Source organism: Petromyzon marinus, chromosome 68 (assembly GCF_048934315.1).
Source record: "Petromyzon marinus isolate PM22_M1 ecotype Great Lakes invasive population chromosome 68, UKy_Petmar_22M1.pri1.0, whole genome shotgun sequence".
NCBI classification, from domain to species: Eukaryota; Metazoa; Chordata; class Hyperoartia; order Petromyzontiformes; family Petromyzontidae; genus Petromyzon; species Petromyzon marinus.
Window position 1 is genome coordinate 3,836,906 of NC_133734.1, and position 58,464 is coordinate 3,895,369.

General features: G+C 50.3%; 1 protein-coding gene across 2 annotated transcripts; it reads right to left on the minus strand.

Annotated features, from left to right (window-relative positions):
- Positions 1-16,531: 16,531 nt before the first annotated feature.
- GMCL1 (germ cell-less 1, spermatogenesis associated) lies at positions 16,532-45,854 on the minus strand. 2 transcript variants are annotated; one of them, XM_076054781.1, is made up of 14 exons: positions 45,507-45,849; positions 41,796-41,919; positions 40,162-40,258; positions 37,833-37,930; positions 35,744-35,856; positions 35,019-35,084; positions 33,898-33,982; positions 28,370-28,463; positions 28,021-28,161; positions 24,089-24,158; positions 23,164-23,239; positions 22,740-22,885; positions 20,184-20,271; positions 16,532-18,372 (listed from the first exon to the last, which is right to left on the minus strand). In XM_076054781.1, the coding sequence occupies exons 1-14, from the start codon at positions 45,677-45,679 to the stop codon at positions 18,238-18,240; spliced, it is 1,506 nt and encodes a 501-aa protein (XP_075910896.1). In that variant the 5' UTR covers positions 45,680-45,849; the 3' UTR covers positions 16,532-18,237. The 2 variants fall into 2 exon arrangements, with proteins under 2 accessions (XP_075910896.1, XP_032834695.2); XM_032978804.2 differs by lacking the exon at positions 20,184-20,271 and having other exon boundaries at positions 45,507-45,854.
- Between the last annotated feature and the right edge of the window lie 12,610 nt (positions 45,855-58,464).

Sequence of the window (58,464 nt, forward strand, 5' to 3'; positions counted from 1 at the left end):
CTCACCCCCTAAACCACTCACTCCCTCACCCACTCACTCACCCCCTCACTCACCCCTTCACCCCCTCACTCACGCCCTCACCCACTCACCCCCTAAACCACTCACTCCCTCACCCCCTGACTCACCCCCTCACTCACCCCCTCACCACCCACACAGTCACGGTGAGTGCGCGTTCTCTACGAAGGGGGGGGGGGGGGTCACGGTGTTTGTTTGCGTTCAACGAATTTTTGCGACGTCTCGTTTCTAGCAAATAATAAAAAAAACCCAACAAATAGAGGCGTGCACACACACACAGATAGACACACACACACAGACACACACACACACAAACACACACACAGACACAGATAGACACACATAGAGACACATACACAGACACACATACAGATAGACATACACAGATAGACACACACAAACACACACACAAACACACACACAGACACAGATAGACACACATAGAGACACATACACAGACACACATACAGATAGACATACACAGATAGACACTCACAGACACACACACAGACACAGATAGACACACATAGAGACACATACACAGACACACATACAGATAGACATACACAGATAGACACACACAGACACACACACAGGCACACACACAGACACAGATAGACACACATAGAGACACACACACAGACACACATACAGATAGACATACACAGATAGACACACACACAGACACACACACAGGCACACACACAGATAGACACAGACACACACACAGACACACACAGGCACACACACAGACACACACACGCAGATACACAGACCAACAACAACAACAACCGCAATTCGCCACAAAGTGGCGGTGACGTCACCACGACGCTTGTGCCAGGCCATGTGCACCTTGAGGCCACGTGAAGTGTCGAACGCCCGGTGGCAGGAGGTCAGGGGGCAGACCCAAATGCCACGGGTCGACTGACTGAGATAACTGGCTGATGCACCACCTGTGCCCCCTACTGTGCCAACCTGGTGTGCTTTAGCCACCCGGCGCTCCGCTCGTTGTTGTGAGGGTCGCTCCTCCGCCCTCCGTTGTTGTTGGAGGGCGACTGCCTCCAACTGCCAAGTAGCGTCCTTCACGAGCCTCCTCCACAGAGGCCGATCTTGACACCGCTGGTACCAGTCATCGGCAAGTCCACTCAGCTCCACCTCCTCCTGTACCACATCACTCCATCTCTTCTCTAACCCGTGCCGCGCCCGTTTAGCCCCCTCGATCCGGCCGAACAAAAGCTGTTTCGGCATGCGATGGCTCGGCATGCGGGCTACATGACCCAGCCAACGCAGCCTTGCCTGCTGGAGGAGCTCACCGATGGGACCTTGCCCAGATCTTTCTAAGATTTGTGAGCTCCTCACACAATCCAGCCTGGTTAAACCCAGGATGGATCGTAGGCAGGCTAGCCTAAATGTTTCTAACCAGTGAAGATATTCCATTAGGGGGGTCCACGTTTCGCAAACGTAGAGAAGGGAGGGACTGACCGTGGCCAAGAAGACCTGAAGCTTAGTGCGGAGCAACAGACCAGGTAGCTTCCACACAGCGTTACGCAACCGATGAAAATATATTGCCGCTCGACTGATTCGGAGTGAGACCTCTGCTGTTAAGCTAGAGCCGATCATAAGCACACTGCCCAGGTATGGGAAACTCTCCACTCTCTCCACAACTGCCCCATCACCGATTGGGAGTTGTGGGGGTGGAGTGTCCGATGGTACAAAATACCCAGGCAGGTGCTTAGTTTTGGTGGGGCTGATGGTAAGGCCCCATCTCTTAGTGGCACGCTCCAGTCTCAGCAGCAGCGTCTCCAACTCCTCCTCTGAATGAGCAGCTATTACTAAATCATCGGCATACATGACGTGGTTGAGCAATAGGGAGCCATCCCTTGACCGCACCCGGGCATCGATCAGCCTCCCATTATATTTGTACCAAATGGAGATTCCCCCGGTACAGCTATTGAAGGCTTCACAAACCACGTAGTCAAATTAGATGTTAAATAATGTGGGAGCTAGAGGACATCCCTGTCGCACCCCATGGTTTACAGGGAATGGCTCTGACTCCCGGCCACGTAATTTTACCCGGGCCCACTCACCATCATAAAGGTCCTTAATGATCGTGAGCAGAGGGTCAGGTACTCCAAAAGCATGAAGAACAACCCAGAGCCCAGGCCTACTGATGGTATCATAGGCCTTGACCAGGTCAACAAAGCAGAGATGTAGGTCTTGCTGGAATTCCCTACACCTCTGCTGGAGCAGACGGACAGAAAATATGGCATCTGTGCAGGACCGCCCTTTCCTGAAACCGCATTGGGGCTCCGCAAGCCTCTCCTCAGCATGCCTGGCAAGGCGATGTTGAATAATCCTTGCCAGGACCTTTCCCGGCACACTGAGGAGTGAGATGCCCTTGCAGTTGTTACAGTCTGTGCGGTCCCCCTTCTTAAAGAGGGGGACCACCAGGGCATCCTTCCAATCCTGCGGAACCCGTCCAGTGGTCCAGACTGTTGTTATGATGTCATGTAGGGCAGTCTGTGCACACACGCCACCCTCCCTCAGCATTTCGCTTGGGAGATCATCTCTACCCGGTGCTTTTCCTGGTCTCAGACTCCGGATAACCTTCAGTACTTCCTCAACAGATGGCACCTCAGCCAGCCACTCACAGGGGGTGACTTATTCCAATATTTGAGGCACTGCAGCCTCAGCAGGGTCATCCCCACATTGTGCCACGATGTTCTCCTGGCTGAAGGATTTTCCCTCCCCCAAGACCTCACAGAAATGGTCAGCAAATCTGCAAACCTGTTCCTGGGGGTCGGAGATTGGATCACCGTTGTTTCCCCTAATGATGGTAATAGGTGTGGTGCTGCAGGTAACTTTTTTGATGGAGTTAAATAGAGATTGTGATCGCGGGCTACTGAGGCAGACTCCATCTCCTCAGCAACCTGCGACCACCACCCATCCTTGCAGCGCCTCACGGCTCTCCGAACCTCCGAGCGAAGGCTGCGGTAAGCCTCCTCATTCTCTGACGTGGGATTCTGTAGCCGGTGATAGTGGGCCTGTCGCTTTTTCTCAACCATCTGGAACACCTCCTCTGTCAGCCAGGGTGTCTGGGGAGGTCTGGACCGCGTCCCCAAAGCAGCCATTGCAGCTGCATGAGTCACAGTTCTAAACCTCGCCCATTTTCCCTCGACATCAGGAGGAGTGGGGGACGATGCCAACCCCAGCCGCACGCGATGATGAAATTCTTGCTTGCAACTTTCATCAGATAATTGAGACCAGGCCACTTTAGGTTGGAATGGTCAGAGGGCAGATCAGCTGCACGGTAGGTCCTGGTGTCAAGGACATGGGCTCTCATCCGCTGGTCCGTCACTATGTAGTCCAGCAGATGTTCTTGCTTGGACCCGGTATGCATCCATCATGTTGTGTGGATGCGCCGATGCCGGAAAAGTGTGTTGGTAATTACAAGCCCATGGGCTGCACAAAAATCTAGCATCCTCCTCCCGTTGTTATTGAGCTGATCTGGCCCATGCCCTCCAATCACTCCAGACCAGGTGCCAGCATCATGACCAACTCGGGCATTGAAGTCACCCAACAAGATGACTCTATCCCGAGGGGCCACTTTAGCCAGCACCTGTGACAGGAGGTCAGAGAAGGCATTTGACTCATCGGCTTTGCCTGCATCCCTCCACGGATGTCCGTCTTCGGTGGGGCATAAGTAACCACAACCACCACTCCTCGCCTCCGGTTGATGGGAAGGTGAGCCAAAAGTCGCCTGGGGCTTACAGCTTCCCACACCTCACCGCCACGCTCCCACGCCCCCTTCATTATTTTGTTCAAAAGAAGAGCCACACCCTGTTGTTTGGCAGTCTGCTGACCCGAGTAGAGGACTGTCCACCCCTCATGGTGGCAGGAGCCAGAACCGGACCACCAGACCTCCTGAATGCCACAGAGATCCAGGCGGTACCGGTTCAGCTCCCGACAGAGGAGTGGCAGCCTCTCCTCCGCAGTGAGCATTCGAACATTCCACGTGGCCACACGAAGTGGCTTTTCGTTGTTTCTGGAGGAGCCCCGAGGGTAGAGATTCAATCTCCTGTCTCCGACAATTGGGGTTTGGCCAGGAGATGTCATAGACGCCTGTCCCCCCGGGGCCTCCGGCAGGAGCTTATTAGTTATATCTTTAAGTCGTAGTTTCGTGGTAATTTTTTGAAGATGGAGGGGTTACCAGCCCCTCGCACCCATCCAGAGCCCCCGTTTAGCCACTGTGGTGGTCACAGATGCCATGAGGGGAGAGGCCAATCGGAGTTGGCCCTCACCCCACAGCACTGTCCACGACAGAGTTGCCCGTCCGGCACCGCGAGGAGGTAGGGGGTTGTTTTCCCAGACAGATACACACACACACAGATAGACACACACACAGACACACACAGATACACACACACAGATAGACACACAGATAGACACCCACACAGACACACACACAGGCACACACACGCACACACAGATAGACACAAACACAGATACAAACACACACACAGACACACAGACATACACAGCCACACACACGGACACACAGATAGACACACAGACACACACACAGGCACACACAGATAGACGCACACACAGATACACACAGACAGACACACGGGCACGCACACACACAAACACGCACACACAGATAGACACACACAAACAGGCGCACACACAGATAGACACACACACAGACACACACACAGGCACACACACGCACACACAGATAGACACACACACACAGATAGACACACATACAGATAGACACACAGACACACACACACAGGCACACACACGCACACATAGATAGATACACACAGATAGACACACACACACAGACACACACACAGATAGACACACACACAGACACACACACAGACAGACACACAGGCACGCACACAGGTACACACACAGACACGCACACACAGATAGACACACAGACACAGGCACACACACAGATAGACACACACAGACACACACACACAGCCACACACACGCACACAGATAGACCCACACACAGATAGACACACACACAGATAGACACACACACAGACACACACACAGACAGAAACACAGGTACGCACACAGGCACACACACAGACACGCACACACACGCAGACACACAGACACACACACAGACACACAGACACACACACAGACACGCACACAGGCAGAGACAAAGGTCCCCAGTGTAGCCTCTAGCAGGTCTGTAGGGGCAAGTGCTGTTACACACAGATAAGATCCCCCAGGTAGCCTCTAGCAGGACTGTAGGGGCAAGTGCTGTTACACTCCAATACCCATACCAATAGCCGCCATTCGACACTAAGTAATGGTGACGTCACCACCGCGCCTGTGCCAGGCCAGGTGCACTTTGAGGCCACGTGAAGTGTCGAAGGCTCGCTGGCAGGAGGTCTCGGGACAAACCCAGGTGCCATGGGTCGGCTGACTGAGATAAATGGCCGATGCACCACCACCTGGGCCCACTACTGTGCCAATTTTCTGCCTTTTAACCACCCGGCGCTCCGCTCGTTGTTGTGAGCGTCACTCCTCTGTCCTCTATTGTTGCTGGAGGGCGACTGCCTCCAACTGCCCAGTAGCAGCGTCCTTCACGAGCCTCCTCCACAGAGGCCGATCTTGACACCGCTGGTACCGGTCATTGGTAAGTCTACTCAGCTCCACATCCTCTTGTACCGCAACACTCCATCTCTTTTTCAGCCCGTGCCGCGCCCGATTAGCCCCCTCGATCCGGCCGAACAAAAGATGATAAGGATTTGTGAGCTCCTCACACAATCCAGCCTGCAGGTTAAACCCAGGATGGATCGTAGGCAGGCCAGCATTAATGTTTCTAACTGGCGAAGATGTTCCATTAGGGAGGGGGGGTCCACACGCATGCATTGAGAAGGGAGGGCATGACCATGGCCGAGATGACCCGAAGCTTCACGTGGAGCGACAGACCAGGTAGCTTCCACACAGCGTTACGCAGCCGATGGAAAGATAATGCTACACGAATGAATCGCAGTGAGACCTCTATTGTCAACTGGAGCTGGTCATGAGCACACTGACCAGGTATGAGAAACTCTCCACTCTCTCCAAAACTACCCCATCACCAATTGGGAGTTGTAAGGGTGGAGTGTTGTGTGGCACAAAATACCCAGGCAGGTGCTTAATTTTGGTGGGGCTGATGGTAAGACCGCACCTCTTAGTGGCAAGTGCCAGGTTCAACAGCAAGCCATTCAACTCCTCCACTGAGTGAGCAGCAATCACCAGATCATCAGCATACATAACAAGGTTGACCTATAGGGAGCTATCCCTTGACTGCACCCGGGCATCGATCAGCCTCCCATTGTATCTGTACCATATTGAAATTCCTTGAGTACAGCCATCAAAAGCTACGTGGTCGAAAAATATGTTAAATAATGTGGGAGCCAGAGGACATTACTCTCACACCCCAAGGTGAACAGGGAATGGCTTCAACTAACAGCCATGTAGTTTTACCCAGGCCTGCCCACCATCATGAAGGTCCTTATTTCATTGTGAGCATAGATTCAGGGACTCCAAAAGCAAGAAGAACAACCCAGATCCCAGGCTTACTGATGGTATCATAGGCCTTGACCAGGCCAAAAAGGCAGAGATGTAGGTCTTGTTGGGATTCCCTACACCTCTGCTGTAGCAGACGGACAGAATATATGGCATCTGTGCAGGACCGCCCTTTACTCAAACCACATTGGGGCTCAGCAAGCCTCCCTCAGCGTGCCTGGCAAAATGATATTGAATAATCCTTGCCAGGACCTTTCCCGGCAAATTACGTAGATGCCCCTGTAGTTGTTACAATCTGTGCAGTCCCCCTTCTTAAAGAGGGGGACCACTATAGCATCCTTCCAATCCTGTGGAACCCATCCAGTGGTCCAGACCATTATTATGAAGTCATGTAGGGCAGTCAGCATTTCACTTGGGAGATCATTTCTGCCCAGTGCCTTTCTTGGTCTCGGACTCTGGATCGCCTTCTGTACTTCAACAGATCGCACTTCAGCCTGCCACTCACAGGGGGTGACTACTTCGTCCAATATTTGAGGCTGCACAGCCTCAGCAGGGTCATCCCCACTTTACCTCATGATGTTTTAGGCTGCGGGATATCCCCACCCCAAATACCTCACAAAAATGCTCAGGAAATCTGCAAACCTGTTCCTGGGGGTTAGAAATCAGATCACATTTATTTCCCCTATTGATGGTGCTGCAAGTTAAAGAGTGATTTGTGATCGCGGACTACTGAGGCAGACTCCATCTCCTCAGCAACCCACGACCACCACCCATCCTTGCAGCACCGCTCGGCTCTCTGAACGTGTGAGCAAAGGCTGCGGAAAGCCTCCTCATTCTCTGACGTGGGATTCTGTAGGCGATGACAGTGGGCCTGTCGCTTTTTCTCAGCCAGCCGGAACACCTCCTCTGTCAGCCAGTGCCTCTGGGGAGGTCTGGACCGTGTACCCAAAGTAGCCATTGCAGCTGCATGAGTCACAGTCCTAAACCCTCCCTTTTCTCCTCCGCATCAAGAGGTGCGAGGAACGATGCCAATCTCAGCTGGAAGCGATGAAATTATCACTTGCAACTTTCATAAGCTAGCTGAGACCAGGCCACTGTGGGTTTGAATGGGGTCCTGGATGTCCACTCACCACCGGAGTGGAAGAATGGCAGGCACATCTTCCAGATGACAAGCCAATGGTCAGTGGGCAGATGAACTTCACAGTAGGTCCTGGTGTCAAGAACATGGGCCTGCAGCTGCTGTTCCATCACTACGTAGTCCAGCAGATGTTCTTGCTTGGACCCGGCATGCATCCATGATGTTGTGTGGATGCGCCGATGCCAGAACAGTGTGTTGGTAATTCCAAGCCCATGGGCTGCACACAAGTCTAGCAGCCTCCTACCGTTGTTATTCAGCTGATCTGGCCCATGCCTTCCAATCACTCCAGACCAGGTGCCAGCACCATGACCCACTTGGGCATCAGTCACCCAACAGGATGACTCTATCGCGAGTGGCCACTTTAGCTAGCACCTGTGACAGGAGGTCATAGAAGGCATTTGACTTATTGTCCTTGCCTGCATCCCTCTACTGATATTCGTCTTCGGTGGGGGCATAAGTAACGACGACCACCACTCCTTGCCTCTGGTTGATGGAAGGTGAGCCCAAAGTAGCCTGGGGTTACAGCTTCCCACACAGCCACGCTCCATTCATTATTTTGTTCAGAAGAAGAACCACCCCCTGTTGTTGGGCAGTCTCCAACCCTGAGTAGAGGACTGTCTACCCTCCCATGGTGGCAGGAGCCAGAGCCAGTCCACCGGACCTCCTGAATGCCACAGAGATCCAGGCGGTACCGGTCCAGCTCCCGGCAGTAGAGTGGCAGCCTCTCCTCCGCAGTGAGCATTTGGACATTCCAAGTGGCCACCCGCAGTGGCTTTTTATTGTTTCTGGAGGAACCCCGAGCATAAGGATTCAATGTTCTGGTTCCGCCAACTGGGGTTTGGGCAGGAGACGTCATAGACACCTGTTCTCCTGGGGCCTCTGGCATAAGCTTTGTTCTATATTTTCCACGTGGTTTAGTGGTAGTTTAATTTAAGGTGGAGGGGTTATCAGCCCCTTGCACCCATCCACCCCTCGCGCTCATGACCTTAACAAGACAGTTGTTTTAGGCGTTACTGGTTGCTATTTTGATTTATTAAATTGCTTTAGTTTAGTTTAATAAAAACACCACGCACGGCCGCCTTTGTCTCCCCCGTGAAGAGAGGTAGGCCGCTACGATAAATACAATAAAATATAATACGAAAAAACCGCCGCTGAATTTAGAACACCGCCACTATCACCATCATCATCGCCGGACTTTATTTTAAGAAAAATTTAATTCAGTAAATAAAATTACAAAACCCTTCAGGTTTTACCTCACCATGGACACACGCGCGGCACACGAGTAGGCCGCAAAGCGCCAGTCGACTGTAACGCCAGCTACTACGGGGGTTGAGTTGTGTGCGGCAACAGCTCCAGCTCCTGCTGCAACTACTACAGCAGCAGTGCTAGAGCTCCTGCTGCAACTACAGCAGCAGCTACAGCTCAAGCAGCTACTGCAACTACTACAGCAGCTACAGCTCCTGCTGCAGCTACTACAGCTACAGCTCTTGCTGCAACTACTACAGCTGCAGCTCCTGCTGCAACTACTACAGCTGCAGCTCCTGCTGCAGCTACAGCAGCTGCTACAACTACTACAGCAGCAACTACAGCAGCTACGGCAACAACGGGTGCAGCTACAGCAGCTGCTACAACTACTAGAGCAGATACAGCAGCTGCTACAACTCCTACAGCGACTACTACAACAGCTGCAGCAGCTGCTGCAACTACTACAGCAGCAACTACAGCAGCTACAGCAACAACGGGTGCAGCTGCAGCAGCTGCTGCGACTGCTGCGGCAGCTGCTGCTGCAACTACTACAGCAGCAACTACAGCAGCTACAGCAACAACGGGTGCAGCTACAGCAGCTGCTGCAACTACTACAGCAGCTACAGCAGCTGCTACAACTACTACAGCAGCAACTACAGCAGCTACAGCAACAACGGGTGCAGCTACAGCGGCTGCTGCGACTACTACAGCAGCAGCTACAGCAGCTACAGCAACAACGGATGCAGCTACAGCAGCAGCTGCTACAACAGCAGCTGAAACTACTACAGCAGCAACTACAGCAGCTGCTACAGCAGCAGCTGTTGCTGCAGCAGAAGCAGTTACAGTCGCAGCAACGGATCCAGCTACAGCTGCTGCTACAGCAACATCTACAGCAGCAGCTACAAGTATATATTTTTTCTTTTCCGCTTGTGTGTTAAATCTGTGTTTACCCCGGATATTTTAGAGATGGCAATTCTCTTGCTGTGTATCCTACTGCTGTCCCTCCCGGCCATATCTAGTGCCACACTCAACTCTACAAACAGCAACCGTCATTACTTTGCGTCCATACTTGTTGCTCGATTTGCCACTACACCTGCAAATGAAACAGCTCATAGACACTTCTACACTCCATCTTTGTATGCTTTTAAACCCTATCTTTGTCCCATTACTTCACCAACACTCCTTCCAAACTTCATTCTGCTCTTAAAAATAACGCCATCTGCGAGCTGCTCCTATTTGTCCAAGGTTCGCCGCTCTTCATCCTTTCACAGAAAATACTTGTGCAAACTATTAATTCTACTTTTCTTATTTCTGGGTGGTATTGAGCTTCATCCTGGCCCAAATGTAAAGAACTCGTATAATTCTGCAGATTTTTCTGGCAGAAAAGGTGTTGGTGTTCTACATGTCAACATCAGAGGGCTTGTGACTAAATTAAGTCAACTAAAACTAGAAGTGGCAAATCTTGACATTTTTTGCCGAACAGAAACATTTCTCACTCCTGCCGTCAAAGACTTGCAGATTACGATTGACAACTACAACCTTTTTCGGCTTGACCGAGGATCTAAAGGAGGTGGAATTGCCATCTATGTTCGTAATACTATTGCATGTTCACCAGCTCACTCCTTGTTTAAAAAAATGTTTCTTTGAAGGTTTAGCTCTCAGAATAACTCTCCCAAATAATCAACAGATATTGGTAGTGTGCTGCTATAGACCGTCTAGTGGGAAGGATGTTGAAGCTGCATCTGCACTGAGAGAGCTTTTTGAGGGCCTCCCAAAAGTGAAAGTGTTAGTGGGTGATCTAAATTGAAATTGGCTAAACCCGCCGGCCGTGGCCACAAATTTTACAGATGGATTTAACCTGTTTCAAGTAATAAATGTCCCCACAAGACCCAACCTAAAAAATCCGGGACAGTCAACTCTGCTTGACGTCTTATTGACAAATGCCCCTCACAATTTCGCATTGACTGGTGTTCTGGGTAATAACATTAGTGATCACTCCTTCATTTTTGGGGTGAGGTCATCAGCCAGACCCAAAGCCCCCTCTAAAATTGTTGAGAAGCACTCTTTGAGGCACTTCAGCACTCAGGCATTTACTAATGATGTGCTTCACTCGGATATTGACAAGGTCTGTGATATCCCCAACCTGACTACTGCTTGGGAGACTTTCAGGTACACGTTTCTCCAAATTCTTAACAAACATGCTCCATTGGTTAGATTTAAAACTAAAGGCAACCGCCCACCATGGTATGATCCTTTGATTACAAAGCTCATGAAAACTAGGGACAAGGCTTGGGCATGTGCTCAGAAAAGTAATTTGGCAAATGACTGGCTAGAGTACAGGATTTTAAGGAATAGATGCATAAAAAAAATACGGCATGCAAAAAATGCCTACTTTTCCTCCACTTTCCTGGAATCACATGGAAATGCCAGGATTTTTTGGAAAACAATCAAATGTATCGAAAAGGCATCCAAAACAGACAATCTGCTCGTTGAGCTAAACTGAAATGGGGAATATTTTTCAGATCCCAAAAAAATAGTTCACAATTTTAACCTTCATTTTTCTGAAGCTGGTAATCTTTTTGATAATGTATTGGGAGTCACCCCTGCTCATGCAAATTCCTACACCCCTGTCCAAATATTAAACGAATTTAGTTTCCAGCCAATCCACGAAAGTAATGTTCTGAAACAACTGTCCTACCTCAAAGGGTCCTCCTCTACCGGAGCAGATAGTTTTCCCGTCTTTGCTCTACTAACTGTTGGTGACCTAATATACAAACCTATAGCCCATATTTTCAACCTGTTCATCAAAGAAGCATCAGTTCCTCTAGAATGGAAACATTCCTATGTCCGTCCACTTCACAAAGGGGGCCCTAAAGATGATCCCAATAACTACCCACCTATCTCAATTTTGTCCCCATTGATGAAAATTTTTGAAAAATTATTGAACTACCAAATTAGCAGTTTCCTGTCCACCAACATCTACTACATCTAAAACAATATGGGTTCCGAAAAAAATACAGCACCACATCTGCTGCATTAGACTCTATGAATCAAATTTACAGTAGCATTGATAAGCAGTACTGTGCCTGTCTTTTTCTTGACCTGTCCAAAGCTTTTGATACAGTAGACCACAACACCCTGCTTGGTAAACTAAGTTGCCTCGGTTTTTCCAAAAACACAGTAAAATGGTTAAAAAATTACCTCTTTTCTCACACCCAAACTGTATTCACAGATGGTTGGAAGTCACACAGTGTTAAGATAACAAAAGGGGTTCTACAGGGTTCCATCCTCGGCCTCCTCTTGTTCTCTCTTGTCAATGACTTGGGCACTGACCTGGATCATTCCAGGGTACATCTTTTTGCAGATGACACGATACTGATTACTGCTGGCCGCTCTCCGGATGACGTGATTGCTAAGCTCCAGGGTGATTTCAACAAACTACAACATCAGCTAGTTGCTCTTAAACTAGTCCTAAATACCTCCAAAACCAAGGTGCTATGCTTCTCACCGGGACTAAAGCAGGAAGTTATTTTTCCCAAATTACATTCCTTAAATAATTATCAAATAGAGCAAGTCAAGATCTATAAGTATCTTGGGGTCATCCTGGATTCAAAACTGAATTTTGAAGATCACATTGATTATATTGGTAAAAAGACAAAAATAAAAATTGGTTTTCTCTATCGACACAAGCACTGCTTCCCCCCTATGTTCCGTTTGGAATTGATAAAAGCTACCATACTGCCTCTATTCGATTACTGTGATATCGTGTATAAATCAGCCCCAAGTACTGTACTGAAGAAGCTTGATTCCATCTATCACTTGGCCTTAAGATTTGCATTGAACTGCCCATATAGGACTCACCATTGTGATCTCTACATTGGGTCAAACTTAACATCTCTTAATGTTCGATGGCTTGTACACCAGATCTTATTTATTCACGATGTACTTACAAAAAAATCCGCAGACTACCTGCTGGATCTCCTCTCTGTTTCAAAGAACAAATTTGACCTCAGGTCTTCGCTCATCTACCAAGTTCCCATTCCCTATTGCCGTACAAAAACCGGAGGAAGGGCCTTTGCTATTGATGCCCCCAGGGTCTGGAATGCTATTGCCAATAAACTGCAACTTGAATCACTACCAATGAGATCTTCACTCAAAACTGCTCTAGAGGAGTTGTACACCCCTAGCTGCCACTGCTATTCAGTGGCCTAAAATAAAATGAAATGTTTCGCTCGGGATGACCGCTGCAAAGTATTATCTGTATTTTTATTTAGTGTGCTGATCTTAAAGGTGCATTGAAAAATGTGATACTCCGACTGATGCTCCTGTTGTTTGTGGAGTGACTCATGCAGCCAGCTGTGGCTCTAGGGTTTGGTGTTACATGTTATTCATGTAGTTTGTTAAAAATTCGGTCACAGTTCCTATGATCACTGTTACATTGCATTTATGGCTTAATTTTGGTGATTTCTAAAAGTTTTTTGGTTTGGCCATGTTTTTGTTTATTGTAGTACGGAGTTAGACTGATGGCCTTAATCTAAGTTTTCTTGTTGTTGTTTGACTTGCATCCCACTGGGATTTTTGCACACAGCGTTGGTGTACGGTGCTTTTTCAGGAATATTTTGATGTTTTTTCCTGGATTTTCTGTTTGCACATGCACAACGTCACTTTAAGATGTTTTCTTGTTCATGTTTTTTTTGTTGCAGTTGCACCCAATTCAAGAGCCGAATGGCTCACAGGGCTATACCAAATAAATGAAACTATGAAACTATCCAGAGCTGCCGTCTGGCCGCTGTGCTGGCTACAAGCACCATGGAGTACAGCCGATTTTAGAATTGGCCTTCACTTCATGGCATTACTCACATCCACCACAGCGTTGCCGTCCTGCACCAGCGAGATATACACACACACACAAAGACAACAATATCTCGTATAGACTTAACAGACTATTCGCGCAAGTGCTGTTAGCAAGCACCTATGAAGGCAAACTTGGCACACGAGGTGGGTGGCCAGCACCACGCACGACCACCTTTGTCTCCCCATTGGCGATCTTTACACACCCACCGCACCAGGTACTCATTTTTTGGCTGAATCAACCTAGATAAGGCCCAGGACCGGTTTACCTAATCGTCACTGGTGTTGGCTGTGATCGGGAATGAAACTTGGCCCACCAGGTTCTTAGCAGAGTGCTAACCACTACACCACCGGTCAGATACACAGACACACACAGATCCAGACACACAGATACACACGAATAAACACATAGCCACGTGTACATCCCTTATCGCTCACCCTCCCTCCATCTCTCTCCCCCTCTCCCTCTATCTCTCCTTATCTCATCCCCCTCTCGCCGATCAGAGGAGGCTCCTGCCCACGTGATGCACAACGCCCCCCTCCCTCCCACCCACCTCCCGCCTGTTTAGATCGAGTAACCTTTAGATTCAGTAACTGGCGACACCCCCTCGAGCAGCAGTGACTGCAACTAAGCGGTTTCCCGTAGCCGTTTGTGTCAGTCTCTCTCTTGCGTCGGATTTGAGGAATCTTGTCCCACTCCTCATTACAATAACTCCGTCGCCTTGCATGGGGCAGCTCGCTTCACGTCCTGTCCCCCACAACATTTCCACGGGGGGGGGGGGGGGGGGGGGGTTAGGTTCCCGACTTTGACCTAGGCCCATTGTAAAAAGTGGAATTTCTTCCTCCGCGGCCATTCTGTTTCATAGATCCGCTTTGTTATGCCGAGGATCATTGACTCGCTGCAAGGCACACGTTCGGTTGAGCTTCAAAGCTCACGGGCGGACGGGCCTGACCATTCTCCTCCAGTCGTCTGATACAATGCAGAATTCGTGGCTGTGAAAGAAGACTCTGGCCATTCTCTTTATTCACAGGGTCGAGGTCTTCATTTCCCGGCCACGGGTCCACACCTTCATCCTCGCTCTCTCTCCCGCGACGCCCCCAACTCCGCCTCCCGCTCCCTCTTTTAACCTCTTCCTGGCTCAGCCCCTCGTCCCACTCCATCTCCACCAATTGTCGCCTCTCTCTTACCCTTGCCTTAACTGTCCCACCTGAGGCCCACCCACCCGCTCACCCACCCACCCACTCACCCACCCACTCACCCACCCACCCGCTCCCTCTTTTAACTTCTTCCTGGCCCCGCACCTCATCCCACTTCTTTTCCACCAGTCGTCGCCTACCTCTCACCTGGCCTAACCGCCCCACCTAACGCTCGCCCCAACCCTGCAGCTCTTTCCCCTTTTGAATGTTCCGGCCAATCCTCTTGGCTCCCCGTGCTCCCTAGCCAATCAGAGAGTGTGGAGCATTTGCTCCCGCCTTCTTGATCACCCTGTCCCAGGGATCGTGTGGGACACTCACTGCAGCTCTGTCAACGATGGGGCAAGCCGTCCAGGTCCTGCCCGAGGCAGCAAAGCAGCCACGGAAACCATGAGCACATTCCCACCATGACTACCACCACCACCACCACACTTGGTGGCTGGGACAAGGTTCTCCCGTTCAAAAGCAGCGTTTGGGTTTCTCAACGAGGCCCAAAAAAGTTCTCCCCTTGACTCGTCTGTCCAGGGAACGTCGTTGTAGACGTCTCGTGGATCGTCCCATGCGCTCTGTGGTGAACTTCAGACGGACGGCAGTGTCCTCTTATTGGAGAGCGGTGGCTTTCTCCTCGCTGTCCTTCCACAACCACCATTTTCGTTCAGTCCGTTTTCTCATAGTCGAGTCCACGAACACTCATGTTAGCCGCGGCGAGTGGCCTGCAGATCCTTGGACGTTTCTCTGGGGGCTCTTGGCGACTTCCTTGACGGTTTTCCAGTCTGTTCTTGGGAGAGACTTTGGCAGGACGACCGCTCCTGGGCACAGTGGCTGTGGTCTGGAACTTTCTCCATTTGTAGACTGCCTGTCCTGCCAGTGGATTGGTGGAGCACCCCCCCCCCCTCCAGATTCCTTTAACCCTTTCCATACCGATGGGCATCAATTACTTCACCCCCACCCCCCCCCCCCCCCCCGAGATCCTCAGAGGAGATTGCTTTTGACCGTGGCATGACGTTGTTTCCACACGCACCTGCAGGGTGAAGACCAAACTCACAGTTCTGATCTTTACGTAGGGTATGTGACCTCCCAAACTCACCCCCGAAGATCTACCCAAATTGTTTAAACACCCAATTGAGCCAATGAAACTAGGAGATGTTTCCACTTATATTTTCACATGTACCCCCCCCCCCCCCCCCCCGAGCCTTAATTACTCATTGTTTGCTTAATTCACGCGTAATTTTGTTTCAAAATACGTGGGAATTGGTGGATATAAACCCTATTGGATGTGTCAGAAAAGACCTGGTTTTGATTCTATAAGGCTATCGTGGTAAAACTACGGAATTTCCCTCATCATCATCGTGGTGCGCTAACTTTCCCTCGGCACTGTGCACGTTGAACTTCTTTCGCACCACCGTACGTGACCAACTAAGGCTACATCGGAGGTGGTGGGGGAAGGACAACAAACTAAACGACACAATAACAACAAGCAGCAGTTCCAAACAAGCGAGCTGTTCCATTCATCAACCCAAGAAGGAAGTGCCGTGATGTTGCCAGATGGGCGAACGTCCGTTCTTTATTACAGCCGCCAACCCCATCGATCGTTCCAATCACCAAGCCATCGCTCGTTCCAATCACCAAGCCATCGATAGTTTAAATCAATCACAAAGCCATCGATAGTTTAAATCAATCACAAAGCCATCGATAGTTTAAATCAATCACCAAGCCGTCGATCGTTCCAATCATCGAGCCATCGATCGTTCAAATCAATCTCCAAGCCATCGATTGCTCAAATCAATCACCAAGCCATCGATTGTTCAAATCAATCACCAAGCCATCGATCGTTTAAATCAATCACCAAGCCACCGATTGTTCAAATAAATCACAAAGCCATCGATTGTTCTGTTGCAATCTACACAAACGCTCCAGCTGGTTGATGTGGGGGATGATGCGGTAGAGCTGAGATGGGGGTTGAGTTACTCCACTCTGTCTCTCTCTCCCCATCTACATCTCTCTCCGTCTCTCTCCATCTCTATCTTAAGCTCTATCTCTCTATTAATCTCCATCTCTCTCTCAGTTACTCTCTGCATCTCCACCTCTCTCTCCCCACTGCTTCTCTCTCCGTCTTAATACAAATCCATCTCTCTCCCCCCATCTCTCTAGATCTCTCCATCTCTCTCCCCCCATCTCTCTCCCTCCATCTTTCTCTCCCCATCTGCTTCTCTCTCCGTCTCAATCCATCTCCCTCCATCTCTGTGTCTCTCTCCCCCCATCTCTCTCTCCATCCATCTCTCTAGATCTCTCCATCTCTCTCTCTCCATCCATATCTCTCCCCCATCTCTCTCTCTCCATCCATCTCTCTCCATCTCGCAGTGTATATCCATCTCTCCCCCCCCCATCTCTCTCTCTCCATCCATCTCTCTCCCCCCATCTCTCTCTCCATCCATCTCTCCCCCCCCATCTCTGTCTCTCTCTCCATCTCGCTGTGTATCCCCATCTCTCCCGCTCCGTGTGTCTCTCTCTCCGTTACTCTCTGCATTTCCACCTCTCTCTCCCCAACTGCATCCCTCTCTCCCCTTCACACCCTCCCTTTCCCCCAGCAGAAAAATAAAATCAGGCGAGGGGTGAGAAACAACAATAATAAAGCGTTTGTATATTAATTCATATACAAACTATGTTTATAAACAATACGACCGTACTGACGCTAAAAAGCTGACAGCAACACAAACAACCCCAACACTTAGGATGGTTAAGCCTCGGATTGTGATGTACAAAGGGTTTGACACTGCTTCACTTTAGCAGATATTGTTGAACGCACGCGTGTGTGTTTGTACGCCTGTGTGCGCGTGCGCGCGTGTATATACATATAGACAAAGATCCCCCCAGGGTAGCCTCTAGCAGGGCTGTACGGGGGCAAGTGCTCTTGATGTGCATGCACAAAAGCACACACGCACACACACGCACGCACGCACACAGAAAACGATCCCCCGTGTAGCCTTCACAGACTGTTGGGGCAAGTATTTGTGTGTGTGTATGAGTGTGTGTGTCTGTGTGTATATATCTGTATGTGTGTATATCTGTGTGAGTATCTGTGTAATATCTGTGTGTATCTGTGTGTGTGTATATATGTGTGTGTGTATCTGTGTGTCTGCATGTATCTGTGTGTGTGTAGCTGCGTGTTTGTGTCTATCTGTATGTATCCATGTGTATCTGTGTGTGTCCCTGTGTGTGTCTCTGTACACAACTCAGTGGAGTTACTGAAATGCCCCTAGGGCTTGTGACTGGCCTTGATGCCCTGAGGGAACGGGCGGGGTGAGGTACAGGAAATTGCAGCAGACGAAGAGGGGGAATGTCACCAGCTTAGAGTCCAGCACCATAATGGCCTGCTCCTACACACACAGACACACACAGATATACATACACACACAAGATACACACATGAAGATATATACACACACAGACACACACACGAAGATATATACACACAGACAACCACACACACATATACATACACACAGATATACATACACACAGATACACACACACAGACACACACAGATACACACAGATATAATACAAATACACATACACACAGAGACAACCACACACACATAGAAATACATACACACACAGATACACACACAAATACACATACACACACAGATACACACACGAAGATATACAACAACCGCCATTCGCCACTAAGTGGCGGTGACGTCACCACGACGCTTGGGCCAGGCTATGTGCACCCTGAGGCCACGTGAAGTGTCGAACGCCCGCTGGCAGGAGGTCACGGGGCAGACCCAGGTGCCACGGGTCGACTGACTGAGATGACTGAGATGACTGACTGATGCACCACCTGTGCCCCTTACTGTGCCAACCTGCTGTGCTTTAGCCACCCGGCACTCCGCTCGTTGTTGTGAGCGTCGCTCCTCTGCCCTCCGTTGTTGTTGGAGGGCGACTACCTCCAACTGCCCAGTAGCATCCTTCACGAGCCTCCTCCACAGAGGCCAATCTTGACACCGCTGGTACCAGTCATCGGCAAGTCCACTCAGCTCTACGTCCTCCTGTACCACATCACTCCATCTCTTCTCTAGCCCGTGCCGCGCCCGCTTAGCCCCCTCAATCCGGCCGAACAAAAGCTGTTTCGGCATGCGGTGGCTGGGCATGCGGGCTACATGACCCAGCCATCGCAGCCTTGCCCGCTGGAGGAGCTCACCGATGGGACCTTGCCCAGACCTTTCAAAGATTTGTGAGCTCCTCACACAATCCAGCCTGGTTAAACCCAGGATGGATCGTAGGCAGCCTAGCCTAAATGTTTCTAACCGGCGAAGATGGTCCATTAGGGGGGTACACGTTTCGCAAGCGTAGAGAAGGGAGGGAATGACCGTGGCCGAGAAGACCTGAAGCTTAGTGCGGAGCGACAGACCAGGTAGCTTCCACACAGACATACAAACACATACACAGACACACATACAGACATTCAAATACCAAGACACACACACGCACCGGTGTCTCCCCCGTGTCTCCCCATGTCCCCCCGTATCTCCCCGTGTCTCTCCCGTGTCTCCCCCGTGTCTCCTCCGTGTCTCCCTGCATCTCCCCACGTCTCCCTGTGTCTCACCCGGGTCTCACCGCGTCTCCTCGTGTCTCTACGCGTCTCCTCCATATCTCTCCCCATGTCTCCCCGTGCTTCCCACGTGTCTCCCCCGTGTCTCCCGCGTGTCTCCCCACATCTCCCCCGTGTGTCCCCCGTATCTCTCACCGTGTCTCCTCCGTGTCTCCCTGCATCCCGCGTCTCCCCGTGTCTCACTCGTGTCTCCTCCGTGTCTCCGCGCGTCTCCCCGCGTCTCCCCATGTCTCCCCGCGTCTCCCCGTGTCTCCCCCGTGTCTCCTCCATATCTCTCTCATGTCTCCCCGTGTCTCACCTGTGTCTCCTCCGAGTCTCCTCCATATCTCTCCCATGTCTCCCCGTGTCTCACCCGTGTCTCCCCATGTCTCCCTGCATCTCCCCGTGTCTCCACGTGTCTCTATGTGTCTCTATGTGTCTCGTCCATATCTCTCCCCGTGTCTCCACCATGTCTTCCCGTGTCTCCCCGCGTCTCCCCGCGTCGCTCCCATGTCTTCCCGTGTCTCCCCACGTGTCCCCCCGTGTCTCCCCGTGTCTCCCCGCGTCTTCTCGTGCCTCTCCGCGTCTTACCTGGTCTTTCTCTAGAGACAGGGTTTGGTAACCGGTTGAATGTTGGAACTGAATTTTTCCAGCGGCATCCAAAGAGATGACTCTCAACCTACAAAGACAAAGATCCCCCGTATAGCCTCAAACAGACTGTTGGGGCAAGTGCTGTTAGTAGCGAGTAGCAGCGCCTATGAAGGCTACCGGCACTGTGGCACACACAGAGGGGGTAGATGGCCAGCACCACGCACGGCCGCCTTTGTCTCCCCCCCCCAGTGCTAGCGATGTTCACTACACTACCGCTGCACCAGGTACTCATTTGAGGCTGAGTCGACCTAGGGGAGGCCCAGCATTGCTGCAGATAATTGTCACAACCTATGTGCGCGCACGCACAGACAAAACACACGCACACACAGACAAAACACACGCACACACAGACAAAGATACCCCCGTGTAGCCTTAACAGACTGGAGGGGCCACTATTTCAGTGTGTATCTGTGTGTGTACCTGTGTGTGTATCTGTGTGTGTACCTGTGCGTGTCTGTGTGTGTGTCTCTGTGTATCTGTGTGTGTATCTGTGTGTGTATCTGTGTGTGTACCTGTGTGTGTATCTGTGTGTGTATCTGTGTGTGTATCTGTGTGTGTACCTGTGTGTGTACCTATGTGTGTATCCAGAGTCTGAGACCAGGAAAGGCACCGGGCAGAGATGATCTCCCAAGTGAAATGCTGAGGGAGGGTGGCGTTTGTGCACAGAACGCCCTATATGACATCATAACAACAGTCTGGACCACTGGACGGGTTCCGCAGGATTGGAAGGATGCCCTGGTGGTCCCCCTCTTTAAGAAGGGGGACCGCACAGACTGTAACAACTACAGGGGCATCTCATTCCTCAGTGTGCCGGGAAAGGTCCTGGCAAGGATTATTCAGCATCGCCTTGCCAGGCACGCTGAGGAGAGGCTTGCGGCGCCCCAATGCGGAATCAGGAAAGGGCGGTCCTGCACAGATGCCATATTTTCTGTCCATCTGCTACAGCAGAGGTGTAGGGAATTCCAACAAGACCTACATCTCTGCTTTATTGACCTGGTCAAGGCATATGATACCATCAGTAGGCCTGGGCTCTGGGTCGTTCTTCGTGCTTTTGGAGTACCTGACCCTCTGCTCACGATCATTAAGGACCTTCATGATGGTGAGCGGGCCCGGGTAAAACTACGTGGCCGGGAGTCAGAGCCATTCCCTGTACACCTTGGGGTGCGACAGGGATGTCCTCTGGCTCCCACATTATTTAACATCTATTTTGACCACATAGTTCGTGAAGCCTTCAATAGCTGTACCGGGGGAATCTCCATATGGTACAGCTATAATGGGAGGCTGATCGATGCCCGGGTGCGGTCAAGGGATGGCTCCCTATTGCTCAACCACGTTATGTATGCTGATGATTTGGTAATAGCTGCTCAGTCAGAGGAGGAGTTGGAGACGCTGCTGCTGAGACTGGAGCGTGCCACTAAGAGGTGGGGCCTTACCATCAGCCCCACCAAAACTAAGCACCTGCCTGGGTATTTTGTACCATCGGACACTCCACCCCCACAACTCCCGATCGGTGATGGGGCAATTGTGGTGAGAGTGGAGAGTTTCCCATACCTGGGCAGTGTGCTTATGACTGGCTCCAGTTTAACAGCAGAGGTCTCACTCCGAATCAGTCGAGCGGCAATATCTTTTCATCGGTTGCGTAACGCTGTGTGGAAGCTACCTGGTCTGTCGCTCCGCACTAAGCTTCAGGTCTTCTCGGCCACGGTCATTCCCTCCCTTCTCTACGCTTGCAAAACATGGACCCCCCTAATGGAACATCTTCGCCGGTTAGAAACATTTAGGCTGGCCTGCCTACGATCCATCCTGGGTTTAACCAGACTGGATTGTGTGAGGAGCTCACAAATCCTTGAAAGATCTGGGCAAGGTCCCATCGGTGAGCTCCTCCGGCGGGCAAGGCTGCGATGGCTGGGTCATGTAGCCCGCATGCCCAGCCACCGCATGCCGAAACAGCTTTTGTTCGGCCGGATTGAGGGGGCAAAGCAGGCGCGGCACGGGCTAGAGAAGAGATGGAGTGATGTGGTACAGGAGGACGTGGAACTGAGTGGACTTGCCGATGACTGGTACCAGCGGTGTCAAGATCGGCCTTTGTGGAGGAGGCTCGTGAAGGATGCTACTGGGCAGTTGGAGGTAGTCGCCCTCCAACAACAACGGAGGGCGGAGGAGCGACGCTCACAACAACGAGCGGAGCGCCGGGTGGCTAAAGCACAGCAGGTTGGCACAGTAGGGGGCACAGGTGGTGCATCAGCCAGTCATCTCAGTCAGTCGACCTGTGGCACCTGGGTCTGCCCCGTGACCTCCTGCCTGACACTTCACGTGGCCTCAGGGTGCACATAGCCTGGCACAAGCGTCGTGGTGACGTCACCGCCACTTAGTCGCGAATGGCGGTTGTTGTTGTGTGTAGGTGTGTGCTTACGTGTGTGTGTGTATCTGTGTGTGTATCTGTGTGTGTGTGTGTGTATCTACGTGTGTGTGTGTATCTGTGTGTGTGTATCTTGCCTGTAACAGAGTGATCTCGTTGGAGCCAGGCTCACGGCCCCACTGTACTGCTGTGTGTAGGTGTTCCTCTTGAACATGAACAGCCGATTGGAGTAGCTGACCAGCAGGTCCAAGCCAAACGAATAGCCGGTCCACCTCCAGCAGTACTGACAGAGAGACACGGAGACACGGGGACAGAGACACGAGGATGAGAGAGACACGGGGAGAGAGAAACACGGAGAGAGACACGGGGGGAGAGAGAGAGAGACAGTGAGAGAGACACGGGGACACGGGGAGAGAGACATGGGGAGAGAGACACGAGCAGAGAGAGACACGCGGAGAGAGAGTGGGTAAGCGTGTGAGTGAGCGTGTAAGTGAGCATGTGGGTATGTGGGTGAGCGTGTGGGTGAGCATGTGGGCGAGCGTGTGAGGTGAGGAGTCTTACTTCACCGTCTTTGTTCAGCTTCCTTCCGCAACGCAAGCTTTGCCTCTCCAAAGCCTCCAAGTCCAACTCAACCGGCCTGGAGAGAGAGACAGAGAGAAAGACAGAGAGAGAGACAGGGAGAGAGACACGGAGAGAGACAGAGAGAAAGACAGAGAGAGAGACAGGGAGAGAGACAGAGAGAGACAGGGAGAGAGACACGGAGAGAGACAGAGAGACACAGAGAGAGTGATAGAGACAGAAAGAGACAGAGACACGGAGAGAGACAGAGAGAGAGACAAGGAGAGAGACAGAGAGAGAGACAAGGAGAGAGACAGAGAGAGAGACAGGGAGAAAGACAGAGAGACACGAAGAGAGTGATAGAGACAGAGACACGGAGAGAGACAGCGAGAGAGAGACACGGAGAGAGACAGAGAGAAAGACAGAGAGAGAGACAGGGAGAGAGACACGGAAAGAGAGAGCAAGAGACATGGAGATTATGTGTATCCATTTGTGTGTCTATGTATCTGTGTGTGTGTCTGTGTGTGTGTCTGTGTGTGTATCTGTGTGTATCTGTGTGTGTCTGTGTGTGTCTGTGTGTGTGTGTCTGTGTGTGTGTGTATCTGTGTGTGTCTGTGTGTGTGTCTGTGTGTGTGTGTCTGTGTGTGTGTGTCTGTGTGTGTCTGTGTGTATCTGTGTATGTGTGTGTGTCTGTGTATCTGTGTGTGTGTCTGTGTGTGTGTGTCTTTGTGTGTGTCTGTGTGTGTGTGTGTCTGTGTATATGTGTCTGTGTGTGCGTGTCTGTGCGTGTCTGTGTGTGTCTGTGTGTGTGTCTGTGTGTGTATCTGTGTGTGTGTGTCTGTGTGTGTGTGTCTGTCTGTGTGTATCTGTGTGTGTGTCTGTGTGTCTGTGTGTGTGTCTGTGTGTGTGTCTGTTTGTGTGTGTTTACCCCTTGTCTAGGTCTTGCTCCACTCTCAGCATCGTGAGCCACTGAGTCCGGTAGAGCGGCATCAGCCACTCTACACACACACAGACACACACACACAGATACACACACAGATACACATACACACAGATATACACAGACACATACAGACACACACATACACAGAGATACACACAGACACATACACACAGATACACACAGACACATACACACAGACACACATACACACAACAACAACAACAACCGCCATTCGCCACTAAGTGGCGGCGACGTCACCACGACGCTTGTGCCAGGCCACAAGAACACACACCTACACACACACGTAAACACCCACACACATACGTAGACGCACACACGTAAACACAAACACCTACACACACACGTAAACACACACACCTACACACACACACACGTAAACACACACACCTACACACAACAACAACCGCCATTCGCGACTAAGTGACGGTGACGTCACCACAACGTTTGTGCCAGGCCATGTGCACCTTGAGGCCATATGAAGTGTCGAACGCCCGCTGGCAGGAGGTCACAGGGCAGACCCAACTGCCACGGGTCGACTGACTGAGATGACTGGCTGATGCACCACTTGTGCCCCCTACTGTGCCACCTACTGTGCCAATCTGCTGTGTTTTAGCCACCCGGCGCTCCGCTCGTTGTTGTGAGCGTCGCTCCTCCGCCCTCCGTTGTTGTTGGAGGGTGACTGCCTCCAACTTCCCAATAGCGTCCTTCACGAGCCTCCTCCACAGAGGCCGATCTTGACACCGCTGGTACCAGTCATCGGCAAGTCTACTCAGCTCCACGTCCTCCTGTACCACATCACTCCATCTCTTCTCTAGCCCGTGCCGCGCCCGTTTAGCCCCCTCGATCCGGCCGAACAGAAGATGTTTCGGCATGCAGTGGCTGGGCATGCGGGCTACATGACCCAGCCAACGCAGCCTTGCCTGCCGGAGGAGCTCACCGATGGGACCTTGCCCAGATCTTTCAAGGATTTGTGAGCTCCTCACACAATCCAGCCTGGTAAGCCCAGGATGGATCGTAGGCAGGCCAGCCTAAATGTTTCCAACCGGCGAAGATGCTCCATTGAAGGGGTCCACGGTTCGCAAGCGTAGAGAAGGGAGGGAATGACCGTGGCCGAGAAGACCTGAAGCTTAGTGCGGAGCGACAGACCAGGTAGCTTCCACACAGCTTTACGCAACCGATGAAAAGATATTGCCGCTCGACTGATTCGGAGTGAAACCTCTGCTGTTAAACTGGAGCCGGTCAAAAGCACACTGCCCAGGTAGGGGAAACTCTCCACTCTCTCCACAACTGCCCCATCACCGATTGGGAGTTGTGGGGGTGGAGTGTCCGATGGTACAAAATACCCAGGCAGGTGATTAGTTTTAGTGGGGCTGATGGTAAGGCCCCATCTCTTAGTGGCACGCTCCAGTCTCAGCAGCAGCGTCTCCAACTCCTCCTCTGAATGAGCAGCTATTACCAAATCATAGGCATACATAACGTGGTTGAGCCATAGGGAGCCATCCCTTGACCGCACCCAGGCATCGATCAGCCTCCCATTATATCTATACCAAATGGAGTTTCCCCCGGTACAGCTATTGAAGGCTTCACGAACTACGTGGTCAAAATAGATGTTAAATAATGTGGGAACCAGAGGACATCCCTGTCATAACCCCAAGGTGTACAGGGAATGGCTCTGACTCCCGGCCACGTAGTTTTACCCGGGCCCGCTCACCATCATGAAGGTCCTTAATGATCGTGAGCAGAGGGTCAGGTACTCCAAAAGCACGAAGAACAACCCAGAGCCCAGGCCTACTGATGGTATCATAGGCCTTGACCAGGTCAACAAAGCAGAGATGTAGGTCTTGTTGGAATTCCCTACACCTCTGCTGTAGCAGACGGACAGAAAATATGGCATCTGTGCAGGACCGCCCTTTCCTGATTCCGCATTGGGGCTCCGCAAGCCTCTCCTCAGCGTGCCTGGCAAGGTGATGTTGAATAATCCTTGCCAGGACCTATCCCGGCACACTGAGGAGTGAGATGCCCCTGTAGTTGTTACAGTCTGTGCGGTCCCCCTTCTTAAAGAGGGGGACCACCAGGGCATCCTTCCAATCCTGCGGAACCTGTCCAGTGGTCCAGACTGTTGGTATTATGCCATATAGTGCAGTCTGTGCACAACGCCACCCTCCGTCAGCATTTCGCTTAGGAGATCATCTCTGCCCGCTGCCTTTTCTGGTCTCAGACTCCGGATCGCCTTCAGTACAACAGGTACTTCAGCCAGCCACTCACAGGGGGTGACTTCTTCCAATATTTGAGGCACCGCAGCCTCAGCAGGGTCATCCTCACTTTGTGCCACGATGTTTTCCTGGCTGAGGGATTTTCCCTCCCCCAGGACCTCACAGAAATGCTCAGCAAATCTGCAACCCTGCTCCTGAAGGTCGGAGATTGGATCACCGTTTTTTACCCTAATGATGGTAATAAGTGTGGCGCTGCAGGTTACTTTTTTGATGGCGTTAAATAGAGATTTGTGATCGCGGGCCACTGAGGCAGACTCCATCTCCTCAGCAACCCGTGACCACCACCCATCCTTGCAGCGCCTCACGGCTCTCCGAACCTCCGAGCGAAGGCTGCGGTAAGCCTCCTCATTCTCTGACGTGGGATTCTGTAGGCGATGACAGTGGGCCTGTCGCTTTTTCTCAACCATCCTGAACACCTCCTCTGTCAGCCAGAGTCTCTGGGGAGGTCTGGACCGCGTACCCAAAGCAGCCATTGCAGCTGCATGAGTCACAGGCCTAAACCTCGCCCATTTGCCCTCGACATCAGGAGGAGTGGGGGATGATGCCAATCCCAGCCGCAAGCGATGATGAAATTCTCGCTTGCAACTTTCATCAGATAACTGAGACAAGGCCACTTTAGGTTGGAATGGGGTCCTGGGTGTACACCCACCACCGGTGTGGAAGAATGGCAGGCGCATCTTACAGATGACTAGTCGATGGTCAGAGGGCAGACACACACAGACAAAGACACACACACAGACACACGCAGATACACACACAGACAGACACACAGACACACACACAGATACACACACAGATACACACACCAAGACGGGTCTGTCTCTGTGTGTCTCTGTGTCTGTGTGTGTGTCTATCTCTGTGTCTATCTCTGTGTCTATCTCTGTGTCTATCTCTGTGTTTGTATCTCTCTGTGTTTGTGTGTGTCTCTGTGTCTATCTGTATGTGTCTGTGTGTGTCTCTATGTCTATCTGTGTGTGTCTATCTGTATGCGTCTCTGTGTCTATCTGTGTGTGTCTCACCATCCGGTACAAGTCTGTCTCTCTCCACGATGCCGCTAGACGCCAGGTCGTTCAGGACGTGTCTCTGTGTATGTCTCTTGCATCTATCTGTGTCGATCTCTGTCTCTGTGTCTATCTGTATGTGTCTATCTGTGTATGTGTCTATTTGTGTGTGTCTATCCCTGTGTTTCTGTGTGTTTGTGTGTCTCTGTGTTTGTGTGTGTCTCTGTGTCTATCTGTATGTGTCTGTGTGTGTCTCTGTGTCTATCTGTGTGTATCTATCTATGTGTCTATCTCTGTGTTTCTGTGTCTGTCTGTCTGTGTGTCTCTGTGTTTGTGTGTGTCTCTGTGTCTATCTGTATGTGTCTGTGTGTCTCAGTGTCTATCTGTGTGTATCTATCCGTGTGTGTCTGTGTGTCTATCTGTGTGTCTATCTGTGTGTGTGTCTGTGTCTTATCTGTATGTGTCTCTGTGTCTATCTATGTGTGTCTCACCATGCGGTACAAGTCTGTCTCCCTCCACGATGCCGCTAGACGCCAGGTCGTTCAGGAAGTGTCTCTGTGTATGTCTGTGTCTATCTTTGTGTCTATCTTTGTGTCTCTGTGTCTATATGTATGTGTCTCACCATGCGGTACAAGTCTGTCTCTCTCCACGATGCCGCTAGACGCCAGGTCGTTCAGGACGTGCTGCAGTCGAACGCTCCGGAATGCTTGCGCGTACACACGCACACACGCCCTGTCCAGCACCCAACCAGCAGCCGAGGAACCTGACAACCACAACCACCCCAACAACCACCACCATCACCACCACAACAACCACCATCACCACCACCACCACCACCACCACAAAAACCACAATCACCACCACCTCAACAACCATCACCACAAAAACCACCACCACCACTACAACAACCAGTAAACGTAACGACCACCACCACCCCCCCCCCTCTCCCCCCCTCCATCTCCTTCCCTCACCGTCCTCCCTCTGCGCCTTGAGCCAAGCGTCCGTGTCTGTCGCCAGCTCCTTCAGAGAGCCCTCCCACGTGGGGGATACCTGGAGGAACAGCCACTGAGAGACACACACAGATAGACACACACAGATACAGATACAAACACACAGATATACACACACAGATAGACACACAGACAGATAGACACACAGATACAGATACACATACACAGATAGACACACACAGATACAACACGAACAACCGCCAATCGCCACTAAGTGGCGGTGATGTCACCACGACGCTTGTGCCAGGCCATGTGCACCTTGAGGTCACGTGAAGTGTCGAACGCCCGCTGGCAGGAGGTCACGGGGCAGGCCCAGGAGCCACGGGTCGACTGACTGAGATGACTGGCTGATGCACCACCTGTGCCCCCTACTGTGCCAACCTGCTGTGCTTTAGCCACCCGGCGCTCCGCTCGTTGTTGTGAGCGTCGCTCCTCCGCCCTCCGTTGTTGTTGGAGGGCGACTGCCTCCAACTGCCCAGTAGCGTCCTTCACGAGCCTCCTCCACAGAGGCCGATCTTGACACCACTGGTACCAGTCATCGGAAAGTCCACTCAGCTCCACGTCCTCCTGTACCACATCACTCCATCTCTTCTCTAGCCTGTGCCGCACCTGTTTAGCCCCCTCGATCCGGCCGAACAAAAGCTGTTTCGGCATGCGGTGGCTGGGCATGCGGGCTACATGACCCAGCCAACGCAGCCTTGCCAGCCGGAGGAGCTCACCGATGGGACCTTGCCCAGATCTTTCAAAGATTTGTGAGCTCCTCACACAATCCAGCCTGGTTAAACCCAGGATGGATCGTAGGGAGGCTAGTCCAAATGTTTCTAACCCGCGAAGATGTTCCATTTGGGGTCCACGTTTCGCAAGCGTAGAGAAGGGAGGGAATGACCGTGGCCGAGAAGACCTGAAGTTTAGTGCGGAGCGACAGACCAGGTAGCTTCCACACAGCATTACGCAACCGATGAAAAGATATTGCCGCTCGACTGATTCGGAGTGAGACCTCTGCTGTTAAACTGGAGCCGGTCTTAAGCACACTACCCAGGTAGGGGAAACTCTCCACTCTCTCCACAACTGCCCCATTACCGATTGGGAGTTGTGGGGGTGGAGTGTCCGATGGTACAAAATACCCAGGCAGGTGCTTAGTTTTGGTGGGGCTGATGGTAAGGCCCATCTCTTAGTGGCACGCTCCAGTCTCAGCAGCAGCGTCTCCAACTCCTCCTCTGAATGAGCAGCTATTACCAAATCATCGGCAAAAATAACGTGGTTGAGCAATAGGGAGCCATCCCTTGACCGCACCCGGGCATCGATCAGCCTCCCATTATATCTGTCCCAAATGGATATTCCCCCGGTACAGCTATTGAAGGCTTCACGAACTGCGTGGTCAAAATAGATGTTAAATAATGTGGTAGCCAGAGGACATACCTGTCACACCCCAAGATGTACAAAGAATGGCTCTGACTCCCGGCCACGCAGTTTTACCCGGGCCCGTTCACCATCATGAAGGTCCTTAATGATCGTGAGCAGAGGGTCAGGTACTCCAAAAGCACGAAGAACAACCCAGAGCCCAGGCCTACTGATGGTATCATAGGCCTTGACCAGGTCAACAAAGCAGAGATGTAGGTCTTGCTGGAATTCCCTACACCTCTGCTGGAGCAGACGGACAGAAAATATGGCATCTGTGCAGGACCGCCCTTTCCTGAAACCGCATTGGGGCTCCGCAAGCCTCTCCTCGGCGTGCCTGGCAAGGCGATGTTGAATAATCCTTGCCAGGACCTTTCCCGGCACACTGAGGAGTGAGATGCCCCTGTAGTTGTTACAGTCTGTGCGGTCCCCCTTCTTAAAGAGGGGGACCACCAGAGCATCCTTCCAATTCTGCGGAACCTGTCCAGTGGTCCAGACTGTTGTTATGATGTCATGTAGAGCAGTCTGTGGACAAACGCCACCCTCCCTCAGCATTTCGCTTGGGAGATCATCTCTGCCCGGTGCCTTTCCTGGTCTCAGACTCCGGATCGCCTTCAGTACTTCCTCAACAGATGGCACCTCAGCCAGCCACTCACAGGGGGTGACTTCTTCCAATATTTGAGGCACTGCAGCCTCAGCAGGGTCATCCCCACTTTGTGCCACGATGTTTTCCTGGCTGAGGGATTTCCCCTCCCCCAGGACCTCACAGAAATGCTCAGAAAATCTGCAAACCTGTTCCTGGGGGTCGGAGATTGGATCACCGTTTTTTCCCCTAATGATGGTAATAGGTGTGGCGCTGCAGGTTACTTTTTTGATGGAGTTAAATAGAGATTTGTGATCGCGGGCCACTGAGGCAGACCATCTGCTCAGCAACCCGCGACCACCACCCATCCTTGCAGCGCCTCACGGCTCTCCAAACCTCCGAGCGAAGGCTGCGGTAAGCCTCCTCATTCTCTGACGTGGGATTCTGTAGCCGATGACAGTGGGCCTGTCGCTTTTTCTCAACCATCCTGAACACCTCCTCTGTCAGCCAGGGTCTCTGGCGAGGTCTGGACCGCGTACCCAAAGCAGCCATTGCAGCTGCATGAGTAACAGTCCTAAACCTCGCCCACTTACCCTCAACATCAGGAGGAGTGGGGGACGATGCCAACCCCAGCCGCAAGCGATGATGAAATTCTCGCTTGCAACTTTCATCAGATAACTGAGACCAGGCCACTTTAGGTTGGAATTGGGTCCTGGGTGTACACCCACCACCGGAGTGGAAGAATGGCAGGCGCATCTTACAGATGACTAGTCGATGGTCAGAGGACAGATCAGCTCCACGGTAGGTCCGGGTGTCAAAGACATGGGCTCGCATCCGCTGGTCCATCACTATGTAGTCCAGCAGATGTTCTTGCTATCACCCGGCATGCATCCATGATGTTGTGTGGATGCGCCGATGACGGAATAGCGTGTTGGTAATTACAAGCCCATGGGCTGCACAAAAATCTAGCAGCCTCCTACCGTTGTTATTGAGCTGATCTGGCCCATGCCCTCCAATCACTCCAAACCAGGTGCCAGCATCATGACCAACTCGGGCATTGAAGTCACCCAACAAGATGACTCTATCCCGAGGGGCCACTTTAGCCAGCACCTGTGACAGGAGGTCATAGAAGGCATTTGACTCATCGCCTTTGCCTGCATCCCTCCACGGATGTTCGTCTTCAGTGGGGGCATAAGTAACCACGACCACCACTCCTCGCCTCCGGTTGATGGGAAGGCGAGCCCAAAGTAGCCTGGGGCTTACAGCTTCCCACACCTCACCGCCACGCTCCCACGCCCCCTTCATTCTTTTGTTCAAAAGAAGAGCCACACCCTGTTGTTTGGCGGTCTGCTGCCCCGAGTAGAGGACTGTCCACCCCTCATGGTGGCAGGAGCCAGAACCGGTCCACCGGGCCTCCTGAATGCCACAGAGATCCAGGCGGTACCGGTCCTGCTCCCGACAGAGGAGTGGCAGCCTCTTCTCCGCAGTGAGCGTTCAAACATTCCACGTGGCCACCCGAAGTGGCTTTTCATTGTTTCTGGAGGAGCCCCGAGGGTAGAGATTCAATCTCCTGGCTCCGCCAATTGGGGTTTGGTCAGGAGACGTCATAGACGCCTGTCCCCCTGGGGCCTCCGGCACAAGCTTATTAGTTACACACAGACACACACAGACACACAGAGACACACAGAGACACACAGATACACATAGAGATACACACAGAGACACACAAACACACGTAGATACACATAGAGACACACAGATACACACAGAGACACACAGATACAAAGAGACACACAGAGACACACACAGAGACACACAGACACACACAGAGACACACAGACACAGACAAAGATACCCCGAGTAGAAGCGCCTATGAAGGCTACTGGCACTGTGGCACACACAGAGGGGGTGGGTGGCCAGCACCACGCCCGGCCGCCTTTGTCTCTCCCAGTGGCGATGTTTACTACACACCATGGCACCAGGTACTCATTTGAGGCTGAGTCGACCGAGGGGACCAGTTCAGATAATCATATAGTAGTGTAAAGTGTAGTGTATAGTAGTGTATAGTGTATTCTAGATTTGAAACTTTCGTGACTGCAAGGATCCATACTCTTTGGTTCTATTCGATAAAGTCACGTAGGCGTCCATGTACCAGGTGCCTCTGTGGATGTGTAGGCTTTGACTTTAACATAGCTATTTCTGTGACCAGCCATAAGCTGGTCCCTCGGCTGTTTCAATGCTAAATTCTCCTGTTTGATGTGTAAACTCCTTTGTCGGGGTACCTCACTTCTCTCACCCAGCGTTCATTGGAGCTCTGTCATCCCGACAGTTTTGTTCCTTCACCTTAATCCCTCTCACACAGCTTAAAGGCCGTGGTCTGAGCTTGGCTCTGTTTCACTCCAGCGCAGTCTTCGAGACAGTCTGGTCCCGTCACCTGATGAAGGCCGCTTGTGTTGTGGCCGAAACGTCGTGATTTTTGTTGTTTTATTTTTTACCTACGTGACTTTACCGAATAGAACCAAAGAGTATGTATAGTGTATTGTATAGTGGTGTAGTGTATAGTGGTGTAGTCTATAGTAGTGTAGTGTATAGTAGTGTATAGTGTTGTGTTTAATAGTGTATAGTAGTGTTGTGTATAGTACTGTAGTTTATAGTAGTGTTGTGTATAGTTGTGTAGTGTATAGAAGTGTAGTGTAGTAGTGTAGTTTCTAGTGTAGTGTTTCGCAGTAGTGAATAGTAGTGTATAGTAATATATAGTAGTCTATAGTGTAGTATATAGTCGTGTATAGTGTAGTGTATAGTGTAGTGTAGTAGTGTATAGTGTAGTGTATAGTGTAGTGCGTAGTGTATAGTATAGTGTAGTGTATAGTATAGTGTATAGTGGAGTGTGTAGTGTATAATTGGGTGTGTAGTGTATAATTGGGTGTGTAGTGTATAGTGGATTGTGTAGTGTAGTGTATAGTGTAGTGTCAAGTGTAGTGTATAGTGTAGTGTAGTAGTGTATAGTGTAGTGCGTAGTGTATAGTATAGTGTAGTGTATAGTATAGTGTAGTGTATAGTGTATAGTATAGTGTATAGTGTAGTGTATAGTATAGTGTAGTGTATTGTGTAGTGTATAGTGTAGTGTAGTAGTGTATAGTATAGTGTGTAGTGTATAGTATAGTGTGTAGTGTAGTGTATAGTGTAGTGTGTAGTGTAGTGTATAGTATAGTGTGTAGTGTATAGTGTATAGTAGTGTATAGTGTAGTGTATAATGTAGTGTATAGTGTAGTGTATAGTGCAGTGAATAGTGTAGTGTATTGTGTAGTGTATAGTGTAGTGTAGTGCGTAGTGTATAGTGTAGTGTATAGTGTAGTGTATAGTGTAGTGTATAGTGTAGTGTAGTGTATAGTGTAGTGTATAGTATAGTATATAGTGTAGTGTATAGTGGAGTGTGTAGTGTATAGTATAGTATATAGTGTAGTATATAGTAGAGTATAGTGTGTGGTGTATAGTGTAGTGTAGTCACCTTCTTGAGCAGGCTGTAGATGTCCATCTCAACCTGCATGACGAAGAGCTCCGAGGAGGAGACCACCAGGTCCATGAGGTCCACACTGACACAGACAGAGACAGAGAGACACGGACAGAGAGATACACAGAGAGACAGAGAGAGATACACATCACACAGAGAGACACGGACAGAGAGATACACAGAGAGACAGAGAGAGACAGAGAGAGACACGGACAGAGAGACACGGACAGAGAGACAGAGATACACATCCCACAGAGAGACACAGACAGAGAGATACACAGAGAGACAGAGAGAGACAGAGACACAGAGACACACAGAGAGACAGAGAGACACGGACAGAGAGATACACATCACACAGACAGAGACAGAGAGACACGGACAGAGAGATACACATCACACAGAGAGACACGGACAGAGAGAGACAGAGAGACACAGACAGAGAGACACAAACAGAGAGATACACATCACACAGAGAGACACAGAGAGACAGAGAGAGACAGAGAGACACAGACAGAGAGATACACATTACAGAGAGAGACGGAGAGATGCACATACAGAGACAGAGAGACACAGAGACAAAGACACAGAGAAAAAGACAGAGAGAGACACACACACATATATACAGAGAGGGAAATGGAGACAGAGAGAGAGACAAGAAACAGACACAGAGACATAAAGACAGACACAGAGACAGACACAGAGAGAGACAGAGAGATACACATCACACAGAGAGACAGAGAGACATGGACAGAGAGATACACATCACACAGAGAGACACAGAAACAGGTAGAGAGACAGACAGAGAGAGACAGAGACAGACAGAGAGACACAGAGACAGATAGAGAGACAGACATAGAGAGACAGAGATAGAGAGAGAGACAGAGAGAGACAGTCAGAGAGAGACAGAGACATTACACTAAGAACAGCATGTGAAGTGTTGCATGTTCTCTGACGGCAGGTCACAGCACAGACTCTGCAGGTGCCATGGGTTGACTGCTGCTGTGCCAGGCTAGGTGCACGAGGTCACAGGGCAGACCCAGCAGGTGCTATGGGTTGTTCTGCTGCTGTTCTAGGGTCGGTGCACTCAGCTGTGCCAGGCTAGGTGCACCCAGGGGTACCTGATCTCCTTGAGTAGCTCTGTGCTTGGCTGAGTCATCAAGTTGTGGTGGAGCCAAGAAAGACACCTGCACACCCAGTACCACACAGTACCAGTGAGTACCACGCAGTACCAGTGAGTACCACACGGTACCAGTGAGTACATGTATGTGTATACGTGTGTGTTCTGTATGTGTATCTGTATGTGTGTAAGTGTATGTATGTGTGTGTCTGTATGTATGTACATGTATGTGCATACATGTGTATTATGTATGTGTGTCTGTATGTGTTTACGTGTATGTATGTGTGTGTATGTATGTGTGTGTCTGTGTGTGTCTGTGTGTAGTGTAGCGGTTAGCGCGCTGCGCTATGAACCTGGCCACCCGGGTTCGAGTCCCGCTCATGATCAACACCAGTGACGATTATCTGAACCGGTCCCCGGCATCCCCTAGGTCGACTCAGCCTCAAATGAGTACCCGGTGCGGTGTGTAAACATCTCCACTGGGGAGACAAAGGCGGTCGGGCGTGGTGCTGGCCACCCACCCCCTCGTGTGCCATGCCAGCCTTTATAGGTGCTCGCTAACAGCACTTGCCCCTACAGTCTTTGAAGGCTATACGGAGGATCTTTATACGTGTGTGTGGGTAGTGCGTATCTGAATGTACGTGTGTCTGTATGTATGCAAGTACGTGTATACGTGTGTGTGTATCTGTATGTACGTGTGTATGTGTGTACGTGTGCATCTCTTACGAGCTGGCTAGCGCGCTCTGCCCGTAGGTGAGTGCCGCTTGGTGAAATCTGCAGACCAAGCGGCTGGAGAGGCAGTCCTGCATAGCCTCTACACAGCGCTGCATCAGACCCTCCTACTCCACACACACAGACACACACAGATACACAACAACAACCGCCATTCACCACTAAGTGGCGGTGACGTCACCACGACGCTTGTGCCAAGCTATGTGCACGTTGAGGCCACGTGAAGTGTCGAATGCCCGCTGGCAGGAGGTCACTGGGCAGACCCTGCAGGTGCCACGGGTCGACTGAATGAGATGACTGACTGATGCATAACCTGTGCTCCCTACTGTGCCAACTTGCTGTGCTTTAACCACCCGGAGCTCCGCTCATTGTTGTGAGCGTCGCTCCTCCGCCCTCCGTTCTTGTTGGAGGGCGACTGCCTCCAACTGCCCAGTAGCGTCCTTCACGAGCTTCCTCCACAGAGGCCGATCTTGACACCGCCGGTACCAATCATCGGCAAATTCACTCAGTTCCACATCCTCCTGTACCACATCATTCCATCTTTCCTCTGCCGGAGGAGCTCACCGATGGGACTTTGTCCAGATCTTTCAAGGATTTGTGAGCTCCTCACACAATCCAGCCTGGTTAAACCCAGGATGGATGTTTCTAACCGGCGAAGATGTTCCATTAGGGGGGTCCACGTTTCGCAAGCATAGAGAAGGGAGGGAATGACTGTGGCCGAGAAGACCTGAAGCGTCGTGCGGAGCAACAGACCAGGTAGCTTCCACACAGCGTTACGCAACCGATGAAAAGATAATGCAGCTTGACTGATTCGGAGTGAGACCTCTGCTGTTAAACTGGAGCCGGTCATAAGCACACTGCCCAGGTATGGGAAACTCTCCACTCTCTCCACAACTGCCCCATCACCAATTGGGAGTTGTGGGGGTGGAGTGTCCGATGGTAGTTTTGGTGGGGCTGATGGTAAGGCCCCACCTCTTAGTGGCAAGCTCCAGGTTCAGCAGCAGCGCCTCAAACTCCTCCTCTGAGTGAGCAGCAATTACCAGATCATTGGCATACATAACATGGTTGAGCAATAGGGAGCCCTCACTTGACCGCACCAGGGCATCGATCAGCCTCCCACACAGGTATACACACACAAATACAAAGATCTCCCATATAGACTTAACAGACTATAGGGGCAAGTGCTGTTAGCGAGCACCTATTAAGGCCAGCACGGCACACAAGGAGGTGGGTGGCCAACACCACGCCCGGCCGCCTTTGTCTCCCCAGCGGCGATGTTTACACATCGCACCAGCTACTCATTTGAGGTTGAGTCGACCTAGGGGAGGCCCAGGGCCAGTTCAGATAATCGTTACTGGTGTTCGCCGTGAGCGGGAATCCAATCCGGGTCGCCAGGTTCGTAGCGCAGCGCGCTAACCGCTACACACACGCACAGATACACACACAGATACGCACACATCCATGATCTATGTGTATCTGAGCATATGTATGTGCGTGTATGTATATGTATGTGTTTGATTCTGTGTATATATGCATATGTATGTGTGTGTATGTGTGTGTATGTGTGTATCTCAAGAGCTGCAGTAGGCTGGCCACATCCAGCAGTGGCATGGCTCACTGTGTGTATGTATGTTTGTATGCATATATGTGTGTGTGCATGTGTGTGTATGTATGGGTGGCTAAAGCACAGCAGGTTGGCAAGTAGGGGGCACAGGTGGTGCATCAGCCAGTTATCTCAGTCAGTCGACCCGTGGCACCTGGGTCTGCCCCGTGACCTCCTGCCAGCGGGCGTTCGACACTCCACGTGGCCTCAAGGTGCACATGGCCTGGCACAAGCGTCGTGGTGACGTCACCGCCACTTAGTGGCGAATGGCGGTTGTTGTTGTTGTGTATGTGTGTGTGTATACATGTGTATGTGTGTGTATCTGTATGTGTGTATGTATCTCACGAGCTGGAGTAGGCTGGCCATGGCCAGCAGTGGCATGGCTCACTGTGTGTATGTATATGTGTATATGTATATGTGTGTGTGTATGCATGTGTATGTGTGTGTGAAAGTGCATGTGTGTATCTGTGTGTATCTCACGAGCTGGAGTAGGCTGGCCACAGCCAGCAGTGGCACGGCTCGCTCCGTCTGGATGAGGACATCATCCCGGTACAGAGACCCAAATGCCGTCTGGAGCGCTGCGCGCACACAGACAAAGGTCCACCGGGTAGCCTTCAACAGGGCTGCAGGGGCAAGTGCTGTGAGTAGCACCTGGCAAAGGAGTTGAGCCTATGGGTGTCTCAGTGTTGAGTCTATGGGTCTCAGTGTTGAGTCAGTAGATATCTTAGTGTTAAGTGAATCTATGGGTGTCTCAGTGTTGAGTCTATGGGTGTCTCAGTGTTGAGTCTATGGGTGTCTCAGTGTTGAGTCTATGGGTGTCTCAGTGTTGAGTCTATGGGTCTCAGTGTTGAGTCAATAGATATCTTAGTGTTGAGTGAGTCTATGGGTGTCTCAGTGTTGAGTCTATGGGTGTCTCAGTGTTGAGTCAATAGATATCTTAGTGTTGAGTGAGTCTATGGGTGTCTCAGTGTTGAGTCTATGGGTGTCTCAGTGTTGAGTCAATAGATATCTTAGTGTTGAGTGAGTCTATGGGTGTCTCAGTGTTGAGTCAATGGGTGTCTCAGTGTTGAGTCTATGGGTCTCAGTGTTGAGTCAGTAGATATCTTAGTGTTGAGTGAGTCTATGGGTCTCAGTGCTGAGTATATGGGTGTCTCAGTGTTGAGTCAGTAGATACCTTAGTGTTGAGTGAGTCTATGGGTCTCAGTGCTGAGTCTATGGGTGTCTCAGTGTTGAGTCTATGGGTGTCTCAGTGTTGAGTGAGTCTATGGGTCTCAGTGTTGAGTCTATGGGTGTCTCAGTGTTGAGTCTATGGGTGTCTCAGTGTTGAGTCTATGGGTGTCTCAGTGTTGAGTCTAAGGGTGTCTCAGTGTTGAGTCTATGGGTGTCTCAGTGTTGAGTCTATAGGTCTCAGTGTTGGGTCAATAGATATCTTAGTGTTGAGTGAGTCTATGGGTGTCTCAGTGTTGAGTCTATGGGTGTCTCAGTGTTGAGTCTATGGGTGTCTCAGTGTTGAGTCAATATATATCTTAGTGTTGAGTGAGTCTATGGGTGTCTCAGTGTTGAGTCTATGGGTGTCTCAGTGTTGAGTCTATGGGTCTCAGTGTTGAGTCGGTAGATATCTTAGTGTTGAGAGAGTCTATGGGTCTCAGTGCTGAGTCTATGTGTGTCTCAGTGTTGAGTCAGTAGATATCTTAGTGTTGAGTGAGTCTATGGGTCTCAGTGCTGAGTCTATGGGTGTCTCAGTGTTGAGTCTATGGGTGTCTCAGTGTTGAGTGAGTCTATGGGTCTCAGTGTTGAGTCTATGGGTGTCTCAGTGTTGAGTCTATGGGTGTCTCAGTGTTGAGTCTATGAGTGTCTCAGTGTTGAGTCTATGGGTGTCTCAATGTTGAGTCTATGGGTGTCTCAGTGTTGAGTCTATGGGTGTCTCAGTGTTGAGTTTATGGGTCTCAGTGTTGAGTCTATGGGTGTCTCAGTGTTGAGTCTATGGGTGTCTCAGTGTTGAGTCTATGGGTGTCTCAGTGTTGAGTTTATGGGTCTCAGTGTTGAGTCTATGGGTGTCTTAGTGTTGAGTCTATGGGTCTCAGTGTTGAGTCTATGGGTGTCTTAGTGTTGAGTCTATGGGTCTCAGTGTTGAGTCTATGGGTGTCTCAGTGTTGAGTCTATGGGTGTCTCAGTGTTGAGTCTATGGGTGTCTCAGTGTTGAGTCTATGGGTGTCTCAGTGTTGAGTCTATGGTTGTCTCAGTGTTGAGTTCATGGGTCTCAGTGTTGAGTCTATGGGTGTCTTAGTGTTGAGTCTATGGGTCTCAGTGTTGAGTCTATGGGTGTCTCAGTGCTGAGTCTATGGGTGTCTCAGTGCTGAGTCTATGGATGTCTTAGTGTTGAGTGAATCTATGGGTCTCAGTGTTGAGTCTATGGGTGTCTTAGTGTTGAGTCTATGGGTCTCAGTGTTGAGTCAATGGGTGTCTTAGTGTTGAGTCTATGGGTCTCAGTGTTGAGTCAATGGGTGTCTTAGTGTTGAGTCAATGGGTCTCAGTGCTGAGTGAGTCAATGGGTGTCTTAGTGTTGAGTTTATGGGTCTCAGTGTTGAGTCAATGGGTGTCTTAGTGTTGAGTCTATGGGTCTCAGTGTTGAGTCAATGGGTGTCTTAGTGTTGAGTCTATGGGTCTCAGTGTTGAGTCAATGGGTGTCTTAGTGTTGAGTCTATGGGTCTCTATGGGTGTCAGTACTGAGTGAGTCAATGGGTGGTTCAGTGCTGAGTAAGTCTATGAGTGTCTCAGTGCCGAGCGAGCGAGCCAGAGAGCCTCCCACCTTCCACGTCGATGGCCGCGTCCGGGATCTGCAGGGTCACCTCCTCGGCGCTTGACTCCTTCCACGAGCCGCTGAACATGCTGCCAAAGTACGGTGACTGCAGCGCACAGACACAAAGACCCCCACCACCACCCCCCACAGCGTAGCCTTAGCAGCACCCCTTGCGATTCCGGCAACAAAACGCGTCAAGACGTTAAAAACCGCCTAAGCTTCCCCTTTGGTCCACAACGCAGGTATTTTTTTTTGGGGGGGGGGGGTAGTTTAGATCGCGTAAAGCGTACAAACGTCGTGTCGTCAAACCCCCGCCACCCGACGCGGCCGATTAGCAAGGGTTGTATCACTTAAACAGAACGTTGCCGATTCGTCACTAGTACAGCACTAGCACATAGTGTAGTGTGTAGTGGTGTAGTGTGTGGTGTAGTGTATAGTAGTGTATAGTAGTGTATATTAGTGTATAGTGGTGTAGTGTATAGTAGTGTAGTGTATAGTGTAGTGTTATTAGTGTAGTGTATGGTGCAGTGTATAGTAGTGCAGTGTATAGCAGTGTATAGTAGTGTATAGTGTAGTATACTAGTAACGACTTGGCCACGTTCTGTTTTCGTGACATTTACCCTTACTCACTAGCTGTGTCGGGTGGTGGCAGGTTCAACGACACAACATTTATATATTCACGCGATTCAACCCCCCCAAAAAAAAACGTACTGTGGATATCTCTCGCGTAAGCCTCCTACGTGTTAAGAATCCTTGCTGTAGGAATCCTGTTGCTGCATTAACCCGCACTGTACTTGTGGCGAACCGTGCAAAATAAATAAAAAACACGCTCCGATAATAATAATATATGATGGCATTGTCTTTGAGCCTGTTTTATATGCCGGGAAAGGGTAAAACCCATTGTTGCATTTTCATGCCGGCACGAAAGGTCCCATATTCTTAACAGACCTGTCAGGGAAAGTGCCGTTAGCGAGTAGCAGCAGCAGCAGCGCCTATGAAGGCTACCGGCACTGTGGCACACACAGAGGGGGTGGGTGGCCAGCACCACGCCGGGCCGCCTTTGTCTCCCCAGTGGCGATGTTTAATCCACGCCATGGCACCAGGTACTTATTTGAGGCTGAGTCGACCTATAAAAGGCCCAGGATCGCTTCAGATAATCGTCACCGGTGTTGGTGGCTGTGAGCGGGAATCGAACTCTGGTCGCCGGGTTCGTTGCACAGCGCGCTAATCGCTACACTACTACTCCCGACACGAATGCAGACAGACACACACACACATAAAGACACAGACACACACACAGACACAAAGACAAAGATCCCCCGTATAGCCTTAACAGACTGTAGGGGCAAGTGCTGTTAGCGAGCACCTATGAAGGCCGAAACGGTACATGAGGGGGTGGGTGGCCAGCACCACGCCCGACCGCCTTTGTCTCCCTAGTGACGATGTTTACACACCGCACCAGGTACTCATTTGAGGCTGAGTCGACCTAGGGGAGGCCCGGGACCGGTTCAGATAATCGTCACTGGTGTTGGCCGTGAGCGGGAATCGAACCCGGGTCGCCAGGTTCATAGCGCAGCGCGCTAACCGCTACACTATCACTCCCCACACAGACACACACACAGACACACACACAAACAGTTCACCTGGCACAAGTAAATCTTGTGCAGGTTCCACGTTTGTCCCAGAGCCGTGATCTTGATGTCGCTGTTCTCCCCGTGGAGGAAGAGAGTCTTGTATATGTATACAGAGGTACAGCGGGACCTCTTCCTGTACATACAAAGACAAAGATCCCCCGCATAGCCTTAACAGACTGTAGGGGCAAGTGCTGTTAGCGAGCACCTATTAAGGCCGGAACGGTACACGAGGGGGTGGGTGGCCAGCACCACGCCCGACCGCCTTTGTCTCCCTAGTGGCAATGTTTACACACCGCACCAAGTACTCATTTGAGGCTGAGTCGACCTAGGGGAGGCCCGGGACCGGTTCAGATAATCGTCACTGGTGTTGGCCGTGAGCGGGAATCGAACCCGAGTCGCCAGGTTCATAGCGCAGCGCGCTAACCGCTACACATACACAGACATATATACACAGATACATACACACAAGATATGCATACAGAGATATGCACAGAGATACATACACAGAGACACCTACACGGAGATACACGGAGAAAAACAGAGAGATACACAGATATACAGAGATACACATGGACACATACAGAGACCCACAGACTCACTTCTACACAGAGACCCACAGACTCACTTCTACACAGAGACCCACAGACTCACTTCTACACAGAGACCCACAGACTCACTTCTACACAGAGACCCACAGACTCACTACTACACAGAGACCCATAGACTCACCACACAGAGACCCACAGAGTCACCACACAGAGACACACAGACTCACCACACAGAGACCCACAGAGTCACCACACAGAGACCCACAGACTCATCACACAGAGACCCATAGACTCACCACACAGAGACCCATAGACTCACCACACAGAGACCCATAGACTCACTACTACACAGAGACCCATAGACTCACCACACAGAGACCCACAGAGTCACCACACAGAGACCCACAGAGTCACCACACAGAGACACACAGACTCAGCACACAGACCCATAGACTCATCACACAGAGAACCATAGACTCATCTCAAATAGACCCATAGACTCACCACACAGAGATCCATAGACTCATCACGCAGAGATCCAAAGACTCATCACACAGAGACCCATAGACTCACCACACAGACACCCACAGACTCATCACACAGAGACCCACAGACTCATCACACAGAGAACCACATACTCACCACACAGAGACCCATAGACTCGTCACGCTGAGACCCACAGACTCATCACACAGAGACCCATAGACTCATCACAAATAGACCCATAGACTCACCACACAGAGATCCATAGACTCATCACGCAGAGACCCATAGACTTATCACACAGAGACCCACAGACTCACCACACAGAGACCCATAAACTCATCACGCAGAGACCCACAGACTCATTACAAATAGACCCATAGACTCACTACTACACAGAGACCCATAGACTCACCACACAGAGACCCACAGAGTCACCACACAGAGACACACAGACTCACCACACAGAGACACACAGACTCACCACACAGAGACACACAGACTCATCACACAGAGACCCACAGACTCACCACACACATACCCATAGACTTATCACACAGAGACCCATAGACTCACTACTACACAGAGACCCACAGAGTCACCACACAGAGACACACAGACTCACCACACAGAGACCCATAGACTCACCACACAGAGACCCACAGAGTCACCACACAGAGACACACAGACTCACCACACAGAGACCCATAGACTCACCACACAGAGACCCATAGACTCACCACACAGAGACCCACAGACTCACCACACAGAGACCCATAGACTCACTACTACACAGAGATACACAGACTCACCACATAGAGACCCACAGACTCACCACACAGAGACTCACAGACTCACCACACAGAGACCCATAGACTCATCACACAGAGACCCATAGACTCATCACACAGAGACCCATAGACTCACCACACAGAGACACATAGACTCATCACACAGAGACACATAGACTCACCACACAGAGACCCATAGACTCACCACACAGACTCACCACAGAGACACACAGACTCACCACACAGAGACCCACAGACTCATCACACAGAGACCCATAGAGTCATCACAAATAGACCCATAGACTCACCACACAGAGACCCATAGACTCACCACACAGAGACCCACAGACTCACCACACAGAGACCCATAGACTCACCACACAGAGACCCATAGACTCACCACACAGAGACCCACAGACTCAGCACACAGAGAACCACAGACTCATCACACAGAGACCCATAGACATCACACAGAGCCCCAAAGACTCACCACACAGAGACCCATAGACTCACCACACAGAGACCCACAGACTCACCACACAGAGACCCATAGACTCACCACACAGAGACCCATAGACTCACCACACAGAGACCCATAGACTCACCACACAGAGATACACAGACTCACCACACAGAGACCCACAGACTCACCACAAAGAGACGCACACTCACCACACAGAGACCCATAGACTCATCACACAGAGACCCACAGACTCACCACACAGAGACCCACAGACTCACCACACCGAGACCCATAGACTCACCACACAGAGACCCACAGACTCACCACACAGAGACCCATAGACTCACCACACAGAGACCCATAGACTCACCACACAGAGACCCATAGACTCACCACACAGAGACCCATAGACTCACCACACAGAGACCCATAGACTCACCACACAGAGACACACAGACTCACCACACAGAGACACAGACTCACCACACAGAGACACAGAGACTCATCACACAGAGACCCACAGACTCACCACACAGAGACCCACAGACTCACTACTACACAGAGACCCATAGACTCACCACACAGAGACCCATAGACTCACAACTACACAGAGACCCATAGACTCACCACACAGAGACCCACAGAGTCACCACACAGAGACACACAGACTCACCACACAGAGACACACAGACTCATCCCAGAGACCCACAGACTCACCACACAGAGACACACAGACTCACCACACAGAGACTCACAGACTCACCACACAGAGACCCATAGACTCATCACACAGAGACCCATAGACTCATCACACAGAGACCCATAGACTCACCACACAGAGACACATAGACTCATCACACAGAGACACATAGACTCACCACACAGAGACCCATAGACTCACCACACAGAGACACACACTCACCACAGAGACACACAGACTCACCACAGAGACCCACAGACTCATCACACAGAGATCCATAGACTCATCACAAATAGACCCATAGACTCACCACACAGAGACCCATAGACTCACCACACAGAGACCCACAGACTCACCACACAGAGACCCATAGACTCACCACACAGAGACCCATAGACTCACCACACAGAGACCCACAGACTCAGCACACAGACAACCACAGACTCATCACATAGAGACCCATAGACATCACACAGAGACCCATAGACTCACCACACAGAGACCCATAGACTCACCACACAGATACCCATAGACTCACCACACAGAGACTCATAACACCGAGACCCACAAAACGCAATATCTCCCACGTCAACCCGCGAAACCCACTCGCTCGTGACGACGACGCTTTAAAACACATATAAACAGTTATATTAAAAACTATAAACGTAAATATTCATAAGTAAAAAAAAAATCCCCGTAGACAAGGCCGAAGCCCACGGCCTCGGCTAGCGCCACCTGCGGGGTCCCCGCGGCTCCTCCTCCGCCTCCGACGAGTCCGACTCGGGGTCTCCCCCGGGCTCGCGGAGCCTCCGCGGTCGTGGCCTCTTCCGCTTGCGGCCACACTCGCAGCCGCCTCCGCCGCCGCCGCCGCCGAGACGCTCGCGGAAAGCGGCGGCGATGTTGCCCATCAAAGCGAGTTAAAGGTTTATTTTCAAATTGTTGTTGTTTCAATTTAAAAAAATAAGTTTAAAAAAATTAACAAAAAAATTTAATCTCCTCAGCGGTTTAGGCCGCGTCTCCGGCCGCCATCTTGGGTAGGGGGTGTGTAGGGGGGTTTGTAGGACGGCCTCAGTGCGCATGCGCGTTACATACAGACACAGACAAAGGCCCCCAGGTAGCCTCCTGCAGGGCTGTAGGGGCAAGTGTAGTGTTAAATACAGACAAAGGTCTCCCAGGTAGCCTCCTGTAGGGCTGTAGGGGCAAGTGTGGTGTTACATACAGACAAAGGTCTATACTCTTTGGTTCTATTGGGTAAAGTCACGTAGGTAAAAAATAACAAAAATCACGACGTTTCGGCCACAACACAAGCGGCCTTCATCAGGTGAAGGGACGAGACTGTCTGGAGGACAGCGCTGGAGTGAAAAAAGCCACGCTCAGATCACGACCTTTAAGCTGTGTGAGAAGAAACAAAGCGCCTTGACAAAGGAATTAGCATATAATTTAGCATTGAAATGGCTAATTGAAATAGCTAAGTTAAAGTATACACATCCGCAGAGGTACCCCTTGACAAAGGAATTAGCATAGAATTTAGCATTGAGATAGCTGAGTGATTAGCTTGTAACTGGTCACAGAAATAGCTATGTTAAAGTTAGAGCATATACATTCACCGAGGCACCTAGTACAAATCAAACAGGAGAATTTAGCGAAACACAACCACGCTCAGACCGCGGACCTTTAAACTGTGTGCGAGCAAACAAGGTGTCCTGACAAAGAAATTAGCATAAAAAATAGCATTTGATTGGCCTATTGATGGTGTGAAAAGGGAATTTATAAGAGCTGCGAAAGTTTGGGGTACCACTACTTGAAAAATATACTGTACCATTGAAATTAGTTTAATGTTTAGTTCGATTTAGAACCTCTTTAAACTAATTTCAATGGTACAGTATATTTTTCAAGTAGTGGTACCCCAAACTTTCGCAGCTCTTATAAATTCCCTTTTCACACCATCAATAGGTAAACTCCCCCTCCCCCCCCCCCCCGCGCCAAACGGCAAGTCCACCGGCACGTACACCACCTCTTTTCTAAAATCGGCCAATCAAATGCTATTTTTTATGCTAATTTCTTTGTCAGGACACCATGTTTGCTCGCACACAGTTTAAAGGTCCGCGGTCTGAGCGTGGTTGTGTTTCGCTAAATTCTCCTGTTTGATTTGTACTAGGTGCCTCGGTGAATGTATATGCTCTGACTTTAACATAGCTATTTCTGTGACCAGTTACAAGCTAATCACTCAGCTATCTCAATGCTAAATTCTATGCTAATTCCTTTGTCAAGGGGTGCCTCTGCGGATGTGTATACTTTAACTTAGCTATTTCAATTAGCCATTTCAATGCTAAATTATATGCTAATTCCTTTGTCAAGGCGCTTTGTTTCTTCTCACACAGCTTAAAGGTCGTGATCTGAGCGTGGCTTTTTTCACTCCAGCGCTGTCCTCCAGACAGTCTCGTCCCTTCACCTGATGAAGGCCGCTTGTGTTGTGGCCGAAACGTCGTGATTTTTGTTATTTTATTTTTTACCTACGTGACTTTACCCAATAGAACCAAAGAGTATGGATCCTTGCAGTCACGAAAGCTTTAAATCTAGAATAGACAAAGGTCTCCCAGGTAGCCTCGAGAATGGATGTAGGGGCAAGTGCAGTGAATTGTGGCGCGTAGTAGCACCTAACACGGACAAAGCTCCCCCAGCGTGACTCTCACATAATGTAGGGGCAAGTGCTGTTAGTAGCGAGTAGCAGCACTTAGCGCAGACAAAGATCCCCCGTGTAGCCTCTTACAGAATGTTGGGGCAAGTGCTGTTAGTAGTAGCGAGTAGCAGAAACTACCACAGACAAAGCTCCCACAGGCAGCCTCTATCAGGGCGTAGGGACAAGTGCTGTGAGTAGTGGCGAGTAGCAGCACCTACCACAGACAAAGGTCCCACAGGTAGCCTTTAACAGGCTGTAGGGGCAAGTGCTGTTAGCGAGCAGCAGCAGCGGCGCCGATGAAGGCTACCGACACTGTGGCACACATAGAGGGGGTGGGTGGCCAGCACCACGCCCAACCGCCTTTGTCTCCCCCAGTGCAAGCGATGTTCACTACACACCACACTGCACCAGGTACTCGTCTGAGGCGAGGTGCACTTTGAAGCCACGTGAAGTGTCGAAACGCCCGCTGGCAGGAGGTCACGGGACAGACCCTGCAGGTGCCATCGGTCGACTGACTGAGATGACCGGTAGATGCACCACCAGTTGTGCCCCCTACAGTGCCAACTCGCTGTGTTTTATTCGCCCGGCGCTCCGCTCGTTGTTGTGAGCGTCGCTCCTCCACCCTCCGTTGTTTTTGCTGGAGGGCGACTGCCTCCAACTGCCCAGTAGCGTCCTTCACGAGCCTCCTCCACGGAGGCCGATCTTGACACCGCTGGTACCGGTCATCGGCAAGTCCACTCAACTCCACATCACTCCATCTCTTATCTAGCCCGTGCCAACCACCCACTCACCCACTCACTCACTCACCCACTCACCAACCACCCACTCACCAACCACCCACTCACCCACCCACCCACTCACCCACCCACTCACCCACACACTCACAGACCCACCCACTCACTCACCCACTCACCCACTCACTCACTCATCCACCACCCACTCACTCACCCACCCACTCACTCATCCACTCACGCACCCACCCCACTCACTCACCCACACACTCACAGACCCACTCACTCACTCACCCACTCACCCACTCACTCATCCACCACCCACACACTCACAGACCCACCCACTCACCCACTCACTCACTCACCCACTCACTCGCCCACTCACTCTCTCATCCACCACCCACTCACTCACCTACTCACTCACCCACTCACTCACTCACCCACTCACTCACTCATCCACTCACCCACCCACTCACCCACTCACTCACTCACCCACTCCTGCCCGTGCCGCGCCCGTCTAGCCCCCTCTATGCGGCCAAACAGAAGCTGCTTGCGGTGGCTGGGCACACGGGCTGCCGTGACCCAGCCAACACACTACACAACATATTACACTACACTATACACTGTATACTACACTATACACTACACTATATACTACACTATGCAATACACACTACTATATACAACACTATACACTACACACTACTATAAACTACACTATACACTACACACTACTATACACTACACTATACACTACTATATACTACACTATACACTACACACTACAATAAACTACACTACACACTACTATATACTACACTATACACTACACTATATACTACACCAGGGGTCGGGAACCTTTTTGACTAAGAGAGCCATGAAAGCAAAAAAATTGGAAATTTATTTCAGTGAGAGCCATATAATATATTTTAAAAGTGAATTCAACTAAATGTCAGTATAATAAGCCTCTGAATTTATTCTTTTAAATAATGTTATAACACTCACCATTAATGCGACTTCTGGTGCTGCATGGGTTTGCTGATGTCTTTGTAGTCGGGTTGGTACTTGGTGAGGTTAAGCTTCATGCAAGCGTTGAGGCTTTCATCCGTTAAACGTGATCGTAGGTTGGACTTGATGTTTTTAAGATGTGAGAATTACTGCTCACATGCATACGTAGATCCAAACATGGTCAATACAGCAATACTCACACGCTGCAGTGTGTGGTATGTGACAGGAAGCGCGTTCCAAGTTTTGAGAATCAGCTGGTCTTCGGGTTGGAGTTTTTTCATTTCTGTCCACATGTGCTTGCTCGCCAACTCCGCTTTCTGTCGTGTGATTCTTTCCAAATCTTCATTCAGTGACTTGAACTTATTCACCCACATGTCTGAGGCCTTCAGGTCAGCCACTTCTGCTTCAAAATCTCTGACGGAGACACCAGGGATGTAATTCAGGTCGGCTGTGTTCAGTGAACACTCGTTTGGATGGGTGATGAACTTAAAAAGACGAGTGTGCTCACGAAATTCTCCAAAGCGTGCTTTGAAGGACTGTAGGAGACTGGATGTGCAGCCAGCTAGCTGGTGGAGATCAAGGTTTTGAATGGGCTCACTTGCTGTGCATGCATCTTTAAATTGGCTCAGTTTTTCAAAATGTAGTAAACGACCTGTTTCAAGATCCGTGATGAAAAGCTCCAGCTTGTTTTCAAAAGCAAATACAGCTTATTGAAGGGATAACACTGTATTTCCAATGCCTTGCATTTTCACGTTGAGCTGGTTCAGATGTTCAGTCAGATCTACGAGATAGTAAAACTTGAGGAGCCACTCGGTGTCGGCTAGCTCAGGATGCCCGACGCCTTTCATTTCAAGGAAAGTCCGGATTTCGTTCAGGCAAGCCGCAAAACGGCTAAACACCTTCCCTCTTGACAACCAACGCACATTGCTGTGCAAAAGCAGACCAGGATAGTTATTTACAACTTCATCCAGCAGTGTTTTAAACTGGCGATCATTTAAGGCTCGGGCAACAATAAAGTTGATCACACGAATGACCAGCGACATCACTTCGCCAAACTGCCTGTCACACATCTGAGCACAAAGTGCCTCCTGGTGTATAATGCAATGGAAACTTAGGATGGGTCTATTTTCATGTTCACGGAGAAGCGCCACAAATCATTTGTTTTTCCCCACTATACACGGAGCACCATCAGTACACACTGAGAGAAGTTTATCCATAGGTAGACTTTTTTCTTGAGCAAACTCCATGAAAGACTTGAATAAATCCTCACCTCTTGTGGACCCTTTTAATGGCAGAACAGCAAGACTTTCTTCGCGCAGTGTGTCACCAACAGCATATCTTGCAATCACGCTGAACTGCGACAAATGGCTCACGTCTGTTGACTCATCCAAAGCCAGAGAAAAGAACGGCGCTGCATTTATGTCCTTCACTTGCGTTTCCTCCACTTTGTTTGCCATCACGATGGTACGATCATGAACAGTTCTTGCCGACAGAGGCATGTCTTGTATCCGTTTGATTATCTTGTCTTTGTTCGGAAGATCATCAAAAAGTTCATTGGCTACATCCAGCATGAACGTTTTAGCATACTCGCCATCTGTGAATGGTTTTCCGTTCCTCACTATTGCTAAAGAACCAGCAAAGCTAGCCGAATTATAGTCACCTTGCCGGGTCCATACGCGGAGTTGCTGCTGGCTAGCTTGCACCCTGCTCAGAAGCTCTTGGCACGCTTTCTTTCTGCTGTCTCCCGCAGGGTATTTTGATGCAAAGGTAGCGTGGCGCGTGTCGAAGTGCCGCTTTACATTCGACCGTTTCAACGATGTAATTTTGTCATTGCAAATTAGACACACCGCAGAACCCGCTCTCTCCACAAAGGCGAATTCTTCGGTCCATTCGTCCTGAAATGTACGATACTCGTCGTCTTTTTTTCTTTTCGCCATCTTCTTCGTCGAAGGGTTAGCTTTGAGCTAATGACCGAGCAGACGCAGTCTCAGACTGATTCAAAAGGGGGCGTTTACCTGTTTTACCCAGCAACGGCAAACGTAGGCCAGTATCATCCAATTAAAATAATGGACAATTGCTCCTGCAGCCCTGAACAGGACATGCGCAGTGAAAAATCGATGGATGGATTAAAACAAGTGAGAATATTTTGTTTTATCTGCGAGCCATATGCAATCATCAAAAGAGCCACATCTGGCTCGCGAGCCATAGGTTCCCGACCCTGTACTACACTATACACTACTATACACTACACTACACACTACACTACTATATACTACACTGTACACTACACTATACACCACTACACACTACACTACTATATACTACACTATACACTGCACTATGACCCAGCCAACGCGGCCTCGCTTGCCGCAGGGAGGATCTCACCGATGGGACTGTGTCCAGATCGTTCAAGGACTTGTGAGCTCCTCACACAATCCAAACCTGGACGGATCGTCGGCAGTGCCAGCCATGAATGTTTCTAACCGGCGCAGATGTTAGAGGGGGTGGGGGTGGGTTCACGTCTCGCTCAAATACACACACGGACACCCACGCGTTCGTATATTTACATTCGTATATTTATTCGGATGTAAACATTTGTCGGGAATTTTACCAAGCAGTGCTGGACGTCGTAAGAGTATTTATTACATTGGCTTCAGTTCAGTTTCATTTATTAGGTGCTAACTGGACTACCCGGTTTCGCCCGAGACTTGGATCCACCACGCCCGGTCGCCTTTGTCTCCCCAGTGGCGATGTTCACACACAACACACCAGTTAGTCGTTTGAGGCTGAGTCGACCTAGGGGGAGGCCCAGGACCGGTTAAAATAATCGTCACCGGTGGTGGCCGTGAACGGGAATCGAACTCGGGTCGCCGGGTTCGTAGCGCAGCGTAGCGCTACCCGCTACACTACAATGCGTGACGCTTCCACGTGTGAGGGTCACGTGACAGATTTGACGTCACAGCTCACTTGCCGTGCAAAAATTATATGCATTATTGAGCTCCCCCCCCCCCAAAAAAAAAAAACTAAAGTGTATTTTTATAATTTTTTCATGGTGTACAGTCTGTCGGGAAGTGCGCTAAACATTTTGAACAAACACACACATAATCACAAATTTGCCTTTTATATATATGGAGATAACCCTGTGAGCCATGCGGCTCTTGACTCGGGTGCAACCACAACAAAACAAAAACGTGAACAAAGAAAACATCTTAAAGTGACTACACGCAACAGGAAAATCCTGAGGAAAAAAACCCAGCAAAAGCCTCCCAGAAAAAAAAAAACACCGCATTTCAACGCTGCGTGCAAAAATCCCAGTGGGATGCAAGTCAAACAATAACAACCATAAGAGAAATTTAGATTAAAGTTATCAGGCCAACTCTGTACAAACAAACATGGGCAGACCAAAACGTCATCAGAACCCAAAATAAAGCCACAAAAAAACAATGTAACGGTGATCATAGGAACTGCGATTCAAATCCAACAACAATCGATATCCACATTACATGTGTAGAGGTGTTACGGCAGGGTGACACGCGGTTGTATAACGGTGGCCACAAACACGTCCGTTAAGGCCGACACCCTGGGGGGCTGGGAGGGATCACAGCATCCCCCAGTGAGGGACAGTATAAAAGGTGGGACCCAGAGAGCTGAGAGTTCAGTTCGACCCAGCCAAGATGAAGAGCCATTGAAGAGAGAAGACCGACTAGCCAGACCCTGGAACTCCTTTGGCCCGCTGCCCTTCTGAGGGCCGGGCAAAGCAAGCCAGGGGGTGCGACACTGGAGCCGCGAGGGCCGATGTCCTTCTGAGGGCCGGACTCGTGTGGCTGGTGATCGGGGCCTGCGCCGAAGCTGGACCAGGTCAGATAGCCTCCTGAGAGAGGACCGGGATAGGGGGAACCAGGGAGCTAGCGTGGGCTAAAGCTCGGGGAACGTTCCCTCTATAGAGTACGGGTGAAGAGGCCGTTGTCTCTTCGAGTGTCAGGGTCGCTACTGTAATTGAAGTGTCTGTAATAAATACGTGTTGCCTCAAGTGAACAGTCTCCGACGAAACCCCGCAGCCATAGGTCAAACGGAACTAACTGCAGTGTGTTCCACCGCTGTCGCAGGTACGACGAGAGACGGAGGAAATACGTTTAGGACTAAATTTCGATTGAAAGCTTTCGTGACTGCAGGGATTCATCTTCTTGGTTCTTTCGGTAAAGTCACCACGTAGAAATGGAAATAAAATAATAAAACATAATAAAATAAAATTCTCACGACGTTTCGGCCACAACACAAGTAGTCTTCTTCACCTGTTTCGGCCACAGCACAAGTAGTCTTCTTCACCTGAAGAAGGCTACTTGTGTTGTGGCCGAAACGTCGTGAGAATTTTATTTTGTTATGTTTTATTATTATTTTATTTCCATTCTACGTGACTTTACCGAAAGGATCAAGAAGACGTTTAGGACTATTTCTTTGCCAAGCTAAACAGTTTTGTTGTTGTTACAATTAGGGAACCTTTCCTGCCCGTACCACAACATAAGAGAGTAGCTGTTTGACCTTTTTTTCTGGCAATAAAACAGTGGGGGGGTGTCTTAAGATGTTAAAACACCAAACGGGAGCTTGTGCAAAATCATCATCTTGCTGCATTAACCGCACGCGGTACTGATAGTCAACATGCAAACCAAAGCCGTAATTATAAAATATATATGGGGGGGCACATTGCCCCCCAATATTCAAATATGTTCAAAATGTCCCCCCCCCAATATATTGCTATAAACAATATTTAAAAATAATAATTGCTATGCTATGTCAATAAAAACAACAATTTGCTAAACCTTGGCCACAATATCTGAATTTGTCTTCATATAACAATGGCATAAATGTCTGTTTATATGATTGTGGTTATGGTTGTACTTTATTAATCCCTAATCTCTGCCATTACATACAATGAAACAAGAAAAGGTAAAAAAAGAAAAAAACAGAGCAATGTAATACAATACACTAGTAGACATTATTGTGACAAAAAAATCCGTCCCATGTGTTAGTGATTTTTAAATATTCTAGACAGGAAATTTGTTTTCAAATTTAGATTTTTTTCAGGGGGGGGGGGGGGCCCTAGACCCCCTGGAAGATTTAGTCCCCCCCCAATGTTGACTCCATGGCTACGGCCTTGATGCAAACAAATAAACAACATGCTCTAATAATATGATTAATCCACAATGCATTGTCTTCGAATCTGATTGGTCCATACCATAGATAGTAAGGCCCCACCAAGCTCCTGTGCCATGGCTCTTGTTCAGAAGTGACCTGACCATCACAAATCATGGCTGATATCATCATGACCTAGACATTCATAGCAGCAGCTAAATAATCTCATCTAACACGCATAGAGATACATAGATCGCCAAAAAGATACGTAGATACCCACAGAGATACGTAGATACCACAGAGATGCATAGAGACATATAGACCCATAGAGATACATAGAGACCCATACATTCAAAGAGACCCATCGACCCACAGACACCCATAGAGATTCATAGAGACCCATAGACCCACAGAGACCCATGGAGATACATTTTTAGCCAAAAAGATATGTAGATACCCACAGAGACATAGATATACATAGATAGCCATAGAGATACATATAGACCCATAGAGATACACATATACCATAGAGAAACGAAGATCCACAGAGACCCATATAGATACATAGAGACCCACATGGATCCAGAGACTCATATAGAATCATAGAGACCCACAGAGACCCACAGTCATCGAGACCCACACACTAAAACTAAACTATGTTGATGTTACCAGGTGGAAGGCCGCCACTAAATCTGCTTTGTAGCTTTGTTCAGAAGCGACCTGGCCACCATCAGGTCGTGACAGCAGCTCAACCCAGTGGCTGACGTCATCATCATCATCACCTCGTGGTCATTTATAGCAGCATTACTGTAAACGCGTGTTTATGCAGACTCACAGAGACCCATACTAAAAAGTAAACTACTATCATCTTACCAGGTCTAAGGCCCACTGACTATACAGCAGCAGCAGTCAGGGTCACGGGATCGAACCCACGACCTCCTGCATACCAGGCGAGAGAGTTACCATCTCCCTCGTCACTACTTTGGCCCCCAATAAGCACATTTCACAGTGATGAGGTGGGGGTGTATGTGTGTGTGTGTGTCTTGTATGTGTGTCTTACATGTCTTCTCGGCCACAATCATTCCCTCCCTTCTCTACGCTTGCGAAACGTGGACCCCCCTAATGGAACATCTTCGCCGGTTAGAAACATTTAGGCTGGCCTGCCTACGATCAATCTTGGGTTTAACCAGGCTGGATTGTGTGAGGAGCTCTCAAATCCTTGAAAGATCTGGGCAAGGTCCCATCGGTGAGCTCCTCCGGCAGGAAAGGCTGCGTTGGCTGGGCCATGTAGCCCGCATGCCCAGCCACCGCATGCCTAAACAGCTTTTGTTCGGCCGGATCGAGGGGGCTAAACGGGCGTGGCACGGGCTAGAGAAGAGATGATGTGGTACAGGAGGACGTGGAGCTGAGTGGACTTGCCGATGACTGGTACCAGCGGTGTCAAGATCGGCCTCTGTGGAGGAGGCTCGTGAAGGACGCTGCTACTGGGCAGTTGGAGGCAGTCGTTCTCCAGCAACAACGGAGGGCGGAGGAGCGACGCTCACAACAACGAGCGGAGCGCCGGGTGGCTAAAGCACAGCAGGTTGGCACAGTAGGGGGCACAGGTGGTGCATCAGCCAGTCATATCAGTCATTTCAGTCAGTCGACCCGTGGCACCTGCTGGGTCTGCCCCGTGACCTCCTGCCAGCGGGCGTTCGACACTTCACGTGGCCTCAAGGTGCACATAGCTTGGCACAAGCGTCGTGGTGACGTCACCGCCACTTAGTGGCGAATGGCGGTTGTTGTGTGCGTGTGTCCTGTAAGTTGTCACAGTAGGTGGCACAGGTGTAGTAGTGCAGCGTATAGTAGTGCAGTGTATAGTGTCGTGTATAGCAGTGCAGTGTATAGTCGTGTAGTGTATAGTGTATAGTAGTGCAGTGTATAGTGTATTGTATAGTAGTGCAGTGTATAGTAGTGCAGTGTATAGTGTAGTGTATAGTGTAGTAGTGTAGTGTATAGTAGTGTAGTGTATAGTGTAGTGTATAGTATATCATACTCTTTGGTTCTTTCGGTAAAATCACGTAGGTATAAAATAAATTAATTCACGACGTTTCGATCGCAACACAAGCGACCGTCTGCTGTATCTGTTCCACCTACGTGATTTTACCGTATGGATTCCTGCAGTCACGACAGCTTCAAATCAAGATATAGTTTATCGTATAGTAGTGCAGTGTATAGTGTAGTGTAATGTATAGTGTAGTGTATAGTGTAATGTATAGTGTAGTGTATAGTGTAGTATGTAGTGTATAATGTAGTGTATAGTGTAGTGTATAGTGGTAGTGTATAGTGTAGTGCGTAGTGTATATTGTAGTGTATAGTGTATAATGTAGTGTACAGTATTGTATAGTAGTGTATAGTGTAGTGTATAGTGTAGTGTATAGTGTAGTGTATAGTCGTGTAGTGTATAGTCGTGTAGTGTATAGTCGTGTAGTGTATAGTGTAGTGTATAGTGGTAGTGTATAGTGTAGTGTATAGTGGTAGTGTATAGTGTAGTGTATAGTGTAGTTTATAGTGTAGTGTATAGTGTAGTTTATAGTGTAGTGTATAGTGTATTATATAGTAAATAGTGCAGTGTATATAGCATCTGAAAGCCCAGCGCGATGATCCGACGACCGTCTTCATTCGATGGCTGAGCCAAAAGCCGCCGCCGCTGCTGCTGCGAGGATGAGTGGAGTTTGCGTGATGGTGGTTTAATAATTAACCTTGACGAGATCAGCAGCGAGGTATCGTGGTTCATTTGTGGCAGGCACCTGCCCATCCACTCCCTCACTCACACTCACTCAGTCACTCACTCACACACATTCACCCACTAAATAACTCACCCACTCACACCCACTCACTCACCCACCCACTCACTGACGCACACATCCACACCCACTCACTCACCCATTCACCCAACTCACCCACTCATTCACCCAACTCACCCATTCACCCACCCACTCACCCACCCACCCATTCACCCACTCACTCACTGACTCACACATCCACACCCACTCATCCACTCACCCACCCACCCACTCATCCACCCACCCACCCACCCAACTCACTCACCCACCCAACTCACCCATCGACCCACTCACCCACCCACTCACCCATTCACCCATTCACCCACTCACTGACTCACACATCCACACCCACGCATCCACTCACCCACCCACTTACTCACCCACCCACCCAACTCACTCACCCACCCAACTCACTGACCCACGCACCCACTTACTCACCCACCCACCCACCCAACTCACTCACCCACGCACCCACTCACCCATCCACCCACTCACCCATCCACCCACTCACAGGCCCACTCACACACCCACTCACACACCCACTCACCCACGCACCCACTCACCAACCTATCCCCCTAACTCACTCACTCACCCACTCACTGACCCACGCACCCACTCACCCACCTACCCCCCTAACTCACACACCCACCCACTCACTCACCCACGCACCCACCCACTCACTCACCCACTCACCCACCCACCCACCCACTCACCCACCCACTCACTCACCCACTCACTCACTCACCCACTCACTCACCCACTCACTCACCCACCTACTCACACACGCACCCACTCACCAACCTACCCCCCTAACTCACGCACCCACGCACCCACTCACCCACGCACCCACTCACCCACCCACTCACTCACCCACCCACCCACTCACCCACTCACCCACCCACTCACTCACCCACCCACTCACACGCCCCCCTCCCGTGTCTCCGCCTCGTCGTCACCCGTCGAGCCGTCCGGCCCCGTCCGTTCCTCCCCCCGCTTGAGGGACGACGCCAAACCATCCAATCGGAACCCCTCCCCCCAGCCCCCTCCTCCTCCCCTTCATCCTCCTCTTCTGTGATATCCACCGAGTCTCTGCTGCATCCTCCGTCACTGCTGCTGTCGTGCAGGGAGGTCGGGTCTGTGTGATGGTGGGGTGGGTGGGTGAGTGGGTGGGTAAGTGGGTGAGTGGGTGGATAAGTGGGTGAGTGGGTGGGTGAGTGAGTAGGTGAGTTAGTTGGTGGGTGAATTATTGGGTGGGTGGGTGAATGGGTTGGTGGGTGAGTGATTGGGTGGGTGAGTGATTGGGTGGGTGAGTGAGTGAG

Excerpts from the sequence above, each read along its gene's own strand:
- GMCL1 (XM_076054781.1), bottom strand. The coding sequence starts at position 45,679 with ATGGGCAACATCGCCGCCGCTTTCCGCGAGCGTCTCGGCGGCGGCGGC. Across the intron at positions 28,162-28,369 it reads CAAGGCGCAGAGGGAGGACG|GTTCCTCGGCTGCTGGTTGG; the intron begins GTGAGGGAAGGA and ends TGTGGTTGTCAG. Across the intron at positions 22,886-23,163 it reads AGCTGAACAAAGACGGTGAA|TACTGCTGGAGGTGGACCGG; the intron begins GTAAGACTCCTC and ends TCTCTCTGTCAG.